We start from the raw sequence: 71,596 nt of genomic DNA, 5'->3' as shown, positions 1-71,596 counted from the left end.
TGTTCAGTGAGGAAAAAACATTCAGACAAATGTTCAGTGAGGAAAAAAAGGGGAAGTTGGGGGTAGGCAGATGTTGACTTGAGGAGTTAATGTGATCTTTGGGGAGATACATCTTATAGAGTTAGAAATAGAATCTGAATTTCTAAAGGGAGATTCTGGCTTGGGAAGTACATGTAGGAGTTAATCCCTGTGTAGACTGTTGTAAAGAAACTGTTGAAAATAAAGAGAAGCAATGTGAAGCACCTGGTGTCTTGTAGTATATGAACCTGCTTTCCCAGTTAAACCTCAGGAAATCTCTAGTTGCTGATTAAATAAAACACTGCTCATCCATGGTACTTATACCTTTAGGCTGGACAAGGTCCCAGCCCCCAGATCTCATGACACCATTCATCTCTTTGGGGCATCTGTTATCTCCTTGCTTATTTCTTTGGTGTTCAAAGGGTCAGAGCATGCAAGGTACATCCTCAGGGCCTGGAACATACTAAGGAAGGGGCCGGTAATGAACACCACTGAGTGAAGGGTTCTTCACAGGAGCCCTCACTACTAAACCCTTGAGACCCTGGACTCAGTCCTCCCTGTTTTCCAGTGGACTCATAAGCCTCCATCCCTGGCCTGTGGCTGTGCCAGTATTGGGCTTGACTGTGCACAAGTCAGACCTCCCGTACTGGAAGGGGATGTCCAGTACTGCACTTGAAGTGGAGCCTCTGGGCCTCACCAACCCATCCCACCAGGTCCAACCCCTTTCTGAATTTGTGACCCATTAAAAACATGTTAATTCCTTTTGGCAAAACACTAAGATCATATTTATTTAGTATTTGTACCCGCATTAAAAATAGGACGACATCTTGGGTCCTATCAGTGAGAAAATTACTTCTGCGACATAAGAGTCCCCCCATCAATGAGGTGGTAAACTGAATCTAAGCCAGTGAGATGCCTTGGATTTGGGGTCCCAAGAGTGAACAAACTCATGGCAAGTGCTAGGGAGCACTTCAGGGGAAGTAGATGAATGAATGTCAGATTTGGGAGTTGGGGGTAGGTGGAGGCCACCTTATAGAACAATCTATCCAAAAGGATGAGAGATGTCATACTGTGCAGGTGAACTCTGCAATCCCTGGGCAGTCAGCCTACTTAGCTGCCACCGCTCCTATGCTAGTGTGTCCTGCCGTTAGGCTGCCTCATCTCCCTCACTGTACAGCTTCCCAAAGAAGCACTTGGGAAGAAGGTCACACACCAAGGCCCAGGGGCGGGCTCTATCTGCACGTAGCTGTGAGTGCCAGCACACCCAGTCCTGCCTGTTCTGAGGCCTCTGTCCTGGTGATAACCACCCATGAGGCTGCTGGCATTGCAGACTGTCAGCAATTTCCTGTCTTGCAACACACAGCAGCTGGGCCCTTCAACCTTTTTTCTTCTGTTACCATCTTCAAGCCTCCTACCGTAAGCTCTTTAAGAAATAGAAATTGGCTGGGTGCAGTGGCTCACGCCTGTAATCCCAGCACTTTGGGACGCCAAGGCAGGCGGATCACCTGAGGTCAGGAGTTCGAGACTAGCCTGGCCAACGTGGTGAAACCCTGTCTCTACTAAAAATACAAAAATTAGCCAGGCATGGTGGCGGGTGCCTGTATTTCCAGCTACTCAGGAGACTGAGGCAGGGGAATCGCTTAAGCCCGGGAAGCAGAGGTTGCAGTGAGCCGAGATCACGCCACTGTACTCCAGCCTGGGTGACAGAGCAAGACTCCGTCTCAATAAAAAAAAAAAAGAAAAAGAAATAGGCCCATCAGCTTGTGGGCACATTTTGCCATTTTTTAAAAGCTCTCCCTCTTTCTCTCTCTCTCTCTTTTTAGAGATAGGGTCCCACTCTGTCACCCAGGCTGGAGTGTAGTGGCATGATCATGGCTCACTGCAGCCTCAACCTCCCAGGCTCAAGTGATCCTCCTTTCTCAGCCTCCCAAGTAGCTGGGACCACAGGCACATGCCACCATGCATGGCTATGTTTTTATTTTTTCTAGAGATGGGGGTCTTCCTATGTTGCCCAGGCTAGTCTCGAAGTCCTGGGTTCAAGGGATCTTCCCAACTCAACCTCCCAAAGTGCTGGGATTACAGGCATGAGCCATTGTACTCCAGCCTTGGCGACAAAGTGAGACCCCACCTCAAAAAAAAAAAGATTAATAATACGTACCGTGTAATGTCACAGTGAGGGTCACTTGGGCTAATTTTTTATGTAAAGCACATGTTAGAATGCGTAGAACATGGATGGTCCAGCACAGGATAACAGTTATTAGCTGCCTGCTGCAAGTAAAGGAAGAAAAATGCTACATCTTGCTTCTAAAGCAGGATGCCTGACAGCAGGGACATTATTTGACCTGGAGATGAATCTGGAAAACTTTTTTCTGACTTTGGAATCAAAACGTTCATAAAGTAGCTGGGCGTGGTGGCACACACCTGTAGTCCTAGCAACTTGGGAGACTGAAGCAGGAGGATCACTTAAACTCAGGAATTCAAGGCTGCAGTGAGCTATGATCACACCAATGCACTCCAGCCTCGGCGACAGAGCAAGACCCTGTCTAAAAATCAAAAGCCAGGCACAGTAGCTCACACCTGTAATCCTAGCATTCTGGGAAGCCAAGGCAAGAGGATCGCTTGAGTCCAGGAGTTCAAGACCAGGCTGGGCAGCATAGCAAGACCCCCCCCTATCTCTTATGAAAAAATTTTTGAATGAGCTGAGCATGTCAGTGTGCACCTATAGTCCCAGCTACTCAGGAGGCTGAGGCATGAGGATCACCTGAATCCAAGAGTTCAAGGTTGCAGTGAGTTGTGATCATGCTACTACACTCCAGCCTGGGTAACAGAGTGAGCTCCCGTCTCAAAAAAAGAAAAATAAATGGCTCATGCTTGTAATCCCAGCATTTTGGGAGGCTGAGGCAGCCGGAACACTTGAGGCCAGGAGTAAAAGGTTTATTAACTTTTTTTTTTTTTTTTTGAGACGGAGTCTCACTCTGTCACCCAGGCTGGAGTGCAGTGCTGTGATCTCGGCTCACTGCAACCTCCGCCTCCCAGGTTCAAGCGATTCTCCTGCCTCAGCCTCCCAAGTAGCTTGGATTACATGCATGGGCCACCACGCCTGGCTAATTTTTGTATTTTCTGTAGAGATGGGGGTTTCACCACATTGGCCAGGCTGGTCTCAAACTCCTGACCTCAGGTGATCTCCCTGCCTCAGCCTCCCAAAGTACTGGGATTACAGGCATGAGCCACCACACCTGGCCAGTTTATTAACATTTTGTACAGTCAGATGCAGTCGCTCATACCTGAAATTCCCAAATTTTGGGAGGCTGAGGCTGGAGGACCACTTGAGGCTAGGAGTTTGAGACCAGCCTATACTATATAGCAAGACTGTGTCTCTACAAAAAAAAATTAAAAATTTAACCAGTACTCACCTATAGTCCTGGCTACTCAGAAGGCTGTGGTGGGAGGATTTCTTGGGCCCAGGAGTTCAAGGCTGCAGTGAGCTGATTGTGCCACTGCACTCCAGCCTAGCTGACAGAGCAAGACCCTATCTCTTAAAAAACAAACAAACAAAACAGAAAACAAGGCCGGGCGCAGTGGCTCGTGCCTGTAATCCCAGCACTTTGGTAGGCTAAGGTGGGCGGATCACCTGAAGTCAAGAGTTTGAGACCAGCTTGGCCAACATGGCAAAACCACGTCTTCACTAAAAATACAAAAATTAGCTGGGTGTGGCGGCGGGCGCCTGTAATCCTAGCTACTGTGGAGGCTGAGACAGGAGAATCACTTGAACCCGGGAGGCAGATGTTGCAGTGAGCCGAGACTGTACCATTGCACTCCAGCCTGGGCAACAGAGCGAGACCCTGTCTCAAAAAAAAAAGTCAGAAAACAGAAAACAGCTGGGTGCAGTGGCTCACGACTGTAATCCCAACACTTTGGGAGGCCAAGGTAGGTAAATTGCCTGAGCTCAGGAGTTCAAGACCAGCCTGGGCAACATGGCGAAACCCGGTCTCTACCAAAAATCCAAAAAACTAGCCAGGTGTGGTGGTGTATGCCTGTGGTCCCAGCTACTCAGGAGGCTGAGACAGGAGAATCTCTTGAACCTCGGAGGCAGAGGTTGCAGTGGGCATAGGTCACGCCATTGAATTCCAGCGTGGGTGACAGAGCAACTCTGTCCAAAAAAAAAAAAAAAAAGAATAGATTATAGCAAGGGTGGCCCATGTTGTTGTATGATTGTATGATTATGATCCTCCATAGACTGACTCCCCGACATGAGGTTACCTCATATCCATTTCATTTCCTGAGAACTTCCTATGGGAACTTCCGGAAATACAATTCGTGCAGCAGAGCCTAGGGAATCAGAAGAGAGCCTGATATTATACCTTCTTTAATTTGCTTTTGCTGCTATAACAAAATACTTGAGACTGGGTAATTTACAAAGAACAGAAACATCTCAGTTGGGAGCTGTGGCTCGTGCCTGCAATTCCAGCGCTTTGGGAGGCCGAGGTGGGCAGATCGCCTGAGGTCAGGAGTTTGAGACCAGCCTGGCCAACATGGTGAGGCCCCATCTCTGCTAAAAGTACAAAAATTGGCCAGGCGTGGTGGCACGTGCCTGTAATCCCAGCTACTCAGGAGGCTGAGGCAGGAGAGTCCCTTGAACCTGGGAGGCGGAGGTTGCAGTGAGCCAAGATCACACCATTGCACTCCAGCCTGGGCAACAAGAGCGAGACTTCGTCTCGGAAAAAACAACAACAAAACAGAAACATTTCTCACAGTTCTAGAGGCTAGGAAGTTCAATATCAAGGCACCAACAGATTCAGATTTGGTGAGGGCTGCTCTCTGCTTCCAAAATGGAGACTTGCTGCTTTGTCCTCACATGGCAGAAGGGTGGAAGGGCAAAAAGGATGAGTGCTGTGTGGAACCTCATTTGTGTTTGTTTGTTTGTTTGTTTGTTTGTTTTCCGCTCTCAGCATAGTGGAAATGGAATCTTTTTGATAAGGACATTAATTCATTCATCATAAGGGTGGGCCTCTAATAGCCTAGTCATCTCGTAAAAGCCCCACCTCTTAATACTATCACATTGGGTCATAAGTTCCAACATGAACTTTGGAGGGATACATTCAGACCATAGCACTCCCCTATTCCAGAACTTTTAATGTAAAATAACAGATACCATTTCTACTCTCTCTCTCTCCCTCTCTCTCTTTGCAGTGGGGTCTTGCCCAGTCACCCAGGCTGGAGTGCAGTGGCACCATCGCAGCTCACCGCAGCCTCAAGCTCCCAGTCTCAAGCAATGCTCCTCCTGCCCTAGCCTCCAGGGTAGCTAGGACAACGGCATGCACCCCTATGCCTGGCTAATATCATTTCTTGAGCATAAACTCATTTAATCCCAAGAGTACATCTGTTAAGTACAAATATATGAAGGCTCTATCAGATAATTTTGGCCATTCAGATTGAATATACCCTTGTGATGGTTAATTTTAGGTGTCATCTTGACTGGATTAAAGAATACCTAAAAACCTGGTAAAGTACTATCTTTGGGTGTGTCTGTGTTTCCAGAAGAGATTAACGCATGAGTGTGAGTGGACTAGGTGGGGAAGATCTGCCCTCCATGCAGGTGGGTGCCATCCAAAGGCCAGGACTGAAAATAACAAAAACAGAGGAAAGGTGAATGTGTTGATCTACCTTTTGGAGCTGAGATACACTCTTCCTCTCCTGTACTTAGATGTCACAACTCAAGGCTCTCTGGTCTTTGGACTCCACAACTTGCACTAGCAGTGCACCCTCACTCCCTAGCTTCTCAGGCCTTCAGCACTGGACTGAGAATTACACCACTAGTTCTGAGGCTTTTGGACTCAGAGTGAGCCATGCTGTCAGCATCCCAGGATCTCCAGCTTGCAGATGGCCTGCTGTGGAACTTCTTAGCCTTCATAATTGCATGAGACAGTTCCCCTAACAAATCCCCTTGCATACTCACATATCTATCTATCAATCTATCTTTCTTTTTTTTTTTTTTTTTTTTTTTTTGAGACAGAGTCTCGCTCTGTCGCCCAGGCTGGAGTGCAGTGGCGCGATCTCGGCTCACTGCAAGCTCTGCCTCCCGGGTTCACGCCATTCTCCTGCCTCAGCCTCCCGAGTAGCTGGGACTACAGGTGCCTGCCACCACGTCTGGTTAGTTTTTTGTATTTTTAGTAGAGACGGGGTTTCACCACATTAGCCAGGATGGTCTGGATCTCCTAACCTCGTGAGCTGCCTGCCTTGGCCTCCCAAAGTGGTGGGATTACACGTGTGAGCCACCGCGCCCGGCCCTATCAATCTATCTTTCTATCTATCCATCTATCTATTCATCCATTCTATTGGTTCTGTCTTTCTGGAGAACCCTAATATACTCCTCCAGAAAATTATTATACTTAGACTAAGTGCTCACTCAGATACCAAGGCAACAAGTATTATAGCACCACCCAGAATCTCAAATATTGAGTGTCCCACTTGGATGACAGTGATCCTGACTGGACAATAATGGTTTACCATCCATTCTTTAGCTGTATTCAGTATTAGAAAATATTTTCTTGACTGGGTGCAGTGGCTGGTGCCTATAATCCCAACACTTTGGGAGGCTGAGGCAGGAGGATTGCTTAAGCCCAGGAGTTTGATTCCAGCCTGGGCAACATAGCAAGACCCCATCTCTACTAAAAATACAATAAAATAATTAGCCTGGAGTGGCTGGATGCGGTGGCTCACGCCTGTAATCCCAGCACTTTGGGAGGCCGAGGCGGGTGGATCACGAGGTCAGGAGACTGAGACCATCCTGGCTAACATGGTGAAACCCCGTCTCTATTAAAAAAATACAAAAAAAAACTAAAAAAATACGAAAAATTAGCCAAGTGTGGTGGTGGGCGCCTATAGTCCCAGCTACTTGGGAGGCTGAGGCAGGAGAATGGCGTGAACGTGGGAGACGGAGCTTGCAGTGAGCAGAGATGGCACCACTGCACTCCAGCCTGGGCAACAGAGCGAGACTCCGTCTCAAAAATAATAATAATAATAATTAACCTGGAGTGGTAGCACATGCCTATAGTCCCAGCTACTCAGGAGGCTGAGGTGGGAGGATTACTTGAACCCAAGAAATGGAAGCTACAGTGAGTTATGTCATGCCAGTGCACTCCAAAAACTGCAGCCTGAGCTACAGAGCAAGACCCTGTCTCAAAAAAAACTACTTTTCTTATTCATTGTGACATGAAGATTTTGTATAGAATATACTCAATATTTCAACATTGATTTCATTCTCTGAGAATGAAAAAAATCAAGCATTTGAAGCAGCCAGACGCCTGTTGATCGAGCCAGATGCACATTCAGCCTTCTTAATAGAACCTGGCTTATTTTGATAAAAGAGATGTTTAGACCTTCAAATGAGAAATTAGGGCAGTTTCTCCAGTTGAATGCTCCACGTGTGATGCTGGCAATGATGTGTTATGGGCTGATTTGTGTCCTCCCAAAATTCATTTGTTGTAACCTCAGAATGTGACTTTATTTCCAGATAGGGCTTTTAAAGAAGCAGTTAAGATTAAAATGAAGTCATATGAAAGAGCCCTAATCCAAAATGACTGGTGTCCTTATAAGAAGAAAAAATTAGGACACGAACACGCACAGAGGAATGATCATGTAAAGATATAGCAAGAAGGTGGCCATCTTGCAAGCCAAGGCCTCAGAAGAAACCAACCCTGCCAACACCTTGATCTTGGACTTCCAGCCTCCAGAATTGTGGGAAAATAAATTTCTGTTGGTTAAGCCACCCAATCTACGGTATTTTATTATGGTAGCTGGCAAACAAATACATGATGTTTACTGCAATCATTCAGATAATTTTGTGTATGTTCATTGCAGCACTAGTCACAGTAGCAAAGACATGGAATCAACCCAAATTTCCATCAATGATAGGCTGGTTAAAGAAAATGTGGTACTGACCAGGCGCAGTGGCTCACGCCTGTAATCCCAACACTTTGGGAGGCCGAGGCAGGCAGATCACCTGAGGTAAGGAGATTGAGACCATCCTGGCTAATACGGTGAAACCCCGTCTCTACTAAAAATACAAAAAACTAGCCAGGCGTGGTGGTATGCGCCTGTAATCCCAGCTACTCGGGAGGCTGAGGCAGGAGAATCGCTTGAACCCGGGAGGAGGAGGTTGCAGTGAGCAGAGATCATGCCACTGTACTCCAGCTGGGCGACAGAGTGAGACTCCGTCTCAAAAAAAAAAAAGAAAGAAAAAAGAAAATCTAGTACATACACACCATGGAATACTATACATCCATAAGCTGGAAGCCATTATCCTCAGCAAACTAATGCAGGAACAGAAAACCAGACACCAGATGTTCTCACTTATAAGTGGAGAGCTTAACAATGAGAACACATGGATACAGGGAGGGGAACAACACACACTGGGGCCTTTTGGGGGAGGGTAGGAGGGAGGTAGAGCGTTAGGAAAAAGAGCTAATGCATATTGGGCTTAATACTTAGGTGATGAGTTGATAGTTGCAGCAAACCATCATGGCACATGTTTACTTACATAACAAACCTGCACATCCTGAACATGTACCCTGGAACTTAAAAAAATAAAGTAGAATAGAATAAAATTTTAAAAACCTGATTACATAAAAAAGAAAAAAACTCTGGTGGGCACCTTTCCCCTTGTGAGCCCAGCTTAATCCAGAGGGGAAACAAAACAGTTTAATACATAGAATTTGTTTTCTACAATGCACTGATGTGGTGGTGATAGTAATGAGTACCAAACGTAATAAGCACAACTGTATTAGCTATCTATTACTACATAACAAATTATCCCAAAACTTAGTGGCTTAACAACAATAAATCATTATTACTTCAAAGTTACTGCAGCTTAGCTGTGTGGTTCTGGCTCAGAGACTCTCATGAGGTTATACTCAAAATGTTGGCTTGGCCAACTTGGGAGGCGGATCCTCTTCCAAGATGGCTCTTTCACTTGGCTGTTGGCAGGAAGCCTCAGTTCCTTACCACATGGACCTCTCCATAGGGCCGCTTGAATGCTATGACATAACAGTTGTCTGGTTTCCACCAGAGCAGGTGATTCAAGAGGGCAAGGCAAAATGTTTTGTGTGACCTAGTCTTGGAAATCACACGTCATTATTTCCCAGTATCCTGGTGGTGCCCTGCTCATTGTGACAGCACAAAATAAAAGTGTGGGGACACCATGAGGAAGGGATCATTGGGGGCACAAAATGTTTTGCATGCTTTATTTTTACAGCAATCCAGGGAGGTAGTTACCATTTGCCTTTGTGCCCTAAAAATTGGCATTATATCTGGCAAATACTAAGTGCATGAGAATTTTTGTTGTTGTTGTTGTACAGATGGGGTCTCGTTATGTTGCACAGGCTGGTCTTGAACTCCTGGCCTCAAGGGATCCTCCTGCCTTGCCCTCCCAAAGTGCTGGGATTACTGGGACACAGTCACTGCACTGCTGCAGCTTTGGCCCCCGGGCTCAAGCAATCCTCCCATCTCAGCCTATCAAGTAGCTGAGTCCACAGGTGTGCACCGCTATTCCCCCCTCATTTTTTATGTATTTTTTGTACAGATGGGGTCTCACTATGTTGCCCAGGCTGGCCTCAAACTCCTGGCACTGTTCTAGGAATTCTATATATTTTATTCCATTTAATCAAATCCTGAGAGGGTGTGCATTTATTATTATATTCCTAGTACAGATTTTTTAAAAATGGAGGTGTTAATAAACTTGCCCAAAGTCATACAGTTAATAACATCCAGGATTTGGACCCAGGCAGAGTGAATATAGATCCTAAACTCTTTTTTTCTTTTTTTTTTTGAGACAGAGTTTTACTCTTGTTGCCTGTTGCCCAGGCTGGAGTGCAATGGCATGATCTCGGCTCACCGCAACCTCTCCCTTGCGGGTTCAAGCGATTCTCCTGCCTCAGACTTCCCAAGTAGCTGGGATTACAGGCATGTGCCACCACACCTGGCAAATTTTGTATTTTTAGTAGAGATGGGGTTTCTCCATGTTGTTCAGGCTGGTCTTGAACTCCTGACCTCAGGATCTGCCTGCCTTGGCCTCCCAAACTGCTGGGATTATAGGCGTGAGCCACCGTGCCCAGCCAATCCTAAACTCTTAATCACTCAGGTACATGTCTGAAAAAACTTTTGGTGGGCTGGGTGTGGTGGCTCACACCTACAATGCCAGCACTTTGGGAGGCTGAGGCAAGAGGATCTTTTGAGGCCAGGAGTTTGAGACCAGCCTGGGCAACATTAAAAAAAAAAAGTAGTAGCCAGTCATGGTGGCGCACACCTGTAGTAGTCCCAGCTACTTGAAAAACTAAGGTGGGAGGATCGTTTGAGCCAGGGAGTTCGAGGCAGCAGTGAGCCATGAGAGCCGCACTGCACTCCAGTCTGGGTGACAGAATGAGACTTTATCTCAAAAAAAAAATTTTTCTGACAAGAGGCTAAATAAATAAATAGTAAAACAAGAATCACATAATTAGATAACACAGTGTCTTAGTCCGTTGTCTGTTGCTTACAACAAAATATCCGAAACTGGGTAGTTTATAAAGAAAATGAATTTCTCACAGTTATGGAGGCTGGGAAGCCCAAAGTGGAGGGGGCATGTCTGGTAAAAGCCTTCTTACCTAGTTGGGGGGCTCTGCAGCATCCTGATGCCACAGAGGGCATCTCATGAAGGAGGCTGAGCATGTTGGCTCAGGTCTCTCTTCTCTTCTTATAAAGCCACCAGCTCCCCTTCCATGATAAGCCATTAACCCATCAACCCATTAATCCACAAATGGATTAATTCATTCATGAAGGCAGAGCCCTCATGATTCAATCACCTCTTAAAGGCCCCACCTTTCAATAGTCCCACATTGGAAATTAAGTTTCCCACACATGAGATTTGGAGTCTGCATTCAAACCATAGCACACAGATATGTCAGAATAGCATCCTTTGGCATTTATTGATAAGTTGCTTTGACTTTTGGGTTTGGAGCACTCAAGGCTTTGTGTTAATGAAACATCTCATGCTTGCCTTTGCAGTTTCAACCCACATCCTAGTCAGAAGATAAGATGCATTACTGTTTGCTTCCGAATATTTAAACATAAAATCTTAATCATCAATCCCCTTAATAAATTTATCTCCACTCAAATTAAGTCAGTAAAATTATGTTAATAAATCACAATTTTAATACAGAGTATGTGAATAATAAACACCCATTTACATAAAAAGGTAGGGGAAGGTAAGTGTATGTAGATGCAGAGAATATATATTGAAGGACACATCAGAAATTCTACACAGCCATTTATTTTGGGAATAGAGACAGGTAACCGTGATCTGGGGCAGAAGGGAAATTTACTTTACAATTAATGGATGAATTTTGGCCTGGTGCAGTGTCTCATGCCTGTAATCACAGCACCTCGGGAGGCTGAGGCAGGGGATCACTTGAAGTCAGGAGTTCAAGACCAACCTGGCCAACATTGTGAAACCCTGTCTCTACTAAAAATACAAAAATGAGCTGGGTGTGCTGGCACGTGACTGTAGTCCCAGCTACTTGGGAGGCAGAGGTGAGAGAATTGCCTGAACCCGGGGGGTGAAGGTTGCAGTGAGCCGAGATGGCACCATTGCACTCCAGCCTGGGTGGGCAACAGAGCAAGACTTCATATAAAAAATTTTTTTTAATGGATAATTTTTTTGTGTGTTTGATTTTATTGTTAGCTCTATTTAAGTATTACTTTTAATTAAAAGGTAGTTTTTTGTTTGCTTGTTTATTGCAACCCAGAAAAAACACTTCCAAACTAAGTTTGGGGAGATGCTCCCAAAGGTAGTTTTTAAGAAACAATGGAATAACCCTGAATACATTGTAAAAATATGCTTTTAGACCACTAATCTCTCCTGAGTGTTTTAGTTTGTTTTGTTTTTATTATTATTATTATTATTATTATTATTATTTTGAGGCTGGGTCTCACTCTGTCACCCAGGTTGGAGTGCTATGGTGCGACCTTGGCTCACTGCAACCTCTGCCTCCCAGGCTGAAGCAATCCTCCTACCTCAGCCTCCTGAGTAGTTGGGACCACAGACACATGCCACCACATCTTGCTAGTTTTTCTATTTTTTGTAGACATGGGATTTTTATCATGTCGCCCAGGCTGGTCTGGAACTCCTGAGCTCAGGCAATCCACCCGCCTCAGCCTCCCAAAGTGCCTGGATTGCAGGTGTGAGCCACCATGCCTGGCCTTGTTTATTATTATTATTATTATTATTATTATTATTATTATTATACTTTAGGTTCTGGGATACATGTGCAGAACGTGCAGGTTTGTTACATAGGTATACACGTGCCATGGTGGTTTGCTGCAGCCTTGTTTTTAAATTAATAAAAACTTGTACAAAATAAGGTATTTATTCAATAGCTGATAGTAATGCATTCCTAATCACTGAAGAGACACATGCAATTTCAGGATTTCAGTGTTAGATATAACTTGGAGTTTTTCTCTTCTACTCTGATGATTCATTACTGTTACTTGGAGTTTTTTCCTTAATCCACCTGGTAGTGACTGAGCATTTACCCAAAGCCTCAGTCTCCTCCAGCCTTGCAGTGGTAAAACTCAGCTAAATCACTTGACCCAGCAGAGTACATTTCTGTCACCGGTTCTCCAGTCTTCTTCCTTGCAGTACCCATTAAAGTTGGAGGCTGCCTCTGACCACCCCTTTTTTTTCTTGACAGAAGGAGCTAGGGATAACATGGGTCACCATAATTTGTCATCTAAGAATGTCCTAGGCAGCCACAAAAAAGAATGAAGTCATGTCCTTCGCAGCAACATGGATAGAGCTTGAGGCCGCTATCCTAAGTGAACCAACTCAGCAACAGAAAACCAAATACTGCATGTTCTCACCTACAAGTTGGAGGTAAACAATGGGTACACATGGGACTCCCGGAGGAAGAAGGAAGAGAGCACGTAGTTTCCTGAGCCCAGCCTGCTGCCTGGGAGTATCCCCATATTGACTGGTAAGAGGTGGCTCCAAGACCCCAATCCCAATTTTGGCTTTCCTAAAGTCAGAACTAGACATTCCTCTCCCTGGCTTCAGGGAGCCCACATGTCCAAGGCTCATAGTGTAGACCTTCTAGAAGTGGAGAAAACTGAATAATAATAGACTCCCCTTTTAAAATTCTCCCTCTACTCACATTACTGGCTACAGGCCCAAAGCCTACCTGAAAAGTTTGTCTTCTCTCCACTCAGTCTGCAGAAAGCATCTTGTCCTTCTCCATGGAAACCACCCTGGGTAAGTAGCAATCTCGCCCCAGCAGACCTGCCCAGCATCTGTAGACCATGTTGAACTTACGCCCTCTGCTTCTTCATAACTTCACATTGTACGGTCTTTTTTTATATTAGGCCATTAGCTTTCAGACCATTCTAATATACAGTTATCATTTGTTTTTATTATTTTCTTACCTATACCAGACAGAACACAGATATTTCCCTAGCTTTTGAAACAGTGTGAAAATTGATCTCTCTCCGTCCTCAAGGTTTTGTCCCTCACAGTTTAGGAGAGAAATCAAGGGAGATGGGGCCAGAAAGAAAATTGAGAGGGAGTCTCTACCAGCACTGGTCTCTAGGAAATACCCCAAAGTGGGAGAAGGCTGTTTCTTGGAAAATCAGGGTAGATTGGTACAATAAAAAAAAAAAACAAACCTTGGACAAGTATGGGGGCCTCACACCTATAATCCCAGTACTTTCAGAGGCAGAGACAGGAGAATCAATTGACGCCAGGAGTTTGGGAACAGCCAAGGCAAAAGAGTGAGACTCCCATCTCTGAAAAAAGAAAAAAAAGAAAAAAAAGAAAAAAAATTTTGCCAGGCATAGTGGCACGTTCCTATAGTCCAGCTACTTGGGAGGCTGAGGTGGGAGGATTGTTTGAGCTCGGAGATTGAGGCTGCAGTGAACTATGATCACACCATGGCACTACAGCCTAGGCAACAGAGCAATACCCCAACTCCGAAAAAAAACAAAAGAAAGAAAGAAAAAGAAACCCACACTAAGGGCATTTGTTTGTGTCCCGGAGTCACCTGGGAGCTGAGCTATCCCTGCAGACCCCCTACCTATGCATGAGGTGGCTCTCATTTTGCAGAATGTATTAGTTTGATATTGCTGCCATAACATACAGAATGGGCAGCTTAAACAACAGATGTCTATTTTCTCACCACTCTGGAGGCTGGAAGTCAGAGATCAAGGCGTTGGCAGGTTTGGTTTCTTGCAAGGCCTTCTCTCTGCTGCTTGCAACTGACCTTTCCTTTATGTGTTTGCATCCCTGGTGTCTGCCTGTGTCTCCATGTTTCCTCCTCTTATAAGGGTATTGTCAGATAGAATCAGAGCCAACCATAATGGCCTCATGACCTCTTTAAAGGCCTTATCTCCAAATATGGTTGCATTCTGAGGTACCAGGGGTTAGCATTTCAACATAGGAATTGAGGGGAGCACAATTCAGCCCATCATAGAGATTGATGGTGAGGGCTTCATTCACACCGGGTGCTTTACTTGGTGACAGCTGAGCAGGGGCCAGGGCCATCAAGAGCAGTGGTTTTCCAGCCAGGCTGCTCATTAGACATCTGGGAGCTTTCATAATACATACTCCTGGGTCCCACCTCTGGAAATAGCGATTTAATTTGTCTGGGTTAAGAATCAAATGAATAGCCAGGTGTGGTGGTCCACTTTTGTGGTTCCCACTACTTGGGACCCTGAGGTGGGAGGATCGCTTGAGCCCGGGAGGTTGAGGCTACAGTGAGCTGTCATTGCACCCTAGAGCCTGGCAGTAGAGCAAGAGCCTGTCTTAAAAAAACAAAACACGGCTGGGTGTGGTGGCTCACACCTGTAATCCCAGCACTTTGGGAGGCCGAGGCAGGCTGATCACGAGGTCAGGAGATTGAGACCATCCTGGCTAACACCGTGAAACCCCGTCTCTACTAAAAATACCAAAAAAAAAAAAAAAAAAAAAAATTAGCTGGGCATGGTGGCAGGTGCCTGTAGTCCCAGCTACTAGGGAGGCTGAGGCAGGAGAATACGGTGAACCCGGGAGGCGGAGCTTGCAGTCAGCCGAGATCTTGCCACTGCACTCCAGTCTGGGGGACAGAGCAAGACTCCGTCTCAAAACACACACACACACACACACACACACACACAGACACACACACACACACACACACACACACAGTTTGGGAGGCCAAAGCAGGAAGATTGCTTGAGCCCAGGAGTTGGAGATCAGCCCAGGTAACATAGTGAAATCCCATCTCTACGAAAGATACAAAAATTAGCCGGGCGTGGTGGCATATGCCTGCAGGTCCCAGCTACTGGGGAGCCCTGGAAGATTGAGGCTGCAGTGAGCTGTGATCACACCACTGCATGGTGATAGAGTGAGACCCTGTCTCAAAAAATAAAATATAAATAAATAAAAATAATCTGAAAACAGTGAAAGAAAAGCCTTCTCCTGTGAAGAGGGAGGTGGAAAAAGGTACTTCCCCTCAACCCTCACCACTAGCCTTTTGTCAGGTGGAGGGCACATGGATCCATTCAGGATCTGAAAAGGGACTACTCTAAGTTTTAATCTAACTGACCTGGGGTAGGGTTGGGCAATTTGAATCTGTAGCACGATGAGAACCACAAGCTTAAAAGTCTTAGATTAGTTGACTTGCTAAACAATATACAGCCGGCCCTCCACACCTCATGAGTTCCTCATCTGAGGATTCAACCAACTGTGGATTGAAAATATTTCAAAAAATAATAATAACAATTCAACAATTAAAAATAATACAAATTTAAAAACAATACAATATGACAACTATTTACATAGCATTTACATTGTTGTAGGTATTGCCGGGCTCAGTGGCTAGCACCTGTAATCCCAGCACTTTGGGAGGCTGAGGCCAGAGGATTGCTTGAGCCTAGGAGTTCAAGACCAGCCTGGACAATACAGTGAGAACTCGTCTCTTCCAAAAAAGAGAGAAAAAAAAAAAAAAAATGGCTAGCCGGGCATGGTGGTTTATGCCTGTAGTCCTAGATACTCAGGAGGCTGAGGTGGGAGGATCACTTGAGCTCAAGAGGTCAAGGCTGGAATGAGCCATGATCGTGCCACTGCACTCCTGCCTAGGGGACAGAGTGAGTCTCTGTCTCAAAACAACAACTATAATACATTGTCCTAAGTATTATAAGTAATCTAGGGATGATCTAAAGTATATGGGAGGGTGGCAGGGCATGGTGGCTCATGATTGTAGTCCCAGCTACTTGGGAGGTTGAGGTAGGAGAATTGCTTGAACTCGGGAGGTGGAGGTTGCAATGAGCTGAAATTATGCCATTGCACTCCAGCCTGGGTGACAGAGAGAGACTCCATCTCCAAAAATAAATAAATAAGTAAAAATAAAGTATATGGGAGGATGTGTGTTGGTTATATGCAAATCCTAGGCCAATTTATTTATTTATTTATTTATTTATTTATTTATTTTGAGATGGAGTCTCACTCTGTCGCCCAGGCTGGAGTGCAGTGGCACGATCTCAGCTCACTGCAAGCTCCGCCTCCTGGGTTCACCGTATTCTCCTGCCTTAGCCTCCCGAGTAGCTAGGACTACAGGTGCCCGCCACCACGTCCAGCTAATTTTTTCTATTTTTTAGTAGAGATGGGGTTTCACTGTGTTAGCCGGGATGGTCTCGATCTCCTGACCTCGTGATCTGCCCGCCTCAGCCTCCCAAAGTGCTGGGATTACAGGCGTGAGCCACGGCACCCGGCCATCCTAGGCCATTTTATATAAGAGGTTCGAGTATCCGAGGATGCTGGTATTCAATCCCCTTCAGATAGTGAGGGATGTCTATACTAAAATACTATACTAAAATATTTGGGATGAAGATGACAGTTGGGATAACTCTTAGATTAACCTGCTGCAATCACTAGAGACACTTCCGTGGGCAGTTAGGGACCACATCATTCTGCATGTGCCCCTCGCCTTAAGTTCTGCATGTGCCACTCATCTTAAGTTCAGAAACTAGTGAAGTGTAAAATACACATCTCATTAAGCCAGATTGGGGTACAGGCAATTCACGGTTCAAATCAACACACAGATGTGCTTTATTTGGCTTCATTATGCTTTAAAACTTAAAAAAATATAATTTTTGGCACTTTAAAATTGAGAGACAACATAAAAATTTAAATTTCCAGTGTTGCTTGGAAAATAGATCAGGAACACCAGCATTGCCATCAGGCAGAAATCAGATAAAATTGAGTAGTACCATTAACATCCTTGAAAGACTGTTGCATGCTTCTATTTTCCAAGGGCTCATTTCTCTTTTACCCTATGCTGCAAATGTGTTTGATGCTCGGCCCTTATAAACATTTGACTTTAAGAATTCTGTTCCTAGTTTTTTAAAATCCAGTATAAAAAGAAAAAAAAAAAAAGCTGGGCCTGGTGGCTCACCCCTATAATTGCAGCACTTTGGGGGCCCGAGGCGAGTGGATCACCTGAGGTCAGGAGTTCCAGACCAGCCTGGACAACACGGCAAACCCTGTCTTTACTAAAAATACAAAAATTAGCCAGGCATGGGGGCGGGCGCCTGTAATCCCAGCTACTCGGGAGGCTGAGGCAGGAGAATCACTTGAACCCGGGAGGTGGAGTTTGCAGTGAGCTGAGATCTCACCACTGCACTCTGGCCTGCGCCACAGAGTGAGACTTCATCTCATAAAAAAAAAAAAAAAAAAAAGAAAGAAAGAAAGAAAGAAAAAAGAGAAATTAAAATACATTTTTAGGAAAAAAAAGTAAGAGTATTTTCTTTTCTTTTCTTTTCTTTTTTTTTTTTTTGAGACAGAGTCTCACTCTGTTGCCCAGGCTAGAGTGCAGTGGTGCGATCTCAGCTCACTGCAAGCTCCGCCTCCCGGGTTCACGCCATTCTCCTGCCTCACCCTCCCAAGTAGCTGGGACTGCAGGTGCCCGCCATCATGCCCGGCTAATTTTTTTTTTGTATTTGTAGTAGAGACAGGGTTTCACCATGTTAGCCAGGATGGTCTTGATCTCCTGACCTTGTGATCCGCCCGCCTTGGCCTTTCAAAGTGCTGGGATTACAGGCGTGAGCCACCACGCCCAGCCAGTAACAGAATATTTTCTAAACTCTAACTTAGAAGTGTGAAAGTTGTCAGAATCAAAATGGAGCCACTAATGTTAAAACAACAACAACAACAGCAAAGCAAAACTTGACAAACAGAGCCTGGGAAGGCCATGAAGAGAGGGTTTTCACGCTTGCATACCTGATAACAAAAACAATGACAAAAGACTCTACAGAAACAACCTTGTACAAAGGACATCGCAACCTTAAGCAAAAAATACTTCCATAAGGGCATCTGCCCAGAAACTGCCTATCCAACCTTGGACTAGCGTCACCCTTGCTATTGACCTTTGTAGTCAAGGATAATTATCTCAAAACAATGATGTAATCCTTCTTATCCTTCCTTTAAAAACCTTTGTCTTCCTTTACCTCCCCAAATGCACACATAGGGGCATACATATTTTCATTGCAATGCTCTATTGCCAAACACACATCATTTTCTTTTAAAGAGCTTCTCTCTGTTATTAGGTTGACGTAAGAATGTGCACGCATTTTGGCTGGGCGTAGTGGCTCACGCCTGTAAACCCAGCACTGTGGAAGGTGGGAGTCCAGAAGTTCAAGGCCGCAGTGAGCCATGATTATGCCACTGCACTCCAGGGTGGAAGACAGAGGAAGACCCTCTCTCAAAAAACAAACAAACAAAATGTTAGCCTCACAAAGAACCTCTACTGGGGCAGTGTGGAGGGGAAATGTGGGGTTGGAGCTGCCACACAGAGTCCCCACTGGGGCGCTACCTAGTGGAGCTGTAGTGGATCCACCCATAGCTTGCACCCTGTGCCTGGAAAAGCCTCAGGCACTCAATGCCAGCCCATGAGAGTAGTGGCAGGGGCTGAACCCCGCATAGCCACAGGGGTGGGGCTGAACCCCGCAAAGCCACAGGGGTGGAGCTGCCTAGGGCCTTGGGAGCCCACCCTTTGCATCAGTGTGTCCTGGATGTGGGACATGGAGTCAAAGGAGATTATTATGGAGCTTTAAGATTTAACAACTGCCCTGCTGGGTTTCAGAATTGCATGGGGCCTGTAGCCCCTTTCTTTTAGCTGATTTCTCCCTTGGGAATGGGAATGTTTACCTAATGGTTGTATCCCCGTTGTATCTTGGAAGTAGCTAACTTATTTTTTATTTTATAGGCTCATATGCGGAAGATTCTTGCCTTGTCTCAGATAAGACTTTGAACTTTTGAGTTAATGCTGGAATAAGTTAAGACTTCGGGGGATTATTGGGAAGGCATGATTGTATTTTGAAATATGAGAAGGACATGAGATTTGGGCGGGGCCAGGGGCAGAATAATATAGTTTGGATGTGTTTGCCCACGGATATCTCATATTGAAATGTAATTCCCACTGTTGGAGGTGGGGCCTGGCGAGAGGCCATTGGATCATGGGTGTGATTTCTCATGAATGGTTTAGCACCATCCCCCTGGGTACTATCCTCCCGATAGTGAGTGAGTTCTCAGTGATCTGGTTGTTTAAAAGTGTGTAGCACCTCCCCTCTTGCTCTGTTGTTCCTGTTTTCACCATATGACATGACTGCTCCCCTTCACCCTCTGTCATGATTGTAAGCCGCCTGCGGCCTCCCCACAAGTAGATGCCACTATGCTTCCTGTACAGCCCACAGAACCGTAAGCCAATTAAACATCTTGATAAATTACCCAGTCTCAGGTATTTCTTTATAACAATGCAAGAATGACCTAATACAGTTAGACTTAGGAGAGATTCTTGTACTTGTCTTACAATAAGAATGATGGGATTTAAAAATATAAATAGGCCAGGCACAGTGGCTCACGCCTGTAATCCAAGCACTTGGGAGGTCAAGGCAGGAGGAGCACTTGAATCCAGGAATTGGTGACCAGCTTGGGCAATACAGTGAGACCCCATCTGTACAAAAAATTTAATTTAAAAAAATTAAAATAAGTGAGACACTGTGTATTTGTCTCTCTATGTCTGGCTTATTTCACTTAACATAATGCCAACTGGGTTTACCTACATTGTTGCAAATAACAGCATTTCCTTTGATTCTAAGGCTGAATAGTCACCAGGTATGCTGGCTCTTGCCTGTAAGCCTAGCAGTTTGGGAGGCTGTATTAGTCTATTTTCACACTGCTGATAAAGACATACCTGAGCCTGGGTAATTTATAAAGAAAAATAAATTTGATGGACTTGGAGTTCCATGTAGCTGGGGAGGCCTCACAATCATGGTGGAAGGCAAAAGACACATCTTGTATGGCAGCAGGCAAGAGAGAATGAGAGCCAAGTGAAAGGGGGAAACCCCTTAGAAAACCATCAGATCTCAAGAGACTTACTCACTATCATGAGAACAGTATGGGGGAAACCTCCCTCATGACTCAGCTATCTCCCACTGGGTCCCTCCTACAACACGTGGGAATTATGGGAGCTACAATTCAAAATGAGCTTTGGGTGGGGACACAGCCAAACCATATCAGAGGCCAAGGCAGGAGGATCACTTGAGTATAGTATATATAAAAATATAAAATGAAGGAAGGGGCCGGGCACAAGGGCTCACACCTGTAATCCTAGCACTTTGGGTGGCCGAGATGGGCAGATCACCTGAGGTCAGGAGTTCAAGATCAGCCTGGCCAACATGGTGAAACCCCATCTCTACTAAAAATACAAAAAATTAGCCGAGCGTGGTGGTATGCGCCTATAATTCCAGCTACTGGGGAGGTTGAGGCAGGAGAATCACTTGAACCTGGGAGGCAGAGGTTGCAGTGAGCCGAGATTGTGCCACTGCACTCCAGCCTAGAAGACAGAGTGAGACCCTGTCTCGAAAAATAAAAATAAAAATAAAAATAAATAAAATTAAATGAAAGAAGAATCCCTGGCATGGCACTAAATTTAAATGGAAATATGAGTACACTGTATTTTCTAGGTCTGTCTACTGAAGCAATAACAATTGAGCATACTTAGTGCCCAGATCTTGAATGTTTTTTTAAAATTTTGATTGACAGATGACAATTTGTATATATTTTATGATGTACATGATAAATATATGTGCACACATTGTGTAATGATTAAATCAAGCCAATCGACATATCAATCAAGCCAATTAATATAGCAATCACCTCATATTTATAATTTTGTGATGAGAACATTCAAAATCTACTCACTCAGCAATTTTAAAATATACTATACAATATTAATTATAGTCACCATGCTGTAATACTATACATTAGGTCTCCAAAACTAATAATTCCTCCTGTTTAACCAAAACTTTGTACCTTTTAGCCTATTCTCCCCATCCTCTACCCGTCCTGACCCTAATAACTACCATTTTACTCTCTGCTTCTGTGAGTTTAACTTTTTTAGATTCCACCTATAAGTGAGACACTGTGTATTGGTCTCTCTATGTCTGACTTACTTCACTTAACATGATGTCATCCAGGTTTATCCATGTTGTTGTAAATAACAGAACTTCCTTTGATTTTAAGGCTGAATTTTAAGGCTGAATAGTGGTAAGGCATGGTGGCTTTTGCCTGTCATCCTAGCACTTTGGGAGGCCAAGGCAGGAGGATCACTTGAGTACAGGCATTTGTGACCAGCCTGGGCAACAAAGTGAGACCTTGTTTTTTAATTAGCCAGGTGTTGGTGGCAAGCACTTGTGGTCCCAGTTACTTGGGAGGCTGAGGTGGGAGGATTGCTTGAATTCAGGAGTTCAAGGCGGCAGTGAGTTATGATCATCGTGCCACTGCACTCCAGCCTGGGTGACAGAGGAAGATACTGTTTCAAAAAAAAAAAAAGAAAGAAAGAAAGAAAGAAAGGCTGAATAGCATTTTATTGTGTATACATACCACACTATCTTTATCCATTCATCATGAACACTTAGGTTGATTCCACATCTTGACTGTGGTGAATAGTCCTGCAATGTACATGAGAGTAAAGATACCTCTTTAACATATTGATTTCATTTCCTTCGGATATATACCCAGAAATGGAATTGCTGAATCATACGGTAGCTCTATTTTTAATATTTTGAGGAACCACCATACTGCTTTCCATAATAGCTATATCATGGCCAGAGCAGGAGAGAGGCGGGAGGTGCCACACACTTTAAAACAATTAGGTCTCAGGAGAACCCATTCACTATCATGAGGACAGTACCAAGAGGATGGTACTAAACCAATCATGAGAAATCCACCTCCATGATCCAATCACCTCTCACCAGACTTCATGTCCAACATCAGGGGTTACATTTTGACATGAGATTTGGTTGATTACAACATCCAAACTATATCAGGGGGCATGTCAAAAAAGACATGGAGAGCAAGACTGCCAAAAGCAGAGAGCAGAAACACATATCCACCTTCGGGCACCTTCTGATGCTCTTGGATTCCATTTGGGCAGAGTAAGTACTAGCTCTCTGCAGACCCTGGACTAGGGCCTGTGGCTGCAATGAAAAGAACCTTAGGAGGAAACTCAGGAATAAAAACAGAGAAAGTGAGACTTGAGACTGAAATTATGAAACCAAGGAACTAGAAAACCCTGAGAACAGTTGATTAAAAAACACGGAATGACCGGGAGATCCAGAGTTTCATCAAAGTACGGGAATTACTTTCCTTTTTTTTTTGAGACAGTCTTACTCTGCTGCCAAGGCTGGAGTGCAGTGGTGTGATCTCGGCAAACTGCAACCTCTGCCTCCCAGGTTCCAGGTGATCCTCCTACCTCAGCCTCCCAAGTAGCTGGGACTATAGGCACCCACCACCATGCTCAGCTAATTTTTCTATTTTTTTGTAGAGACAGGGTTTCGCCATGTTGCCCAGGCTGGTCTCCAACTTCTGGCCTCCCAAAGTGCTGGGATTACAGGCATGAGCCACCATACCTGGCTAGGAATTTCTTTAATGTGAAGAGTTGAGGAAGAAGAATCATGAATAGTCTAAAGCAATCGACTAGCATCTCAAGCAGTGGGGCATAAAGAAGAGTTGGAAGCACTGTCTCCAGATGGTGATAAGTTTGCAGGACTCCTACTGGACTACTTATGAGGACAAACAGAGGCCAAGGAACCAACCCTGGCCCTGTCCTCATGGTTCTACATAGGATTCTGGGATACGGATGGAAGGACAGCGGTTTTTCAGTTTCTCCTTGTGCAAATATGGTTGTTTTTCCAGCTCCCAAGTACCAGCCCCAGGTTTGCCATCCCCATTTGCTTTGAGGAACTGCTGTCACACCCCTGTCCATGATCTCCGTGAAAGATCCTCAGGTACCAAGATCGGAGTTCTGGAGCATGAACCCTCCAGGGTCAGCTCCATGCCCGTTTTCTGCTGTTCTCCCAGCAGCCCCCAGTCCCCAGAAGCAGCAGTCAACCTCTTTGGGCTCTGATTCAGATCCCTGAATTTAAAAATAACTAGAACCTAGATCCCAATACTGTCTGAAGGATAATAGAACAGCACAGTTGTACGTGCTGGTGCGTGACTCCTTCCTCTCTCAGACTGATGTAATGAGAATCAGGTGTGAAATAAATGAATGATCATGACTCTCTCTCTCAAAAAAGGAAAAATAAAGATATGGGGAGCATGGTAAAGGGACTCTCCCTTGACATTTGAAGCATAAAAAAATAATGACAGTATCTGCTTATAACATTTTTAAATAACATAAATCTTCCTGGTGCCACACTGAGAGACAAATCAACATTCTTCTTTACAAAAGACTTAATAAATATTGAAGGAATGATAGAATTTGAAAATGGCCATTCATAAAGTAGGAGATTAGACATACTGTCACTCATACGCATCTTTGCATCCTTCACGTCTATTTTTTTTTTTTTTTTGAGACACAGTCTTGCTCTGTCGCCCAGGCTGGAGTGCAGTGGCGTGATCTCGGCTCACTGCAAGCTCCGCCTCCTGGGTTTGCGCCATTCTCCTGCCTCAGCCTCGCAAGTAGCTAGGACTACAGGTGCCCGCCACCACACCTGGCTAATTTTTTTGTATTTTTAGTAGAGACGGAGTTTCACTGTGTTAGCCAGGATGCTCTTGATCTCCTAACCTCGTGATTCACCCGCCTTGGCCTCCCAAGGTGCTGGGATTAACAGGCGTGAGCCACCACACCCAGCCTTGATCAACAATATCTTAACTGCTATGTCCCCTACCCAAATCACTGACCTCATCTTTCATCTCCGCTGGTCCTTTAACTGGAGCCACACTTGTCTCTGTGCTCTTCCTTCTTCAGGCCATGAAATGCCTGTGCCTCTGTGTCTTTCTTCTGGCTGGAAAATTCTCCTGATAGTCACCTTTCTTCTCTCCTTCTTTTCTTCCTTTGATGTAACTGTCTCACAAACAGCAATTCCAACTCTGAGTTCATCTGATTAGGCATCTCTTTGTGCATCCCCCAAATTTAACTTCTAGCACTCTGTTTCATAAACACAGCAAGGTGGCATGAGTGATGGTCTGTCCCTGACCTGCATCCATTCCCGACGCGCCATCCATTTCCTATGCTGTGCCTTAGAGCAATAAAGGATTCAAGATTTCAGCCATTTTTTCTTCTTCTTTTTTAATCTTAAGGTCTGCTTCTACCAGTCATTTGAAAAACATATTGTGACAAGCTTTAATCTCATCACTGGAATTCTGTTTGGAAAGTGGGGCTGGTCCGAAAGAGTCCTGGAGAGTGTTTCCCAGTGGAAACTTCCCAAAGGCAGACTGATAAAGAATCAGCTATGGCTTGGCGTGGTGGCTCACGCCTTTAATCCTAGCACTTTGGGAGGCCCAGGTGGGCAGATTACCTGAGATCAGGAGTTCAAGACCAGCCTGGCCAACATGGTGAAACCCTGACTCTACTAAAAATACAAACATTAGCCGGGCGTGTTGGCTCATGCCTGTAATCCCAGCTACTTAGGAGGCTGAGGCACGAGAATTGCTTGAGCCTGGGAGACGGAGGTTGCAGTGAGCAGAGATCACGCCACTGTACTCCAGCCTGGCCAACAGAGTGAAGTCTGAAAAAAAAGAATCAGTTATGGAGGGCAGGGTGCGGGTAGTTCACACCTGTAATCCCAGAACTTTGGGAGGCCGAGGTGGGAAGATTGCTTGAGCTCAGGAGCTTGAGACCAGTTCAGGCAACATAGTGAGACCTCATCTCTACTCAAAAATAAAAATAAATCAGTTAGACATGGTGGCATCTGCCTATTGTCCTGGCTACTTGGGAGGCTGAGGTGGGAGGATCGCTTGGGTCCAGGACATCAAGACTGCATGATCGTTCCACTGCACTCCAGCCTGGGCAACAGAGTGTAAGACCATGTCTCAAAAAAATAAATAAATAAATAAATAAATAATTTTTAAAAAATCAATGATGAGGATGTTTCACCACATTCTGTGACCTTTGGATGCATTACAGTTAGTTTTCTGCAGAAAAAGAGGATATATTTTATAAGGAAACATAAATGTTTCATAGGAAAGGCGTGTATCCTGATGCAAATTTATATTCAGACCATGTGATTTTATTTTTACTAGATTAGTGGGTTAGAATAGCTTGGTTAGAACAGCTAGATGTGGTCTTATTTGGGACTTTTAAAACTGAGCAAAAGAAAATAAGATGCAACTCCGAGCTATTTCTAGACACTCCTCTCAATTTTCTCACCTCCCACAAGCATTGTTGCCACAACCTTCTGTCTCAGGGGAAGGGCCTGCTTTATACCTGAGCCAGCCCCTGACCACTGCCTAGGCTTCCTGGAATCTTCCTAGCAGGATTCTGCTTCTGGAAAAGAGGAAGGAGTGAATATCAGTTCTGCAGAATACACATTTCCTTTCCTTTCTTTCCTTCCTTTTTTTCTCTTTCTTTCCTTCTTTCTTTCTCTGTCTTCCTTTCTTTTTTCTTTTTTTATTTTTTTGAGACAGGGTTTCACTCTGTCACCCAGGCTAATTTTTTGTATTTTCCTGTGGAGACACGGTTTTGCCAGGTTGCCCAGGCTAGTCTCAAACTCCTGGGCTCAAGCCATCTGCCTGCCTCTGCCTAAGCGCTGGGATTACAGGCGTGAGCCACCATGCCCGGCCCCTGTTAGAACTTTACTGTCTAAGTCTTGCACTTCATTTCACTTTGCTTGCTTATTTATTTATGAATGAATGAATGAGACAAGGTCTCTCTCTTCCATCCAGGCTAAAGTATGTGATGCAATCATAGTTCACTGCAACCTCGATCTCCCTGCTTCAAGCAATCCTCCCACCTCAGCCTCCCGGGTAGCTGGGACTACAGGCACGTGCTACAATGCCTGGCTAATTAAAAAAAATTTTTTTTCTTTTGTAGAAACAGAGGTCTTGATATTTTGCTGAGGTTTGTCTGGATTTCCTGGGCTCAAAGATCTTTCACCTCAGCCTTTGATAGCTGGGACTACAGGTGTACCTCAGCAGCGGGCCTCATTTCACCTTCCTTTCCAGGGGCATGCTCTTGGCTGCTTGCAATGCCCTCAAGCAGCCTTTCCCCAGTCCCTAGACAAGAATAAAGACCATGGGTCACACACTTTTATACCACCTTGGGCTCTGCCTACTGGGTTCAAGTGATTATTCTGCCTCAGCCTCCTGAGTACCTGGGATTACAGGCACGCACGGCCACGCCCAGGAAATTTTTGTATTTTACTTTATAAAGAATAGAGACAGGTTTTCACCATGTTGGCCAGGCTGGTCTCAAACTACTGGGCTCATGTGATCTGCTGCCTCGGCCTTCAAAAGTGCTGGGATTACAGATGTGAGTCACCACACCCGGCCCAGAAAGGTATTTTTAAAGTTTTATCAGGAGATGGTACTTTAGAACATTTTAATTTGCAAATGATTTTCGTTTTAATTTTGAGACTTGATTGCATTGCGTTGGAATGGGGGTGGAAATATAGATATTTCTTACCTGTCAAGGGACTCTCGAGGCTCCCCCTCCCCCGCTTTCTAATCTGTGTTGCAAAGCCTGTAAAGAGAGTGAAAGGGTGGGCCTGAAATTCAGCTGAGAAGGTTCCAGGGAGGGGGTAGTGAAGGAGGAGGGAGGAGGGAGAGACAGAGGGAAGGAAGTGAGAGGGGATGGGAGGGAACCAGGATAGACCTTTGACCCCTGGAAATGGATTAAGAAGGGAGTGGGCTGCTGCTTGGAGAAAGCTGTTGAAGACTCACAGTGAGGACCCTGTTTGGACACCCGGAAACTCGTACGGGAGCTCAGTCTTCAAGGGCCGTCAGAGTGAGACCCACCCTGTCCCCTGGGGCTCCTACTGGAAAGACATCTGCTTTTTAACTCGCTCACCTCTGAGCTCTGTTGGAACAGACATGTGGACTGCCTCCCACTCCGCATCCCTTCTCATCCCCAATAGCTGAGGGCCCAGGCACACTGAAGAGAAAGTGGCAGACTCTGAACAAGAGAGAGAGGAGGGAGGATGCCCATCACCAGCTGAATCAACCTGGAAGGCAGCCCTGAAGCCCCACCCTCATTCTTTCCTTTGAGTAGCAATTGGAGGAAAGCTTTTGGCAATCAAGCTGGACAACGACTGAAAATCCAATCAGGATAAACTGCTTCAGACACGTGACTGGAAAAATGATTGGGCTATATGGGGCTTAAAAGGAGTGGGACCTTCTGATCTGGCCTCAGAAAGGACTTTGAAGAGCAAGCGGCGTTGTTCGCCTGCGGAAGCAGTGCTGCCGGTCTCTGGACAAATTTCTCCGGGAAGTGGAGACAAGGAAGCTCCAGCTTCGCTTTCCCTTGTGGCCCAGAGTGGAACATACTGAGCTGCACTGAATCATCTGGATGCACTCGCAACTTTAGGAACTGGTGAGCTGAGAAATTTGCTATCTTTCATTTTGCTCCTCTAAAACTAGAGCTGGCAAACTTGTTCTGTGAAAGACTAGATGGCAAATATTTTAGGCATTGCGATTCTCTGCTTCAACTACAGTAGTCTTCCCTTATCCAGGGTTTTCCTTTCTGTGCTTTCAGTTACCTGAGGTTCCAAAATATTAATTGGAAAATTCCAGAAATAGGCAATACGTAAATTTTAAGTCGCCAGCCCTTTTGAGTAGTGTGATAAGCTCTTGAGTCAGCCCTGCCCTGGGATGGTAATCCTCCCTTTGTCCTGAGTCCCCATGCTGTTGGCTGGCTGCGCTCTCTGTACCTTAGTCACTTAGGAGCGGTCGCAGTTATCAGAGTGACTGTCCTGGTGGTATCTCAGTGCTTGTGTTCAATTAACCCTTATGGTACTTAATAATGGCCCCAAAGTACAAGGGTAGCAATGCTGGCGATTCAAATATGCCAAACAGAAGCTGTAAAGTGCTTGCTTCCTTTAAGTGAAAATGGGAAAGTTTTTAACATAATAAGGAAAGAAAACAAAATCGTATGCTAAGGTTGCCAAGATCTACAGTACATAAAGATATTTTGTCAGCGAGAGATTGCATTCACATACCTTTAATTTAATTTATTAATTTATTTTTTTGAAACGGAGTTTCACTCTGGCCGCCCAGGCTGGAGTGCCACGGCGCGATCTCGGCTCACTGCAACCCACGCCTCCCGGGTTCAAGTGATTCTCCTGCCTCAGCCTCCCAAGTAGCTGAGATTACAGGTGCTCGCCACTATGCCCAGATAATTTTTGTATTTTTAGTAGAGATGGGTTTCACCATGTTGGCCAGGCTGGTCTCAAACTCCTGACCTCAGGTGATCCACCCACCTCAGCCTCCCAAAGTGCTGAGGTTACAGGCATGAGCCACCACGCCCTATCTCACATATCTTTTATTACAGTATATTGTTATAATTATTTTGTTATGCTTAACCTCTTACTGTGCCTATTTATAAATTAAGCTTGATCATAGATATCTACATATATGAAAAAATATAGTATATATTGAATTTGGTTCCATCTGCAGTTTCAAGCATCCACTTCGGGGGTCTTGGAACATATGCCCCAAAGATAAGGGGGTACTACTATACTCAACTGTGTCATAGAAGTGTGAAAGCAGCCATGGACAACAGCACTAAAAAAATGATTATGGCTGTGTTCCACAACACTTTATGGTGAACACTGACATTTTGAATGTTATATAATTTTCACGTCACAAAATATTCCTTTTTTCTTTTTTTTTGTTTTTGAGACAGTCTCACTCTGTCACCCAGGCTGGAGCACAGTGGTGCGATCTTTGCTCACTGCAACCTCCACCTCCCAGGTTCAAGAGATTCCCCTGCCTCAGCCTCCCGAGTAGCTGGGACTACAGGCATCTGCTACCATGCCTGGCTAATTTTTGTATTTTTAGTAGAGAAGGGGTTTCACCATGTTGGCCAGGCTGGTCTCGAACTCCTGAGCTCAAGTGATCCGCCCACCTCGGCCTCCCAAAAGTGCTGGGATTACAGGCGTGAGCTGCCGCGCCCCGCTTCCTTTTGCGTGTTTATTCCCCCCAATTTAAAAATGTACAAGTTTAAAAAAATCTTAATTAAAAAAAGTAAGAAAACAATACCTTAAAAATGTAAGAAACATTCTTGGCTTCCTGACTGTACAAAAACAGGGGAAGGGCCAATTTTCCAATTTCTGTCTTAAACCATTGTTTGCCAAAATGTAGCTGATATCCATTAAAGAACTACAAAACAAGTTTAGTGGGCTGTCAGCTTACAAAAAGAAATAGGATTTTTCACTGACTATAAGATGCCATCACTTGGCCGGGCACAGTGGCTCATGCCTGTAATCCCAGCACTTTGGGAGGCCGAGGCGGGCGGATCACGAGGTCAGGAGATCGAGACCATCCTGGCTAACACGGTGAAACCCCGTCTCTACTAAAAATACAAAAAATTAGCCGGGCGAGGTGGCGGGCGCCCATAGTCCCAGCTCCGCAGGAGACTGAGGCAGGAGAATGGTGTGAACCCCGCGGGGCGGAGCCTGCAGTGAGCCGAGATCGCGCCACTGCACTCCAGCCTGGGCGACAGAGCGAGACTCCATCTCAAAAAAAAAAAAAAAGATGCCATCAATTATAAAAGATACATTACTCTCCTTTTTTTTTTTTTTTTTTTTTTACATCAGATGTTAAACATGCTGATATAACAAGGTTTGAGGGAGGCACATCTCACATAAGTGAAAACCCAAGCTTATCCTCACAAAAGGATCCGAGATATGTCATTTTTGATTCCACTATGAAATAAAAATATATACTGCAAAAACAAATTATGAAATGTATTTTATATTGATGAGATGCTATGATGAGATGCAATCTGATTTAGAGATGTTAAAATGGAAATCTAAGCCTATACCTTAGAATCAATAAAATATGGCATAGAAGGTATCAGAGCCTATCCCTTGCGGTAAGGTGAAGGTATTAGAGTATTTGACAAAACTTTTGTTTCAATTTACACACACATACACACAGGTTTACCTTCTCCCTTGTACAACAGTTATTAAATCATTTGGATTTGGATTTCATTAAATGCTTAGAGAATCTGGAATAACGAATTAGAGCCTCTGGTACACCTAAATGATCATATTAATAACAGCTACTATTTATTTAACAAAGATTTAGCATGCACAGTATGACAGACATTGCTCTATAAGCTGAGGAGTAAATGAAACACAACTCCCTGCCCTCATGTGGCATACAGTTTCGTGGGTAAACACAGAAAAGAAACAAGTTATATTTTTAAATTTTCTGTAGAGATGGGTCTTGCTATGTTGCCCAGGCTGGTCTCGAGCTCCTGACCTCAAGCAATCCTCCCGCCTTGGCCTTACAAAGTGTTGGGATTACAGGTACGAGCCACTGCACCTGTCCCATTTTTTGTTGTTGTTTTAAGACACAGAGTCTTCCTTTCCTCTGTCACCCAGGCTGGATGCAGTGACATGATATAGCTCACTGTAATCTCAAACTCCTGGGCTTGCAAGATATATTTTACATATTGTGTGGTAGGCAGTGATAAATGCTAAGTTGAAAAATAACATTGAGGGTTTGAACATATGAGTTAAGGAGGTTGTGATTTTTGATATTGTGGTCAGGTAAGCCTTGCTGAAGAGGAACCATGGGACTGAGGCAGACCAGGAGCCCAGATGGGGTTAATCTGGGGAAAGAGGCACGCAACGTCCGGGAACAACAAAAGTTCTGAAAAAGAAAAAGGCCTGGTGTGTTCCAGATTCACGGAGCTCAGGATGGCTGCATCAGAGCAACAGAGGAGTTAGCAAGGGCGATGATGACCTAAGGTTCTATGGGGGAAATTTAAAGTTTGCTGGTGTTTCCTATGAATGAAATGGAAAGTCATTGAAGACTTAAGAGCAAAATATACTTGCTCCCCTGTATATTTTAACAGGGGCATTGGGGCCACCATGGGGAGATCTGACAAAACTTTTAAGACTGGCAACTTCTGCAGTGATCCAGGGAGAGAACATGGTACCTTCCATCAGGGAGGTGGCAGTAGATGTGGAAGAGAGTAGTCAGATTCTGGACATCTTTAAAAAATAGAGCAGACTAGCTTTGCTAATTGATTGGCTGTAGTGTATGAGAGAAAGTCTGGCAAAGGATGACTCTGAAGTTTGTAGACTGAGCAACTGAGTTTACTGAGAAAAGGAACATTACAGGAACAGCAAAGGGTGTGTGTGTGTGTTGTGATTTGTGTGTGTGTGTTGTGATTTGTGTGTGTGTGTGATGGGGTCTCATTTGGTTGCCCAGGCTGGAGTGCAGTGGCATGAACGTAGCTTTGAAGTCCTGGGCTCAAGTGTTCCTCTTGGCTCAGCCTCCCAAGTAGCTGGGACCACAGGTGTGTACCACCATGCCAAGCTAATTTTTTTTAATTGTTAAATTTTTTTGTAGAGATGGGGTCTTGCTATGTTGCCCAGGCTAGGAGCAGAATGTTTTTGAGAGAAGTTTTGTTCAAGTTGGTTAGAAACCTTAGACATCTGAGAGAGTACCTGTGGGATGAGGAGGAGGTGAGTGAGGCATCTAGAGTGCAAAATTTAGAGGCAAGCACTCTGAGATGTTCCATCTGCACCTCCTGAAATCTTGCTTCCTTTGCCTCACAACTGCAGAAGACCAGGGGAGGAGAGACAGGTAAATTTGAAATTATTATGCCATTTAAAATGTTTCAAGCCTTATTTCTGACGTGTAAAATAGAGATGTGGATGGTTATCTCAGTGTTTTAAGGGAGGATACAATAAAGTAATGATTTTGTCTTTCGAAATAAATATTGACTATTGTCACATGGTTGCACTTAGGTGGCAATTTGTAAAAAGACAGCTCTGGAAGTTGAAGAGACCAGTGGCTTCAAGCAAAAAGTAAATTGAAAATGGGAGATATCTTTTTGTGTAAGAAAGTGGAATCACCAAAGAAGAATTTGAGAGAATCCAAACAAAGGGAGGAGGATGATGAAGATCCAGATCTGATCTATGTTGGGGTGGAGCATGTACATAGAGATGCTGAAATTCTCTTTGTCGGGATGATTTCAAATTCAAAACCAGTCGTTTCAAACATTTTGAACAGAGTCACCCCAGGCTCAAATTCAAGAAGAAAGAAAGGCCACTTCCGTCAATATCCTGCTCACGTGTCGCAGCCTGCAAATCATGTGACCTCTATGGCAAAAGCCATCATGCCAGTTTCTCTGTCTGAGGGGCGATCAACAGATAGTCCTGTCACTATGAAGTCTTCATCTGAACCTGGTTATAAAATGAGCTCGCCACAAGTTGTTTCTCCCGATTCCTCAGATTCGCTCCCCGCAGGGACTCAGCGTCTAGTTGGAGCTATGGTCTCTGGAGGAGGCAGAAATGAGAGTTCTCCTGATTCAAAGCGACTTTCCACTTCAGATGTAAACAGCAGAGATTCCAAAAGGGTTAAACTCAGGGATGGAATCCCAGGGGTACCTTCTTTAGCTGTGGTCCCTTCAGATATCTCTTCTACAATAAGCACAAATACACCCTCACAGGGGGTCTGCAACTCATCAAACCATGTTCAGAATGGAGTAACATTTCCTTGGGCTGATGCTAATGGAAAGGCACATTTCAATCTTACAAATCCAGAGAGAGCAAATGAGTCTGGCCTGGCAATGACAGACATTTCAAGTCTAGCAAGTCAAAACAAGACCTTTGATCCCAAGAAAGAAAATCCCGTCGTGTTACTTAGCAACTTTTACTATGGACAGCATAAAGGAGATGGGCAGCCGGAACAGAAGACTCACACCACCTTTAAATGCCTCAGCTGCGTGAAAGTTCTAAAAAATATTAAGTTTATGAATCACATGAAGCATCATTTGGAATTTGAGAAGCAGAGGAACGACAGCTGGGAAGACCACACCACCTGCCAGCACTGCCACCGGCAGTTTCCCACTCCCTTCCAGCTACAGTGTCACATTGATAGTGTACACATCGCCATGGAGCCCTCTGCTGTCTGTAAAATCTGTGAATTGTCATTTGAAACAGATCAGGTCCTCTTACAACACATGAAGGACCATCATAAGCCTGGCGAAATGCCCTATGTGTGCCAGGTTTGCCATTACAGATCGTCGGTCTTTGCTGATGTGGAAACACATTTTAGAACGTGCCATGAAAACACAAAGAATTTGCTTTGTCTGTTTTGTCTCAAACTTTTCAAAACCGCAATACCATACATGAATCATTGTTGGAGGCACAGCAGAAGGAGGGTCCTTCAGTGTTCCAAGTGCCGGCTACAGTTTTTGACGTTGAAGGAGGAAATAGAGCACAAAACCAAGGACCATCAAACATTTAAAAAGCCGGAGCAACTGCAAGGGTTGCCTCGTGAAACAAAAGTTATTATTCAAACTTCAGTTCAGCCAGGATCAAGTGGTATGGCTTCCGTTATTGTTAGCAACACTGACCCTCAGTCTTCTTCTGTAAAAACTAAGAAGACGGCTATGAACACTAGAGATTCCAGACTCCCTTGCAGCAAGGATTCTAGCTGAAAATATGTTCGACTGACTTCCAGGAGTTCCGAAAGGCAGAAGTGAGGCTAGGCCATATGTGCATTGTGGCTGTAGATGCTAGCAAGCAATGTCATCAACTGTCAGGTTGTTTTTTACAGTGACATCTCATCAGCTCCCTATTGTCAAGAAGTAGCTCCAAAGTCTTTGAGCCCTTTCCCAGTCAAATGCTCCCAACAGGGCATCCCTTATTCTGACCTCAGAGGTTTTTCTTGTTTATGAACTTTAAATAAATGGAATCACACAAAGATTCTTGTCTTTGGCTTTTTAAAATAAGTGAGATGGCTGGGCGTGATGGCTCATGCCTGTAATCCCAGCACTTTGGGAGACTGAGGTGGGTGGATCACTTGGGGTCAGAAGTTTGAGACAAGGCTGGCCAACATAGTGAAACCCCTTCTCTGCATAAAATAGAAAAATTAGCCAAGCGTGGTGGTGGGCGCCTGTAGTCCCAGCTACTCGGGAGGCTGAGGCAGGAGAATAGCTTGAACCTGGGAGGGGGAGTTTGCACTGAGCTGAGATCGCGCCACTGCCCTCCAGCCTGGGTGACAGAGCATGACTGTCTCAAAATAAAGTAAAATGAAATAAAATAAGTGAGATGCATTTTTGCTGTGTGTAGCAGTAGCACATTCTTTTTCATTGCTGGGTAGAATTTTGTTGAGTGACTGTGGCAGTTTTGTATAAATTTATTTCACTGTTGATGGACTTTGAGGCTGATTCTTTGGCAATTTTGAATAAAGCTGCTATGAGCTCGTGCGTGTCTTTTGGTAAGCATGTAATCATTTCTCGTGGGTATATATATCTATGAGAAGTGCTGGAACTGCATATATTTAGCTGTCTAGTGTAGATACTGCCAAATACATTTCCAGAGTGATTGAAACGATTTACATTCCCACCACCGATACTGCGAATTCCATTGCTACTGATCCAGCACTTGGTACTGTCAGTCCTTTTAGTAAGTGCCCTTCTCTTGAAATTGTAGTGGTACCTTATTGTGGCTTTAATTTGCATTTCCCTGATGATTAATGGACCTTGAGATTATATAGTTATCGGCCACGTGAGTATTTCTTTTTATTAAATGTCTATTCAAGTTTTGCCCCCTCCTACCTTTTTAAAAACTGGGCTGTCGACTGGGAAGGGTGCTGGGGCACTGGAAATGTCCCATATTTGGATCTAAATCATGGTTTTATGGTTTATCTTTCATGAGTCTTATTTAAGAAATTGTCTACAAACGACATAAAGATATTCCTTCTATGTTCTAGAAGCTTTACTGTTTTGATGAGACATCTCAAACTGATTTTTTGTTAATGGTGTGATAAGGCACGAAGACTAATTTTTTCATATACATACCCAAAATCAATCAGCACCACTTACTAAAAAGACCACTCCTTCCCTACTGTATTGCCGTGGAAACTGTGTGAATCAGGTATGATTGTATATATGTGTTTCTGGAATCTATTTCATTTCATTTGTCCTGTTCTCTATCCTTGTGCTAATGCTGCAGTATCTTAATTATTGTAGCTTTGCATAATCCTCCATGTGGTAGTTTCATTTCTCCAACTTTGGTGTTCAAAATTGCCTTGGCTGTTCCAAATGCTTTGCGAATTGAAGTGGCTTTCATGGGTGTGCTTTTCTTGGTCTCAAACTCAGGTAGAACAGTTTACTTTAATTGTGATGTTAGCTGTGGGGCTCTTTGTAGTTACCCACTGAGTACAGGGGAATTGACTTACAAATCAGTAACAGAAAGATCACTGAAAAAAACCCCAAAGTTCCTAAATTAGGCAATACATTTCTAAACAGGGCTGGGACTAGGGTGAGGCAAGCAGGGAACCTAAGGTGATAATATGCCATACCTGAAGCTGGGCGTGGGTCTCTCCTTAATGTGCCTCAGCCTCCTTGCTTATCTCACCCCAGTCCTGGTCCTCATTCTGAATAACCCATAGCTCCTCTAAGAAATTGCAGTGAAAAAAGGAAAATGTTGAACTGAAAGATATTGAAAACAACCACAAAATTTATGGGATGGAACTAAAGCAGTTCATGGGAATTTATATTTCTAAATGCATATATTTGGGAAGAAGAAAGGTTGACTAATGATCTAAGTCAGTGCTGTCCGTAGATCTTTTTGCAATGATGAAAATGCTCTACTTCTGCTCTGTCCAATATGCTACAGGTGACTATTGATCTGTTGAAATATGGCAAGTGTGACTGAGGTACTAAATTTTTTATTTTATTTTTGATTAATTTAAAACTAAAAAAGCTATTTTTGATTAATTTAAAACTAAAGGAAGAAGAGACAAATCTTCCTTAAAGAAGAATTGCAAAGTAATTTGTGTAGATAATTTTCCTTCAATGAGACCTCACGGCCTTCCTGCATGTAGGCAAGATTTAGAATAAGGTATGAAAGCGGGGGGAAAGTAATTTACAGTGGAGAAGCCAGTAGGAAATCTTATTGATAGCATGGATCGCTGATGAGAAATTATGAGAAAGACACATCATGTCTGCGATAGTCTTCTAAAAACCATAACCCCAGTGTAACCATGAGAAAAACATCAAACCCAAATTGAGAGACACTCTGAAAAATACCTGACCTTCTTAAAATTGTCAAGGTCGTGAAAAGCAAGAAAAGTTTAAGAAACTGTCACAGACCACAGAAGGCTAAGCACACAAAATGACTAAGTACAATTCAGTATCCTGGGTGGGAATCTGGAACAAAAAGGATGATGGGAAAAACTAGTGACATTTGAATAAAGCCTGGAGCTTAGTTGATACTAATTTACTGATGGACATTGGAATTATTATGAAGCCAAAAGAAGATCATTTCTCATAGATTTATTTTTCATTTTATTATTTTTTGAGACGGAGTCTCGCTCTGTTGCCCAGGCTGGAGTACAGTGGTGCAATCTCAGCTCACTGCAACCTCTGCCTCCCAGGTTCAAACAGTTCTCATGCCTCAGCCTCCCAAGTAGCTAGGACTACAGGCGCGTGCCACCACACCCAGCTAATTTTTGTATTTTTGGTACAAAAATGGGGTTTCACCATGTTGGCCAGGCTGGTCTTGAACTCCGGACCTCAAGTGATCTGCCTGCCTTGGTCTCCGAAAATGCTGGGATTACAGGTGTGAGCCACCGTGCCAGGCCTCTTACAAACATTTTAGATATTGCAAATATCTTCTTTACATATCAGCCTCATATATACATTTTAGATACTGCAAATATCTTCTTTACATATCAGCCTCATATATACATTTTAGATACTGCAAATATCTTCTTTACATCTATGATCTCTTCATTTTGACTATGGTACACTTCACTGAACAGAAATCTTCAAATGCAAGGGTGAGTAATATTTAGGCCATGTGATTTGATTATAACACAATTAAAAAATCTTTTAAAAATCTCATAGATTTCAAAAATAAATAACATATACTATATAACCCTTGTGTTAGAAAGAATCACTATGTAAAAAATAGAGGTTCCTCTTCAAAGACTTTCCTCCCTGTCTAATTACGAATAAATAGTAACTTCTCTTAGAAGTAAAATTTATTCAAAGACCTGTGCTAACATTCTTAGATATCTGCTAGCCGTAATAAAGAAATTAATGTACTTTGTGTTCTTAGCTCCCACAATTTAGCCTAAATATTTGCCCTCGCATGCTTATACTGGTCCAAGCAAGCATTAGGTCATAGCCTGTTCCTCTTCCTATTTGGAGGTGTTTTTACCTTTCTCAGCATTCCACAAGTTACATCCTCCTTCCTTTCTTCTCCTCTGCCTTTGCCTCTTTTAGAAAGTTCTAAGTTGTTAGCCAATCGGGACAAACACAGAATGTGAGGTCCTGTTCCAGCCAATGGAAACCGGACACAGCAGCAGGGTGGATGCGTCAGGTTATAAATAACCCTGTATCCTTTGTTTGGGGTACTCTCGTGGCAAAACTGCTGGCGAGTGTACCCTTTCTGCAGAAAGTAAAAATGGCCTTGCTGAGAAAATTAAATTTATGTTCAAGTGCTATTTCTTTGCGGCACCAGGGAACAAGCATTTCTAACAACTAGGAAAATTAGGACATATCTAATTGAAGGATAATGAACATATTACCAAGCGGACTGGTGGGACACAGTTAAACTGGTACTTAAAGGTAAATTTATAGCATTAAATACAAAAGAAACAAAAAAGTTTACAAGCAAACGAGGTAGGCATTTTTCTCCAAAAGTTGTAATGAGAAGTAACAGAGCAAGCCTATGAAGTCACGAAGGAAGAAAATAACAGAATGGAAGAAATAGATAAAATAGATAAGAAAATAACATTATAGATTAATTAAACCAAAAGCGATTTACCCGCCCCCCAAAAAGATTGCTAAAATAGACTTTTGGCAAAATTGGTCAATTAAAAAAAAAAATCAAAGCTGCAAGTAAACTGAGTGGGCAAACTTTCTGTAAAGGGCCAGACAGTAAATATTTTAAGCTTTTCATACATGGTCTCTGGCAATTAATCAACGTTGCTGTTGAAGCAGGAAAACAGGCATAAATAATACCTAAAGGAATGGGCATGTTTGTTGTTCCAATAAAACTTTATTTATGGACACTGAATTTTGAATTTCATATAATTTTCACATGCCACAAAATATTCTCTTTTTAGCCATTAAAAAAACGTGAAATCGGTTCTTAGCTTGCTGCCAGCTGTACAAAAACAGGTGGCAGGCTGGATTCAACTGGCCCCAGATGTAACTAGAAGAGGACAGATGTTAGGTTCAGTTGTTTCCTCACAATCCCTTCAGTATGGATAGTCAACAAAGGGACCACACCTGAGAATTATAACAGCTGGCCTTCTGGTGGGCAAACCATCCCCTGATGGACTGGAAGCCTGCCCCCCACCCCAAGCCCTGGCTGCGACAGCTCTGGAACCCTGACTGCCTGGGTGCCCCTCAGCTCTGGAACCCTGACTGCCTGGATGCTCCTCAGCTCTGGAACCCTGACTGCTTGGATACCCCCTCAGCTCTGGAACCCTGACTGCCTGGAACCGTGATCCGGAACCCAAGATCCTTTCAAGGCCTCAGGGGCATTGCTGCTGCCCTCCTCCTTCTCAATCTAACCCCGCGTCCAGCCGTAGCCACCAGGGGCGTCAGAGCGCGCGCATGCTCCGAGCTCGGAGCCGCGCCGATCTCGCGCCGGCACCTGGCAGCCAATCGCAGGTCTCCACTGGACGCGCGCGTGTGGAGGCGTGCGCGTCGGCGGCGCCGGGGGCCTGAGGAGGCGTAGTCGCCGCCGGCTTTGCCCCGGGAGCGCCTCCGGCGCTGGTGCGTGGCCGGCAGCTCGCGAACAGCAGCTGATCCGGACTGGTAAGGACGGGGGCGTGGCGCGGCTTCAGCGTTCCCTGAGGGGAGACTTGAGGGATTTCATGGCGAGCCGCAGCCCTGCGGGTCGCGACACCGCGCTTGGCTGTGCGCTGCCGGAGCGGCCTTTGCAATACAGCCGCTTTCTGTGGGGGAGTGCAGGGCAGAAGCAGGTCCCACGATCCCCTCACGCACACCCCCTTCCCTCATCTCAGCGGGCGCCACTTTTACATCAGCCTCCGCTCCCTCACGCAGACGCCCCCACCCCCGGGCTGGGCCCGGGCCTCCTGGAGAAGGGGCCTTTCCTGGCTCCCAGTGCGCTCCCCTCCCCCATCGCCCCCGCGGGGTCTCTTTTGGCGCTCAATGTATTTAAAAATCTGAAAACTGCTTTGTAACCCCAGGCCCTCCCCAGTTCTGGAGACCTGTAGGCCCAGACCCCTTAAGGCATTTGAATGTATCGGTCTCTCTCCCCTACCGCAGCGTCTTGTCTCATTTACTGCGTCGCTGTCGGGACTCTTAATGCAGCCCCTGGGACCCTAATGGAGTCCCTCCCGTGAGAGCCAGGACCTCGGGTGATTTGGAGGCTTCTGATTTGGGCAGTTGGCGCTAAGGTAGGGTAGATTGGAGGAACTGATCTGGGGGAAAGGAGTTCAGTTCACTTATCTGGTTAAGTGTGAGGTGACTGATAAACACCTAAGTGGCAATGTCAGGCAGTGGGATCGAAAATATTCTTGTGACATGTAAGTAACTAACGCTTCTCTCTGGTTACCTCAAGGATGTGACCTTCTGCCTGGAACAGCTCAAGTTCTTAAAAGTTGCGTTGTAATAAACCTGAGGTAAGAAAAGAGAAGTCTCCCTGATAAGGACCAAAGTTGTATTTTCGTCCTTCAGTTTCGCTCCCTTGCCCTTTCCTTTGCTGAAACATAGCTGTTTGGTATTTAATATTTTACTGAGGGAATCTGAATGATGCGTTTGATTAGTTCAGGCCAATTGTTGATGTAGGTCATTCGGGAACCCTCTAAATTGCTTTCTTGAGAAAGGAGAGGGTGGTAGTGGCATTCTTTTACCACCTCTCTTGAAAAAAAAAAAAAGAGCATCAGGGATGTTAAGTTATATAAAGCTGACTCCTTTTATCCTACCCTCTTTCTCAGCGACTGTATTTCATGAGGTAATTGCATGCAGCAGGACAGGGGAGGTCATCTGAAGTCATTGCATGCCAGTAGGTGAGATTATAGTGAATTGTGTGCCCAGCAATTTGTGATTACAGCTCAGTGAGACCCATTGTATTAGTTATCTATTGCCGTGTAACAAATTGTCTCAAAACTTAGTAGTTAAATAAAAAAAAAATTTATTACCTCATAGTTTTTGAAGGTCTGGAATCCAAGAGTGGCTTAGCTGGCTGTTTCTGGCTCAAGGTCACTCATGAGGTTTCAGTGAAACCTTTGGCTGGATTGTCAGTCTCTGCGGAATTGACTTGGTTTGGATCATCTGCCTCTAAGCTCACTCACTGGGCTGTTGGCAAGAGGCCTCAGTTCCTTGCTCTGTGGGCCTCTCCATGGGGCTGTTCATGTCACAGCAGCTGGCTTACTTCAGAGCGAATGATTCAAGAGACCTTGTACCCAAGATGAAGGGCAGAGTCTTTATGACCTAATTTCTGAAGTGGCATACCATCACTTCCTGCTGTATGTGCTTGATCCCACAGGCCAACCCTGTTAGTGGGAGAGGGCTACAACTATGTGAATTCCAGGAAGTGGGATTCATTTAGGGCCATCTTGGAGGATGGCCCCCGCAGCCATTTATCCACCATTTAACCCTTTTCCATAGGATCTCAAAGCATTGTCCTGTTACTCTGGGTGAATAATTTGACTTCTTGCTAAGGCCAGAACCTCTACATGTGCACTTGTTTATTTAAGGATATTATTCTAGCAAGACTTCTCTTTGTCTAGGGATACGTTTTCTATCTCTCCAGATCATTAATATAGCAAACATACTGATTGTACCATCACCTCACCTTAAAGATCTCGTTTTTGATGCCACATCTCCCATCTGCTTGTTTTAATTTGTATTTGCTTGTCCTTACATGAAAATTTCTCCAGAGTTGTCCATATTTGCTATCTCCTGTTCTCGTTCTTCCTTAAACCCACTGCTCTCAAGGTCACCAATGAATTCCACTTTGCTTAATCCATTGGTCAGTTTTAGTTGATTTTCGTGATTTTATTTGATCTATTGGCAGCATATATTACAGTTCCTTTTCTCCTCCCCATTGGATTCTGGGATGCTTCTCTTTCTCGATTCTCCTCCCACCTGAATGGCTGTGAATAATTGTTTTTTTTTTTAATTTCCTTTACCAGCTCCTTCTCACCTCCATGACCTCTAATCAATGGAATGCCCCAGAGCTTAGATCTCAGACCTCTTTTCCCTGAGTGATCTCATCCAGTCTTGTGTTTTAAATAATGCTACATACTGAAGACTTCAAAATTTAAGTACCTACCTCAGAACTTTCCTTGGGCTCTGATCTCATAGATTTACCTGCTCAGCATTACCTCTTGTGTGTCCTCCTCCTCTCCTTCACATCCCAAACCCAATCCATCAATGAACCTTGTGGGCCTTCTAGATTTTTATCTAGAGTCCGACTTCTTAGTATCTCTATTTCTCCATCCTGTCTGATACTACCATCATCTTTTGTTTATAATATTTCAGTAGCTTCTTGTCTTCTGCTTCCACTATTACTCTCTAAAGTCTATTCTCCACACAGTAGCCACAGCAATCCTAATGAAATGAGTGAGATCATATTACTTCTCACTCAGAGCCTTCCAGTAATCTCTCATCACACTCAGGGTAAAAGCTGAAGAATTTGTTTTTATTTTTTGTCTATTTATGTACTTATTTTTTGAGATGGAGTTTCGCTCTGTCACCCAGGCTGGAGTGCAATGGCGCAGTCTTGGCTCACTGCAACCTCTGCTTCCTGGGTTCAAGTGATTCTCCTCCTCAGCCTCCCAAGTAGCTGGGATTACAGGTGCCCGCCACCACACCCAGCTAATTTTTGTATTATTATTATTATTTTATTTTTATTTATTTTTTTGAGATGGAGTCTTGCTCTGCCACCCAGGCTGGAGTGCAGTGGCACGATCTCAGCACACTGCAGCCTCTGTCTTTTGGGTTCAAGCAATTCTCCTGCCTCAGCCTCCTGAGTAGCTGGGACTACAGGCACGCGCCAGCACACCTGGCTACGTTTTGTATTTTTAGTAGAGACGGGGTTTCACCATGTTGGCCAGGCTGGTCTCGAACTTCTGACCTCAGGTGATCCACCCGCCTCGGCCTCCCAAACTGTTGGGATTACAGATGTGAGCCACCACACCCGGCCAAAGCTGAAGAATTTAGAATGGCCTACATGATCTTGGCTTTCCTTTGCCACAAACAGCTCATTTTTTATCTCATTTCTAACTTGTCACTCTTTTCATTGGTCCACCTGTGTTAGCCTATTGATCAGTCCTTGCATGTGTTAAGTGCTCCAGTCTCAGAGGCTTTGTGTTTGCTGTTCCCTTTGTTGGAGTATTCTTCCCCAGATAGCCATATTCATGTTATGTGAGTATCAACCTGCCTCCATTTCCTACTTTATTTTTCTCCCTAGTGTTTATATAACCATGTTACTTTTGTTTAAAAAATTATTTTCGGACTACCCCTTCTGGAATGTCAGCTCCCTGAAGTGAAAGACTTTGGATCACTGATATATCACCAGACCAATACATGGCACCTTGTTGGCCCACCAAACTTTTATTGAATGAGTGGTCTTCTTAAATTCGTCTCAAATACTACCTTGATGCTTCCCTTTCTCCTTTTCTCTGTAGTAATGAGATTATGAGAACTGTGCAGATTCTTGATCATTCCTGTATAATTTCTCTCTTAGTTTTTTGTGGACTGGGATATGTTTTAATTCTACTGATTGAATACATTTTATAGCTATAGTTCCACTAAAGTAGCAAACATCAGAACATCAAATGTGTATGTTTGGCTACACACAGAACCTTATATGATGGTCTTTCTGTAGATTAACAATTTCTCCCTAATTTCTTAACATCCCTCCCACCAGCTCAGTTCTAATGCAGCAATATTACCTTAGGGTCAATTTGATATGTGAAAAGAGAATAGTGACTTTCACCTTTTGGCTTTTAACACTTAGTTAATGTGGGCACAAGTTGTTTTTTTTTTTTTTTTTTTTCAGACGGAGTCTTGCTGTGTTGTCCAGGCTGGAGTGCAGTGGCACAATCTCAGCTCACTGCAACCTCCGCCTCCTGGGTTCAAGCAATTCTCCTGCCTCCTGAGTAGCTGGGATTACAGGCGTGTGCCACCACGCTCAGCTAAGTTTTTGTATTTTTAGTAGAGATGGGGTTTCACCATGTTGTTCAGGCTGGTCTGAAACTCCTGGCCTCGTGAGCCACCTGCCTCGGCCTCCCAAAGTGCTGGGATTACAGGCGTGAGCCACCACGCCCGGCCTGGCACAAGTTATTTTAATCTTATTCTTTGTTAGCTTCTTATACTTGTTAACTACAAGTGTGTATAGGTCCATTCCTTGTTCTTTCCCTTCAGTGTGTAAATTAATCAGTTATTTGGATAATACTGAATAATACAATTCTGAGAGTTGAGCTTAAGCATTAGTGTTGTATAAGTTTGAAACAAAATGTGAATGCTCTGCAGAAGTCTTAACTGGGTTTTTTTCCCTGGGAGCTTCCCAGTCGCAGAGACCCAAGTTACATAGGGAGTCATGATAGGACCTATGTGGTCTGCATAGAATATGCTCTCACAGCTTTTCACAACCTCTAGATTCCTTATAACTAGGTTGACTATGTAATTTATCATCTAAACTGAAGGACTTATTAAAGATTGAAGAGTGGCACTATCCATAATTCCACAGAGATAGAAGTTTAAACTACAACTGTCTTGGTCATACCAGCATATTTGGTAATCCTACGTATAATTTATTTGGTCTTCCAAGTCCTTGGTATCGGAGAAGAGTTCACTCTGCAAGGAGATATAACTGTTCCATCCTTGGGAATGTATGACTCCCACTACAGTTTGTAAATTGACCACCTGATACTAGCTTAATTCTTTTTGTTGGCTAGATGAGCTTGCATTGTTCCATTATCCTTGCTACGAATTGAGTCTGCTTAATGGTGCTTTGAAAATTTAGCAGCAGTTGTTGGGAGATGGGGGGTTATACCAGCCTGTTACTAGGCATTTGTTTTTCTTTGAAATATAGTTCATATGCCATAAAATTCACCCTTTGCAGTGTGAAATTGAATGGTTTTTAGTATTATATACTTACAAAATTGTACAACCATCAGCAATATCTAATTCCAAGACATTTCATCAACTCTAAAGAAACCTTGTATCCATTAGCAGTCACTCCCTATATTACTTTTCCATAGCTGCTATAACAAATTGTCACAAACTTGGTGGCATAAAACAACAAAAATTTATTCTCCCTTAGTTCGGGAGGTCAGAAGTCTAAAATAAGTTTCACAAGACCTAAATCAAGATGTTGGCAGGGCTGTCCTCCCCTGGGAAACTCTAGCGGAGAATCCATTCTTTGCATCTTCTAGTTTGTGGATGTGACGTTCTTTGGCTTGTGACCATGTCACTCTAATCTTTGCTTCTGTCTTCACATCACCTTTTCCTAGAGTATGTGTGAAATCTCCCTCTGCTTCTCTTACAAGGACATTTGTGGTGGCATTTAGGGCCCACCTGTATAGTCCAGGATAATTTTCCCATCTGCAAAGATCCTTTTTCCAAATAAGGTATCATTTACAGGCTTAAGGGATTAGGACCTGATATTTTGGGGGCCGTTTTTCAAACCTGCTATATTCCTTTCATTCCTCTTCATCGAGCCCATGGCAGCTGCTACTTTATTTCTGTCTGTATGAATTTGCCTTATTCTGGACATTTTGTATAAGTAAAATAATAAAATATGCGGCCTTTTGTGTCTGGTGTTATTCACTTAGTGTATTTTCAAGGTACACCGTATTGTATGCTTGTTTGTACTTCAGTTTTTTTATGGCTGAATAGTATTTCATTGTACGGATATACCACAGTTCGTTTATTCATTTATCAATTAATTTACATTTGGTTGTTTGCACTTTGTAGCAGCATTATGGCTATATTCCAGCTAGCTTATATATGTGTTATATTTTCAATTCTCTTGGGTATATACCTAGGAGTGATATTGTTGGGTCATATGGTAACTCCATATTTAAATTTTGAGCAATTGCCAAACTTTTCCAAAGTACAAGTTTATATTATCACCAGCAGTATTTGAGGGTTCAGACAGCTGCACATCCTCTGCAACGCTTGAGATTGTTTTTGCTTATAACTAACCTAATGGATGTGAAGTAATAGCTCATTGTGATTTTGATTTGCATTTCCTTAATGACTAATTATATTGAGCAGCATTTCATGTGCTGCTTGGCCATTTGTGTATCTTTGGAGAAGTGTTCAAATCCTTCGCCCATTTTTTATTGTTTGTTTTTGAGACAGGGTCTCGCTCTGTTGCCCAGGCTGCAGTACAGTGACACAATTATGGCCCACTGCAACATCGACCTCCCAGGCTCCAGTGATCCTCCCATCTCAGCTGCCACCCTGCCTCATTCCACCCCTGAGTAGCTGGGACTACAGGCGTGTGCCACGATGCCCAGCTAAATTTAAATTTTTTTTTTTTCTTGAAACAGTCTTGCTCTGGCACCAAGGTTGTAGTGCAGTGATGTGATCACGGGCACACTCTACCACGCCCGGTTAATTTTTTAATTTTTTGTAGAGGTAGGGTCTCACTATGTTGTACAAGCTGGTCTGGAATTCCTGAGCTGACTAAGTCCTCCTGCCTCAGCCTCCCAAAATACTGGGATTACAGGTATGAGCCACTGTGCCTGTGTTTTTAAATTTTTTGTAGAGAAGGGGTCTCACTACATTGCTTGGACTGATCTTCAACTCTTGGGCTCAAGCGATCCTCCCATCTCAGCCTTCCAAAGTGTTGGGATTACAGGCGTGAGCCACTGTGTCTGGCTTATTTTTTATTTTTTATTTTTTATATTATTTTATTTTTTTAACAGAGTCTCACTCTGTCGCCCAGGCTGGAGTGTGGTGGCATGATCTCGGCTCACTGTAACCTCTGCCTCCTGGATTCAAGTGATTCTTCCTGCCTCAGCCTCTCGAGTAGCTGCGATTACAGGCGCGTGCCACCATGCCGGCTAATTTTTGTATTTTTAGTAGAGACAGGGTTTTGCTACGTTGGCCAGGCTGGTCTCAAACTCCTGACTGTAAGTGATTCTCCCACCTTGGCCTCCCAGAGTGCTGGGATTATAGACGTGAGCCGCCATGCCGATTGGGGCCTGTTTTTAAAATGAATTGTTTTATTGTGGTAAAAACGCATATAATTTACCACCTTAACCATTTTTAAATTAATAGTTCAGTAGTTTCAAGCATTGATGTGAAACAGATCTCTAGAACTTTTTCATCTTGCAGAGCTGAAACAATGCCCATTAAACAACAGACTCACCCTTTTCCTCTGCCACTAGCCCTTGGTAACCATTACTCTACCTTCTGTTTTTTGTTTTTTTGGGTTTTTTTTTTTGTTGTTGTTGTTGTTGTTTTTTTGAGACGGAGTCTTGGTGTGTTGCCCAGGCTGGAGTGCAGTGGTGCGATCTCCACTCACTGCAACTTCTGCCTCCCAGATTCAGGGGATTCTTCTGCCTCAGCTTCCCGAGTAGCTGGGACTACAGGTGTGTGCCACCACCACGCCCAGCTAATTTTTTTTGAAACAGAGTTTCTCTCTTGTCGCCTAGGCTGGAGTGCAGTGGCGTGATCTTAGCTCACTGCAACCTCCGCCTCCTGGGTTCAAGCAATTCTCCTGCCTCAGCCTCCCAAGTAGCTGGGTTTACAGGTGCCTGCCACCACATCCGGCTAATTTTTGTATTTTTTTTTAGTAGAGACAGGGTTTTGCCATGTTGGCCAAGCTGATCTCGAACTCCTGACCTCAGGTGATCTGCCCACCTCAGCCTCCCAAAGTCCTGGGATTACAGGTGTGAGCCACTGCTTCCGGCCTCTACTTTCTGTTTCTATGAATTTGACTATTTTAGTTACCTCATATAGGTGGAATTATACAAATACAAAAGTATTTGTCTTTTTGTGACTGCTTTATTTTATTTGGCATAATATCCTCAAGGTTCAAACATGTAGCATGTGACAGATTTTCTTCCTTTTTGAGGTTGAATAATATTCTATTGTGTGTGTGTGTATATATATATATATATATATATAATCTTTTGTTTATTCATTTTTGGGTAGACATTTGGGTTGCTTCTACCCCTTGGCTATTTTAATAGTCCTTCTGTGAACATGGGTGTGCCAGTATCTCTTCGAGACCCTGCTTTCAATTATTTTAGATATATACCCAGAAGTAAGATTGCTAGAACATATAGTAGTTCTGTTTTTAATTTTATGAGGCATTTCTGTACTGTTTTCCATAGTAGTTATACCATTTTACACTCCAGTGACTGTGCATGAGGATTCTAATTTCTTTCCAACATTGTTTGTTTTTTAATAGTAGTCATCCTACTAGGTGTGAGGTGGTATCTCAAGGTGGTTTTAATGTGCATTGCTTTTATGATTAATGACACTGAATATATTTACTTGGTCTTTTGTGTATCATCTTTGGAGAAATGTCTATTCAAGTTCTTTGGCCTTTTAAAAAATTGAGTTATTTGTATTTGTCATCTCCATTATGGTTTTACTTCTTGCTTTCCAATCTGAATGCTTTTTGCTTCCTTTTCTTGCCTAATTACCTTGGCTGTAGAACCTCTAGTACGGTGTTGAGTTGAAGTGGTTAAAGTGGACATCTGTCTTGTTCCTGATCTTAGGGGCAGGGGTACTTTCAGTGTCACCATTAAGTATGATACTATAATAGCTGTGAGTCTCATACAGATGCCATTGTCTGGTGGAGAAAGTTTCCTTCTATTCCTAATCGTTTTGTTGTTTCAAATCATAAAAGGATGTTAGCTTTTGTCAAGTGTTTTTTCTGCAGGCAGGTGTAGTTTTTGTCCTTTATTAAAATGGTATAGGCTGGGCACGGTGGCTCACGCCTGTAATCCCAGCACTTTGGGAGGCCAAGGCAGGCGGATCACCTGAGGTTGGGAGTTCGAGACCAGCCTGACCAACGTGGAGAAACCATGTCTCTACTAAAAATACAAACGAATTAGCTGGGCGTGGTGACGCATGCCTGTAATCCCAGCTACTCGGGAGGCAGAGGCAGGAGAATTGCTTGAACCCGGGAGGCGGAGGTTGTGGTCAGCCAAGATCGTGCCATTTCACTCCAGCCTGGGCAACAAGAATGAAACTCCGACTCAAAAAAAAAAAATTAAAATTAAAAATAATAAAAATAAAATTATTGTTGGTTGATTTTCATAGAATGAACCATCCTTGTATTTTTTAAATAAATCCCACTTGGTCATGGTATGTAATCGTTATATATGTTGTTAGATTTTGTTTGCTAACATTTTGTTGAGGATTTTTGCCTCTGTAAGGGATATTGGCTGGGCACAGTGGCTCACGCCTGTAATCCCAGCACTTTGGGAGGCCAAGGCGAGCGGATCACGAGGTCAGGAGATTGAGACCATCCTGGCTAAAACAGTGAAACCCCGTCTCCACTAAAAAATACAAAAAAATTAGCTGGGCGTGATGGCGGGCTCCTGTAGTCCCAGCTACTCGGGAGGCTGAGGCAGGAGAATGGCCTGAACCTGGGAAGCGGAGCTTGTAGTGAGCCGAGATCACGCCACTGCACTCCAGCCTGGGCGACAGAGCGAGACCCCGTCTCCAAAAAAAAAAAAAAAAAAAAAGGATATTGGCCTGTAGTTTTCTTTTTTTATATGATTTCTTGGTTTGATTTTGGTGTAAGAGTAATAACTAGCCTCATAGAAAGATGTGCAAAGTTTTCTCTCCTCTTCTAATTTTTGGAAGAGTTAATGAAGGATTGGTGTTAATTCTTTTAAAAACGTTCAGAATTTACTAGCATAGCTATCTGATTTTGGGCTTTTATTTGGGGAAGTTTTTTGATTACTAATTCTATTGCTTGTTTTGGATCCATTCATATTTTCTGTTTGTTCTTGAGTCAGTTCATTAGTTCCTGTCTTTCTAGGAATTTGTTTCATCTAGGTTATCTAATTTGTTGACAGATAATTTTTCATAGTATTCCTTTATAATTCTCTTTATTTCTGTGTGGTTGGTAGTAATATACCCTCTTTATTTTTAAAAAATAATTCATTGAGGTGAAAGTCACATAACATCAGTCATTTTAAAATAAACAGTTTAGTGATATTTAGTGCATTTGTAATATTGTACGTGTGCTGCCTCTATCTAGTTCTGATACATTTCCATCATTCCAAAGTAAAACCCCTTTACCCATTAAGCAGTTTCTCACCTTTTCCCTTTCCTATCTTCTGGCAACCACAAATCTTTGTTTAATATCTATGGATTTATCTATTTCTGATATTTCCTGTAAATGAAATCATACAATATATGAGCTTTTGTCCCTGACTTCTTTTACATGGTATATTTTCAGGGTTTACCCTGTTGTAGCATGTATCAGTATGTCGTTTCTTTTATGGCTGAATAAACATTCTGTTGTATGTATATACCATGATTTGTTTATCCATTCATCCATTGATGGACATTTAGGTTGTTTCCACCTTTTGATTATCACGAGTTGTTGCTATAAACATGTATACATGTACTTGAGTACCTTTATTTCTTTGAGTGTATACTTAGATTTGTGGGATCATAAGTCTATGTTTAACATTTTGAGGAACTGCCAAGCCATTTTGTAATAAAATCTTTTGAGTTTTACAAGCTTTCGTTAATTTCCAGGATCTGAAAAACGTGATTTTTGTAGTTTTTGCTAGTGTTCTCTTTGCTTTTATGAAGCAGCAGCTATTTGTAGGTCTTTATTCCACCATTCCCCTTAACTTCACCCTGTTGCTGGGCATTTAATAAGTTGACTTTGTTATGCCTTTTTTTAGTTGTCTTTTTTTGTGGTCCTCCACAACCCCTCTGTACATCATTCTTCAAGCCCTTTAAAAACTCAGCTTTAGTGAAGAAACTTGACTCTGAACTATCAGACCACTTTTAGTTTGAACTGCCACCCTGTCAAATCTCCTTTGTAACCTCCGCCTCCTGGGTTCAATTGATTCTCTTGCCTCAGCCTACCAAGTAGCTGGGATTACAGGCGCCCACCACCACTCCCGGCGAATTTTTGTGGTTTTAGTAGAGATGGAGTTTCACCATGTTGGTCAGGCTGGTCTCGAACTCCTGACCTCAGGTTCTCTGCCTACCTCGGCCTCCCAAAGTGCTGGGATTACAGGTGTGAGCCACTGCACCTGGCCTTTTTTGTTTTGTTTTGTTTTGTTTTGTTTTTTTAAAGATGGAGACTAAGATTCTGCTCATAGGAGGAAGGGAAGGAAAAGGGGAAAAATGACCGATTTTCTCTGTTGCTTAAGAGTAGATCCCAGGCTGGGCACGGTGCCTCACGCCTGTAATTCCAGTACTTTGGGAGCCTAAGGCGGGTCTATCACCTGAGGTTAGGAGTTTGAGAGCAGCCTGACCAATATGATCAAACCCCGTCGCTACTAAAAATACAAAAATTAGATGGGCGTGGTAGCATGTGCCTGTAGTCCCAGCTACTTGGGAGGCCAAGACAGGAGAATTGCTTGAACCCAGGAGGTGGAGGTTGCAGTGAGCCGAGATCACGGCACTGCACTCCAGCCTGGGTGACAGAGCGAGACTCCCATCTCAAAAAAAAAAAAAAAAAAGAGTAGATCCCACTCACTGTTATAGCCACACACAAATTTTTTTCAGGCATCAGTCCCACTTGAGTAACTTCTGTGATTAGATTTTAGGCCACCAGGACTCCTATGGTACCTATCCCCACCATCTTCCCTTGCCTATCACTTTCTTCACCCCACTGCTTCTTTCTCAAACTTGTCCCCCACCCCCACAAATAACTCTACACGTTTGCTATCTTAGAATTGAATGCCCATTAAACAGAGATCCTTGCAGTAAATGGGAGTTTTATAGGATCCTTAAAACTACAGCAAACATTTGTATTCCATCCCAGGGCAACTAAATAAAACAAAAATAACTCTTTCATAAATATTTTTTAATAAATACTTTTTCAAAAGTAAGCTGAGGATGGTAGAGGAGTGTAAAATAGGGTTGAAACTAGCCTGAGAGGCCAGGTGCAGTGGCTCACGCCTGTAATCCCGGCACTTTTGGAGGCCAAGGTGGGTGGATCACTTGAGGTCAGGAGTTCGAGACCAGTGTGGACAACACGGGGAAACCCCATCTCTAATAAAAATACAAAAAATTAACCAGGCATGGTGGCGCACACCTATAGTCCCAGCTGCTCAGGAGGCTGAGGCACAAGCATCTCAGGAGAAGTTGCAGTGAGTTGAGATTGTGCCACTGCACTCCATCCTGGGTGACACAGCGAGACTCCATCTTAAAAAAAAAAAAAAAAAGGCCAGGCACAGTGGCTCACGCCTGTAATCTCAGCATTTTGGGAGGCCGAGGTGGGTGGATAACCTGAGGTCAGGGGTTCGAGACCAGCCTGGCCAACATGGTGAAACTCCATCTCTACTAAAAATACAAAAATTAGCCAGGCGTGGTGGCACACACCTGTAATCCCAGCTCCTCAGGCAGGAAAACTGCTTGAACCCGGGAGGCAGAGATTGCAGTGGGCCGAGATTGCGCCACTGCATTCCAGCCTGGGTGACAGAGCAAGACTCCATCTCAAAAAAAAACAAAGAAAAAACAATGATCTAGTAGAAGGGCCATTGTTTGAATGCATAGAAATAATCTGGAAGGTGGGTTATCATCCACTGATCTCTCAGCTTTCTTTGGAATTGAAGCCCTCCTATTGGCTTCTCCCATCATAGGAGGTGAGAATTGATTTTTGAGGACAAACCTGTTAGATCTGATATATCTTTGCATGTCTAACCTCCCTACCCCAGTATCTCAAGATTCTGGCAAATTGGAAAATAAGCATTCATTCATCCATTGGTGGACATTTGTAGAGAAGGGTCTCTGGACATCTAGAGGAGAAGAAAACTCTCATGGTCTAATGCTACTCTTGTTCTTAATGAACTTGTTCATTAACTTATTAGCTTCGTTCCTGATCCTTGCTCTATTCCTCTTTTTCACCTTGATTGATGGTTGGATGGAGGGTTAATCAGTATGGACAACAGCCAAAAATCTAACCAAGAGCAACTGGTTAGGAAGTCCAGCAGTGTCATTAGAACCCAGTTTAAGTTTTTCTTCTTTACTTGTTTGATGGTTTATTAACAACAGGAATTCATTTCTCACATTTTTAGGCTGGGAAGTTCAAGATCAAGATGCTGGACGCTTTGGTTCCTTAGTGAAGGCTCTCTTCCTGGCTGGTGGATGACAGCCTTCTTGCTGTGTTCTCACATGACAGAAAGAGGAAACAAGGTCTGTGGTATCTCCTCTTATAAGGGCGCCAATCACATCATGAGGGCCCTATCCTCATGAATACATCTTAACCTGATTATTACCCAAAGCCACCATCTCTATATACCATCACATTGGGGGTTATAGCTTCAGTATACAAATTTGGGGGTGGGGGGAACACAGTTCAGCCCATAGCATAACACAAATTATGTATACCTAAAATATTCTCTAGAATTGGAGGAATCATTTAATGCTTAGGGATAGAAGAGTGACATAATTACAGTTGTGTTTTAAGATCCATCTTGTGGTGTTGTGTTATATAATTTGAAGGACAGAGAAAAGAGACAGAACAATTTAGGGTCTAGTACAAGTGTACAAAAATGAAGTAACCAGTGGACCTAAACCTAGAAGTTGCGGCCTGGGCTGGGGGCCATTAATAGGAATGGACATGAAAGGTAGAATGAGCGATGCTCTAAAAGTTATTTAAAATGGCTTATAAGGTACTTTGACATTTTCTGGGAGGTAGAGGAGGTTTGAACAGGTTTACAAAATAGAGAGTGAAAAAATGAATCCAATGAGACACTTTAATTCTTAAAGACTAAGCAGTTAACAGCAATATCATCAGAAATAAGTGTGCACTAAGTCAGTTTTAGCAGAAAGAGCACAAAACCAGAATTCAGGAATTAGGCATCTTAGTGCTAACTCTGTCTACAAACCCTCCATGTAACTTTAGTAAATCATAAACTTCTGGGGGCTTTAAAAATTAATCTTCAGATTGGCCGGGCATGGTGGCTTACGCCTGTAATCCCAGCACTTTGGGAGGCCAAGGCAGGCAGATCATGAGGTCAGGAGATGAAGACCATCCTGGCCATCATGGTGAAACCCCGTCTCTACTAAAAATACAAAAATTAGCTGGGCGTGGTGGTGCACCTGTAATCCCAGCTACACGGGAGGCTGAGGCAGGAGAATAACTTGAACCTGGGAAGCAGAGGTTGCAGTGAGCCGAGATCGTGCCACTGCACTTCAGCCTGGGTGACAGAGCAAGACTCCGTCTTGAAAAAGAAAAAATAATAACAATAATAAACTAATTAATCTTCAGATAAATCTAATGGCCATGTTGTCAGATTATAGTCTGATTTTTTAGGATATTGGAGAATATTAATGATTGTGAATTAGAATATTTTCTTTTTTTTTTTGAGATGCAGTCTCGCACTGTCACCCGGGCTGGAGTGCAGTGACGTGGTCTCGGCTTACTGCAACCTCCGCCTCCTGGGTTCAAGCGATTCTCCTGCCTCAGACTCCCAAGTAGCTGGGATTACAGGTGTCCACCACCAGGCCCAGCTAATTTTTTGTATTTTTAGTAGAGACAGGGTTTCACTATGTTGGCCAGGCTGGTCTCCAACTCCTAACCTTGTGATCCACCTGCCTTGGCCTCCCAAAGTGCTGGGATTACAGGCATGAGCCACCGTGCCCGGCCAGATATTTTCTTTAGAGAGGATGTTAGAAAATACATTTAGAATTACGTAGAAGGTAGTTATTGGAAATGTGGAAGTGATCCTGAGAAGATTGGATTTGGGCAGGAGTTTTCCCACAGGACATTTGGTAATTCCTGGAGCCATTTTTAGTTGCCACCCTGGGGGACTACTGCTGGTTTCTAGTGGGTAGAGATCACAGATGCTGCTAAACATCCTACAGTACTCTCGACAGCCCCCAGCAAAGAATTATCTAGTCCCAAATGTCAGTAATGCTTAGGAAACACTGGGCTAGGTGACATCATCCTGGAGTTAGGCGATTGAAGTTGTATATAGACAGACTAAACCAATTTTAGTTGACTCCAGAGAGCAGTGTATTCATATCTGCCTTATATTTTTTCTGGCATTATATATCTACTAATTAAGTTGTAAATCACTATTCATGATACACCAGTTTGTATATAGTTGACAATGCTTAATATTGTATTCCTTTTTAAATTCACTTCCAAGGTGATACACATATTTGTAGGAATAACTATTGTCTATATGTTCCAAAATTAGATACTGATATCCTAATTAAAATTAAAACAAATGTGCATGGCATTTATTAGATGTCAATTTAATTTTTATGCTTTGGATTATGCTGATTTGAAGGGTCCACATGGGGATACAGTGAATCTTGATATGTTTTTAGAAATTGGTGAGTTATGAACCTTGGTTTCTAGTGCCTGCATTTTGCTAGCATTAGACCAGTTTTTGAAACAACTAGTAGTGACCTAGTGATGAGGCTTAACTGATTTTGTGGGTCTGTGGTTAGTTTAAGAAAAATGAGGCTGGGCGCAGCTCAGGCTTGTAATCCATGGCTCATGCTTGTAATCCCAGCACTTTGGGAGGCCGAGGCTGGTGAATCACAAGGTCAGGAGTTCAAGACCAGCCTGGCCAACACAGTGAGACCCCGTCTCTACTAAAAAATACAAAAATTAGCTGGGTGTGGTGGCATGTGCCTGTAATCCCAGCTACCCTGGAGGCTGAGTCAGGAGACTTGCTTGAACCCGGGAGGCAGAGGTTGCCGTGAGCTGAGATTGCGCCACTGTACTCCAGCCTGGGCGACAGAGCTAGACTCCGTCTCAAAAAAAAAAAAAAAGAAAGAAAAAGACAAGAAAAATGAAATAGAAAATTTTAGAATGCAGCCTGTGTAGTAAAGGTAGTTATTATTTATGTGTATGTGCTTGTGTAATTGGACTCCATATAACTTTTTTTTTTTTAAACTATTGGTTGTGGTCAAATATTTGTAAAAAGCTAGCTTTAAGTCCTTTATTGGCCTACGGAATTTCCAATGGATAAAGTTCTCAGAGTAAATTCATAGAAAATGTGGAATTAATGGAGCATAATCTTCTTTAAAAATAAAGGATCTTATGAAGGAGAGTCGATATTTATTGATTCATTTAACAAATTCTGTATTTGTTGAGCACCTGTCCTGTGCCAGACACTGTTCTTTGTGCTGGGCATACAACAGGCAACAAAAGATAGAATACCTGCCCTTTTGAGTTTTATGTTCCACTGGATGGACAATAGAAAATAATCAAGATAAATAGGATCGTAATATGTTAAATGGTGATAGGGCTTTGGGGATGAAAGAAAAGGGAAAAGAGATTAGGAATGTGGGTTAGAGGTTGGTTGGAATATTTGAGAACCTCACCGAGAGGGATACTTGGAATAGAGCCCTAAGGGCAGTGAGGAGCTAGCCATGCAGATACCCAAATGATCATTCATATTGGAAGGAACAAGGGCTTTGAGCAAGGAAAAGAGCTTAGTATGTTCAAGAAATAGCAGGGAGGGCCAGGTGCAGTTCCTCACGCCTGTAATCCTAGCACTTTGGGAGGCCAAGGCATGTGGATCACCTGAGATAAGGAATTCAAGACCAGCCTGGTCAACATGGTGAAACCCGATCTCTACTGAAAATACAAAAATTAGCTGGGTGTGGTGGTGCATGCCTGTAGTCCCAGCTACTCAGGAGGCTGAGGCACAAGAATCACTTGAACCTGGAAGGTGGAGGTTGCAGTGAGCTGAAATATATACCTGGGTGATAGAGCGGGACTCCATCTCAAAAAAATAAAATTTAATTTAAAAAATTAAAATAAATAGCAAGGAGGTTAGTGTGGCTACAGTGAAGTGGATAGTGGAGAGTAGTATGAGATAACTGCAGGAGCAGTATGTGGGGTTGGTAGTGTAGTCTTCTAGGCATTGGTAATACTTGGTCTTTTACTCTCAGTTAATCAGAAAGCCATTGGAGGGTTTTGAGCTGAACAATGATACAGTCTGACTTTGTTTAACACAATCAATCTGCTTGCTATGTGGAGAAGAGATTGAGGAGGAAGCACTGTTGTGTTTAAGTTCAGTGGGTAAGTCAGAACTGGAGGGGAAAATTTAGGAGGCATTACTGAATGGATTATAATTAAGGCCATGAGTTGGGATGAGATTATCTGCCTGGCAATTGACATTGTGCTATGCTGTTTGTTGGTTATGTGTAGGTACTCTAACTCTATAAATTTAATACCTCTTTTCTATATTAATGTTTATGAGATTACTATATATGAATCAATTGAGATATTTTCATTTATTGTAATTTTCTTCCAATTCCACTACAAATCAAGCTGCCATTGAATAGGTGGTGCTTTTAAAAAACCAGCTATTACTGTAAGTCTAAGAAATAAGAATTTTTGCCTTTAAGATAGCAAAATACATTTAAAAGTAAAAAACTTGCTAAAGAGGAAGCATCTGGTGTGTGGCAGACTAAGGATTCCAGCTTACTCTTCAACTCCAAAGCCCATGTTTCTAAACACTGCACAATGATGCCCTCATAAAAATGTGTGTCTTTTCCATATAATTTTGCCTAGTGATTAGCTGCTGGTAGGTTTTTTTTTTTTTTTAAATGGAATAGAGCACAATCAGTACAGCCAAATTATGATTCTAGATTCTTAGGAACCTGATCTTTTATCACAGGTTTTAAGCTGTTATTTATCCTCTTTCAGTCTCAGTGTCCTTGTGGGTAAAATAGTGGTTTATAAAAACAATGTTTTGGAGGAAAATTAAATAAGGTAATGCATTTTCCTGTACTTACTGATGTATGTTTGTACTTAGGTGGCAGTTTATATAAAGGAAGCATTGGGACTTGTGGCCCCACCATTCAGGAATAAAAAAATTAGAAAATGGAACAATCATGTGAGGAAGAGAAAGAGCCTGAACCACAGAAGAACATACAAGAAACCAAACAAGTAGATGACGAAGATGCTGAGCTCATCTTTGTTGGTGTGGAACATGTAAATGAAGATGCTGAGCTAATCTTTGTTGGGGTGACTTCAAATTCAAAACCAGTCGTTTCAAACATTTTGAACAGAGTCACCCCGGGTTCATGGTCAAGGAGAAAAAAGTATGATCACCTTAGAAAAGATACTGCTCGCAAATTGCAGCCTAAAAGTCATGAGACCGTTACATCAGAAGCAGTGACCGTCCTGCCAGCTTCCCAACTTGAATCGAGATCAACAGATAGTCCTATTATTATTGAGCCTTTGTCTAAACCTGATTATAGAAATAGTTCACCACAAGTTGTGCCTAATAACTCTTCAGAATTACCTTCTCCTTTGATTACATTCACAGGTTCATTGCATCATCCAGTAAGTACAGCACTTTCAGTAGGAGGTATAAATGAAAGTCCTCGTGTATCAAAGCAACTTTCCACTTTCGAAGTAAACAGCATAAATCCCAAAAGGGCTAAACTCAGGGATGGAATTATAGAAGGAAATTCTTCAGCTTCGTTCCCTTCAGATACCTTTCATACAATGAATACTCAGCAAAGTACACCCTCAAATAATGTTCATACCTCATTAAGCCATGTTCAGAATGGAGCACCTTTTCCAGCAGCTTTTCCAAAGGACAATATCCATTTCAAGCCTATAAATACAAATCTTGATAGGGAAAATGAATTGGCAAAAACAGACATTTTGAGTCTAACAAGTCAAAACAAGACCTTTGATCCCAAGAAAGAAAATCCCATTGTGTTACTTAGTGACTTTTACTATGGACAGCATAAAGGAGATGGGCAGCCGGAACAGAAGACTCACACCACCTTTAAATGCCTCAGCTGCGTGAAAGTTCTAAAAAATGTTAAGTTTATGAATCACGTGAAGCATCATTTGGAATTTGAGAAGCAGAGGAACGACAGCTGGGAAAACCACACCACCTGCCAGCACTGCCACCGGCAGTTTCCCACTCCCTTCCAGCTACAGTGTCACATCGAAAATGTCCACACTGCCCAGGAGCCCTCTGCTGTCTGTAAAATCTGTGAATTGTCATTTGAAACAGATCAGGTCCTCTTACAACACATGAAGGACCATCATAAGCCTGGCGAAATGCCCTATGTGTGCCAGGTTTGCCATTATAGATCGTCGGTCTTTGCTGATGTAGAAACACATTTTAGAACGTGCCATGAAAACACAAAGAATTTGCTTTGTCCCTTTTGTCTCAAAATTTTCAAAACAGCAACACCATACATGTGTCATTATAGGGGCCACTGGGGAAAGAGTGCACACCAGTGTTCCAAGTGCCGGCTACAGTTTTTAACTTTCAAGGAGAAAATGGAGCACAAGACCCAGTATCATCAAATGTTTAAGAAGCCTAAGCAACTAGAAGGATTACCTCCTGAAACAAAAGTTACTATTCAAGTGTCGCTGGAACCTCTTCAGCCAGGATCAGTGGATGTAGCATCCATAACTGTGAGCACATCTGACTCTGAACCATCACTCCCCAGGTCTAAAAGCAAAATTTCAAAAAAGTCCCATTAATTCTAGTTTCAGTAAATCTAAAGCAAGTATTTCAAACCAAATTAAAAAACCTCATAAAACAAAAAATACAAACCATACATTATTCAGTAGCACCAAAAATAGTGAAACTAGTGGATTATATATGACTTTTTAAACAAGATTCAGGATATATATTATTTGATCTGAATTTTGAGGTATTATTTTAAAACATCTGGTTTTCATGTTAACTGTATCTGGCTTAACACATAAAAGGTGTTTGTGTGTGTATGTGTGAGAGAGAAAAAGGTATTAATTTATTTTTTTAATTTTAATTTTTTTTCTTTTTCTTTTCTTTTTTTTTTTTTTTACTTTAGAGACAGGGTCTCACTGTTACCCAGGCTGGAGTGCAGTGGCGTGATCCTAGCTCACTGCAACCTTGAACTTCCAGGCTCAAGCATTCCTCCGCCTCAGCCTTTGGAGAGTAGCTAGGACTACAGGCGCAGCCACCACACCCAGCTAATTTTTTATTTCAATTTTTTGTAGCGATGGAATGTTGTTATGTCGCCCAGGGTGGTCTCGAACTCCTGACCTTAGGGGAGCCTCCTGCCTCAGCCTCCCCAAGTGCTGGGTTGTGTGAGCCACTGCCCCTGGCACCTATTTATTGTTTTGGTATTTCATGTTACTCCTAAGCTTGAAAGCTCTTTTTTCTATATACAGAATTCATAGAATTTTTGAAATACTTAGTTTTCTTTACAGCTTTTTCCATGCATTCAGCATTTCATGATTAACTCTAGTCAGACTGGAATGGCTTTGTTATGCCCTGGCCCACTTGCTGCCGAATTCCCAGAAGTGCCTCTGCTGTGCTGGCATAAAATAACCTGAAAAGATTCTGAAAAGCCAGGATGTGGAATTGAAAGAGAAGCTGCTGCGTGAGCAGAGACCAAGAAGGCGGAGGTTAGTTGAGGGAGAGCAGTGGTTCTTTGTTCTAGTTGAAGGATAGGCACACATTCATTCTAGTCTTGGGGCCAGGTCAAAAGGAACACTGCTTCAGAGTGTCTTTACCTACCTGAAAACATCCAAGGAAGCCAAACCATTCAAAGTAAAATGCTTTTGTTTGGTGAAGGGCCCCTGCAGACATCAAACAGCCGTCATGTATCATTGGTTTGAGGTGAAATAGCAATAAAATTAATAGAATGGTGCCTGGTACTAGCTGACTTCCTGTTCTGTGATCTAAAGGTGAATTTGATTCATTCCCTCTCCTCTCCCTTCTGGCTAGCTGTTAGTGGAGAATGAACTGGCCATATTCTCAGCCACAGCTGTAAAGCAAGTTTCCCAAGGGGAAGAAGCCCTAGTATCTATAATTTGAACTGTACTGGACCCATAGTTTTAACTGAAAAGGGCCAAACAAGTGGTGTCTGTCCAGTTCCTGGACTGGGCTAAATTTAGTTTTCCCATTGTTAAGCTGGAATGAGGACTGTCCCAAGAACAGTAGGTACAGTGGACAAAAATAGCCCAGGGTGACTGACTGAATTTAAACCCATAATGGCTTTATATTTTTCTGTGCATATATATCTTACCCTAATTGAACATGTGAAGCTTGCAACTTTATGTCTTGCTTTGGACATGAATGTATTACAGCTTGCAGCTATTCTGTTAAATGTATAGTTTCCCAGTTTTTTGACACTAATGCTGTTTGGGTCTTACCTGACACACACCAGTGTGCAAGAAATGTCTCTCTAATTCAGTAAGTTTTAAGACTTAGAGTTAATGTCCTTCATCTGATCTATCCTATCTAATCTGTACTATGGGTGAATCTTTTTCCCTTGCTCTCCCCAGGGGCTGTTTCACAGTATTCTGGAGTACCTTTTGAGTATTGGTTCCTGAACATCAGCAGCCTTGGCTGCCTCTGTGGACTCCCGGAGTTGTCTCCCTGCTTGTGTTCTGGTGCCATCCTTTGTTCCTCCACCCCTGACCAAGGTGCCCAGCAGCCTGTCTTCACCAGTCAAGGAATCCGCCATCTTGGTTGTAGACATAGGTCTGGAGAAATCTCTCCCTTTTTCCTTGATTTCTTTTTAAAGGTACCTTATCTCTCCCCACTCCTTTCTTCCCTCCTCAATCTAGTTAAATTTCCTAAGCTTTCACAAAAATCCGGGAAGAGATAATTAAGAGCTTAGCATCCCTCTTAGAGTAGAAGGCAGTACAGATAACAAAGAAGTTGTGAGTATATTATCTACATTTTAGAAAATTTTCTGACTCTAGATCCGTAGATTCTGTTGTATTTATTTGCCGGACACTCATTTGATTGATTTGCACCTTGAACACTATACTAGGTCTTTTCAGTTACGTTGCTTGGGTTAAGACACTTTGCTAAAATTACAGACTGAATCCTTTCTTTAGTTGAAGAAAGGGTATGTGTGTGCAAGTGGGTGTGTGTGTGCCAGTTTTTCTTGTCTCAGGTAGATACTCCCACTGTGTATAAATAGATCTACAGACTTTTCATACTTACCTCCCGTATTCTGTTTCTGTGGTAAAAATATGAAGTGTTTTAGTTGTATGTTGAGTGATTGGTTGGTATTATCAACACTGTTGTTTGCAGTTTCATTAAAGCATGCTCTTAAGGAGTACATATGGTCATTAATTGCCAACTGTAGATTCCAGTGATCTGGCCCCTGCCTACCTCCTTCCTCTCTTTTTCATTCTCTGTCATGCTTCTCCACTGTTTTCCCCAATGATGCACTATTTTGACACACTGGCCTTGCTATTCTTTAAGCAAATCACATTCTTCCCAATCCAAAGACTTTGCACATGCTGTTGTCTTTCTTAGAATGCCCTTCCCCTAGGCCTGCATGGCTTGCTACCTCACTTAATTGTTTGACACTTCCTTTGGTTCATTGAGCTTCAAGGCTCTTAAAATGCCACTGACAATGAGATCTCCCTTTAAAAAAAAAAAAAAAAAACTTTTACTTTTCCTCTTAAAGGCACTTTACTCTCTCCCCACTCTTTTCTTCCTCTTCAGAGTATTTAAATTTCCTAGGTTTTCATGAAAAAGCTGGAAAGCGATCATCATCAAGGGCTTTGCTTCTGTCTTAGAATTGAGCTAGCTTCAGTCAATTTCTGTGCCTGCAACCAAATGAAAATTAATATAGTGAGTTCTTTCAGGAGCTTTCTCTGTTTTTCTATTGATACCTCTATATATTTTTAAGGCAATGTCACTTTGTTTTGTTTACAAATATATTGAATATGTCAAGATTACTATTTTGTTATTGCCCTTTGTGAATTTCCTTGTCTATTTTGCTCGCTTGTTCTTTCAGGTGAAATTTATTATTTTATTAATGTTGCCAAAAATTATAAGTAAAATATCAATTATAGTAATAAAATGTTTTGTGAAAAAAATGCTGTTGCTGTATTGTTGCTGTATTGTCTTTCCACCATAAGTAAAATGGGACGTTTGTTTTGTTTTTTGAGACAGAGTCTCGCTCTGTGACCCAGGCTGGAGTATAGTGGCGCGATCCCAGGTCACTGCAATGTCCACCCCCCTGAGTTCAAGTGATTCTTCCTAGCAGCTGGTACTATGGGCGTGTGCCACCATGCCCAGCTAATTTTTGTACTTTTCGTAGAGACGAGGTTTCATCGTGTTGGCCAGGCTGGTCTTGAACTCCTAGCCTCAAGTGATCCGCCCACGTTGGTCTCCCAAAGTGCCAGGATTACAGGAGTGAGCCACCATGCCTGGCCTATTTTTAGTTTGTAATTTTTATTTAGTACCACTGTATAATCTTTGCCTTTTTGCCACTTGTGTTCATTTTTAGCCTTATTGCTACCACCAGAACTTCTTTTTTTTTTTTTGAGACAGAGTCTCGCTCTGTCGGCTAGGCTGGAGTGCAGTGGCCCCTGATCTCGGCTCACTGCAAACTCTGCCTCCCGGGTTCACGCCATTCTCCTGCCTCAGCCTCCCAAGTAGTCGGGACTACAGGCGCCTGCCACCACGCCCGGCTAATTTTTTGTATTTTTTTAGAAGAGACGGGGTTTCACCATGTTAGCCAGGATGGTCTCGATCTCCTGACCTCATGATTCACCCGCCTCGGCCTCCCAAAGTGCTGGGATTACAGGCGTGAGCCACCGTGCCCGGCACTACAGCCAGAACTTCTAAACAATATTTAAGATGGAGTTAATGGGCTTCTTTGTTCTTGGCTTTAATAAGAAATGATTTGCCCTTAAAGGTAATAAGTATATTGCTTAAATAATTTCTATTTCCATTTTTGGGGCCAGGTGTGGTGTTGCATGCTTGTAATCTCAGCACTTTGGGAGGCCAAAGCGGGTGGATCACCTGAGGTCAGGAGTTTGCAACCAGCCTAACACGGTGAAACCCCCTCTCTACTAAATACAAAAAAATTAGCCAGGCGTGGTGGCGCATGCCTGTTATCCGAGCTACTTGGGAGGCTGAGACAGAAGAATCGCTTGTACCTGGGAGGCGGAGGTTGCATCCAGCCTGGGAAACAAGCAAAGCTCTATCTCAAAAAAAAAAAGTTTCTATTTCTATTTTTTAGAATCTTTAAAGAGAATTATTTAGTTTTATAATTTACAACATCTATTAAGACAATCATTTTCTTTACTAACCCAAGTTTTTACTTGGTTGCACTTACAGCTTTCTTGTTAGAAACCTTCCTTTCCTGAAGCAAAAGTAGTTCTATTTGGGATAGGATATGGTTTTAACTACTCGGAATCCCACTTCCTTTCTCATTGCTAATATTAAAGTGTATTTCCTCTTCCTGTCATTAATTCGTCCTGGTTTTTCAATGTTTCTGATTTACTTTTTCCAAGAAGCAACCCCCCATTTGCTTTAGTTTTGTTTTCTCTATTTTTGTTTTTATTCATTATATCTCGTTCGCTTTCTTTAGCATTTTTTTTGTGAGGTTTTTTTTTTTTTTTTTTTTTTGGTAGAGACAGGGTTCTGCTATGTTGCCCGGGCTGGTCTCGAACTCCTGGGCTTAAACAGTCCTCCTGCCCTGGCCTCCCAAAGTGTTGGGATTGCAAGTGTGTGCCACTATGCCTAACCTATTTTTTAATTTTCTTTAACAAAGGATTCAAACCAGCTGGGCGTGGTGGCTCATGTCTGTAATCCCAGCACTTTGGGAGGCAGAGGTGGGTGGATCATATGTGGTCAAGAGTTCGAGCCTGGCCAAGATGGTGAAAACCCGTCTTTACTAAAAATACAAAAATTAGCTGGGCGTAGTGGCGGGCGCCTGTAATCCCAGCTACTGGGGAGGCTGAGGCAGGAGAATCACTTGAACCTGGGAGGTGGAGGTTGCAGTGAGCTGAGATTGCACCATTGCACTCCATCCAGTCTGGGAAACGAGTGAAACTGCTTCTCAAAAAAAAAAAAAAAAAAAATTAAGACGTGGTGGTGCACACCTGTAGTCTGACCAGCTACTTGAGAGGATGGGGCAGGAGGGCTTGAGTCCAGGAGGTCTGCAGTGAGTTATGATTGTACCAGTAGGTGACAAGAGATGCTGCCTCAAAAACAAACAAAAAAACCAAAACTTGGAAACCAAACTGAAAGTCAAATTATTAAATATATACCTACTACAAACAGTATTCAGTTATCAAAAGTAGTGATTATAGGAGCTATTGCAGTACACAATTTTATTTGGCTATAATGCAAAATAAGAAAGGAACATATACAAAGTTATATGTACTTTGCAATTGTAATTATTCATGATAACATCTATGGAAAAGAATGATAAATTCTAAATACAATTGAGTTTACTTAATCCCATAGTGATTTTTATTCTTTCAAATGCTGGCCAGGTATGGTGGCTCACAACTGTAATCTCAACACTTTGGGAGGCCAAAGCAGGCGGATCACTTGAGGCCAGGAGTTCCAGACCAGCCTGGCCAACATGGTGAAACCCCGTCTCTACTAAAAATAGAAAAACTGGCTGGGCATGGTGGTGTGTGCCTGTAATCCCAGCTACTCGGGAGGCTGAGGCAGGAGAATCGCTTGAACCCAGGAGGCGGAAGGTGGAGGCTTAGCCGAGATCACCCTGCTGCGCTCCAACCTGGGCAATGGAGTGAGACTCTGTCAAAAAAACAGACAAATGTTATATAAGTGAGTTATTTTGTCTTTTAAAAGCATTCATCATATAAATAAAGTAAATTCCATTTCAGTGGTTAGCCCTTTTAGACTCTTTCCTTCCTGGTTATGAGATTGAAATTAGAACAATTATCAATGTGTGGCAAGACTGCCACTAAGACACAAGTCTTTCTTAGCTTTAGGGCAAGCATTGGCAAACTGTGGCTTTTAGGCTAAGTTTAAATTTTCAAAACATTGTTAGAGCCAGAGACCCATATACACCCAGCAAAGCCTAAAATATTTGCTACCTGACACTTTATAGAAAAAAGTTTGCTGACCCCTGCTCTAGTTATAACTTAGACTCATTTGTATCTTCCCCTGTATTCATGTATGTGGGCTAATGGCTTAGAACTTTGGATGTGAATGGGATGGGGTTATTCCTTGATCCTATCCAGGGATTGATAGAATCCAAAACAGTAGAAAGAGGCACAATGTCAGAAATGACAGAACAGCTGTCTGAGGGATGTGTGCATGGGTGTCTATAAACACACACATCGAAACCTTAGTACCATTTTTCCATGTTTTTTGATGGGTGGGATTGTGTGCTTTGCAAACAGGGAAGGGAATGTGTTATCTGTTGCTGCATAACAGGTTACCACAAAACTAACAGCTTAAACATTAACTCACATAGTCTCTGAGTGTCAGGAATCCTGGAACAGTTTAGTGTCAGATCCTACAGGTTAGGGTCTCGGTCCTCCAGACTTTCCCCCATACCCCCAGACACCACTCCCAAGTCTGGGTATCCTGAACTTCTGACTGACTGACTTCAAGTTGGGGTTCTCACAACCCCCTCTTTGGGTTTCATTAATTTGCCACAATAGCTCACAGAACTTGAGGAAACACGTTTACAGGTTTATTATAAAGGATATTACAAAAGATACAGATGAAGAGACACACAGGGCAAGGTGTGTGGAAAGAGGTATGGAGCTTCCATGGCTTCCCTGAGTGCGCCAACCTCCAAGAACCTCCAAGTGTTGTTCAGCTAACTGGAAGCTCCCTGAACCCAGTCTTCTTGGGTTTTTATGGAAGCTTCATGACTTAAGCATTCTCTCCCGCTAGAGTATAGGGCAGGATTCTCTCTTGGGAGGGTCTTAGAACCCACAATCAGAAAGATTAGAGTCCTGCCTTGGGGCAGGTAAAAGGATGGCAGAAGGTCAGAAGCCTACCTCTGAGGCCTAACACCGAACATTATAACAAAAGACTGTAACAAGGGCTGTGGGAGTTATGAACTGTGGACAAAACCAATGTATATTATAACACCACAAGAGCATAGCATACACAGCATAGAGATGCTGGTCAATGGGATGATTTATGTCCTGAATGGAACTCAGAGCCACTGCACTAGATTTCATCACACTAACCAGAATGGTATGCAATTTAAAACCTAAGAATTGTTGGCTGAGTGTGGTGGCTCACGCCTCTAATCCCAGCACTTTGGGAGGCTGAGGCAGATAGATCATTTGAGGTCAGGAGTTTGAGAACAGCCTGGCCAACATGGTGAAACCCCATCTCTACTTAAATACAAAAGTTAGTTGGGTGTGGTGGTGGGCACTTGTAATCCCAGCTACTCAATACACTGAGGTAGGAGGATTGCTTGAGGCCGAGGAGCAGAGGTTGCAGTGAACCGAGATCATGCCACTGCACTCTAGCCTGAAGGACAGAGCAAGACCCTGTCATTAAATAAATAAATAAATAAATAAATAAATAAATAAACTAAAACCTATGAATTGTTTATTTCTGGAATTTTCCGTTTAATATTTTTGGACCACAATTGACTGTGGGTAACTGAAACCATGGAAAGTAAAACCACAGATAAAGGGGACTACTGTACTCTGAAGCATCATTTTTGATCTTTCAGAGCCTTAAAGGATTTTACCCTCTGACTGGGTGCAGTGGCTCACACTTGTAATCCAAGGCTGGTGGATCACCTGAGGTCAGGAGTTCAAGACCAGCCTGGCCAACATGGTGAAACCCCGTCTCTACTAAAAAAAAAAAAAAAAAAAAAAAAAAAAAAAAATTTGCTGGGCGTGGTGGCCTGCACCTGTAACTCCAGCTACTCGGGTGGCCGAGGCAGGAGAATCACTTGAACCTGGGAGGCAGAGGTTGCCATGAGCTGAGATCAAGCCGTTACACTCCAGCCTGGGTGAAACTCTGTCTCAAAGAAAAAGTAAAAAGGATTTTTACCCTCATCTTTCATATTTCTGCACCTTTCTTTAGTGCCCTGGATATAACCTTTGCTTGGGAGCAGTTAATTTTAGCATCTTTTGCCATCTGGAAAGACTGGGAATTTTCAAAACCAGCAGGTAGTGGCTCTTGGCTCTTTTTTGTTTAACACTTCTTCCCTTAGCTTGTTTCTGTCCCCTCAGATTTTACTATAAGCAGCAAGAAGAAACCAATCAGCACTTTCAGCATTCTGGCTGGAAATCTCAATTAGATGACTCAGGTACATTTTCTACTTTCACCTGACTTAGGTGATAGTCACTAAACTTTCTGCCACTACGTAACTACGTAACCCCTTGCTCAATTTTCTGATAACATGTTCCTCACTTCATTTTAAGCTACACCAGAGCCTTCTCAGAGTCCAGTTTTCTACTAAGGCTTGCACTGACAATCTCCTTGAAGATTTTTTAGCTTCTGCCCACTGCCCAGTTTCAAAGCCACTCCTACATTTTAGGTATTACACCAGCACCTCCCTTCCAGGTACTAAAATCTGTATTAGTTACCTATTGCTGTATAATATATTACTGCAAACTTATCAACTAAAACCACCACTATTTGTTATCTCATGGTTTCCGAGGGTCAGGAATTTGGGGTCACTTAACTGAGTGGTGCTGTCTCAGCTTCTTTCATGAGGTTGCAGTTAAGATGTTGACTGGGGCTATATCATGTGAAAGGCTTGACTAGGGCTTTCAAACTCACTTGGGTATTGGCAGGAGGCCTCCCTCTGTTCCTTGTCATATGGTCCTCATGACATGTCAGCTGGCTTCCTACAGAATGAGTGATCCAAAAGAGAACAAGGAAGGCATTGCAATGTTTTATATAATAGCCTTGGAGGTAAAATAACTTCACTCTGTTGTATACTCTTGGTCACCCAGAGCAACCCTGATGCTATGTGGGAATGGACCATATACAGATAGGAATACCAGAGGGTGGGGAATCACTGGAGGCCATCTTGGAAGTTACCACAGGGAAAATGGAACATTAGAAGTTTTTATGATACAAGGAAGGCAGCTAAAACTGAGTTAATGGTCATTGTGTTGCCTTCCCACTCTCTGGTGTGCCATTGTGGCTGACACCATTTTGAGAGGATTCTTTTTAAAGTTCATTTATTTTAAAATGTTGAGTATATAATATATTCACATTCTTCAAACATCGAAAAAGTAACAACTCAGATTCTTTTTTTAGCCTTTCAGATAGTTTCTTATTTTTTCTTTTCTTTTTTTTAAATAATTGATTTATATTATGCAGTCTTCTGCACCTTGCTTTTTTTATTTGACGGTGTAACATGTTCACATTTTATGGCATATAAACAGGAAAATTATAGCCTGAGATTATGAAAGGGCTAATTAAAAATATTTCTGAAGTGTTTCCAAAGATTACTAAGAAAAATCGGGGGCCGGGTGTGTTGGCTCACGCCTGTAATTCCAACACTTTGGGAGGCCAAGGTGGGCAGATCACAAGGTCAGGAGTTCGAGACCAGCCTGGCCAACGTGGTGAAACCCCATCTCTACTAAAAATACAAAAATTAGCTGGGCATGATGGTGGTGGGCGCCTGTAATCCCAGCTACTTGGGAGGCTGAGGCAGGAGAATTATTTGAACCCAGCAGGTGGAGGTTGCAGTGAGCTGAGATCGCGCCATTGCACTCCAGCCTGGGTGACAGGGCCAGACTCCATCTCAAAAAAAAAAAAGATTACTAAGAAAAATCTCTAATGCACTATTATAAAATTGTTGTAAAGAAAAAAATCCCTGTCCATTTCACAAAGAATAAATATAGCTGATTAGTAAATAAATGCAAAATATTTAGTCTCCATAGCAAAAACAAAAATGGGAATTAAAGCAGTGGTAGCGTACTGATGAATATTATATGAATTGTAATGTTTACTGTCAGTGAGGATGTATTAAAAGGAGTTTCAATTGGCATAAGCCTTTTTGGAAGTTATTTCAATATATGAATAAAAAGGTAATAATTTCATTTTTTTCATAGGATGCTTTTTTTTTTTTTTTTTTTTTTGAGACAAAGTCTCACTCTGCTGCCCAGGCTGGAGTTCAATGGCGCAATCTCGGCTCACTGCAAGCTCTGCCTCCAGGGGTCAAGCAGTTCTCCTGCCTCAGCCTCCCAAGTAGCTGGGACTACAGGCACCTGCCACCATGCCCGGCTAATTTTTTGTATTTTTAGTAGAGACAGGGTTTCACCATGTGGGCCGGGCTGGTCTCAAACTCCTGACTTCAGGTGATCCACCTGCCTTGGCCTCCCAAAGTGCTGGGATTACAGGCGTGAGCCACTGCTGGCCTCATGGGATGCTTTTAACATATCCGATAAAAATTTACAGAATGAATGTTTATGTATATATCCAAAATTGAGTATGTAAGATAATTCATCAATACTTTGGTTGTACTAATGTAAATGTAAAGTAGAAATAATTTTTTTTTTTTTTAAATTAGAGACAGGGTATCTCCATGTTGGTCAGGCTAGTCTGAAACTCCTGATCTCAGGTGATGTGCCCACCTCGGCCTCCCAAAGTTCTGGGATTACAGGCGTGAGCCACCAGGCCCGGCCAGAAATAATTTTAAATGCCTGGAAACTGAACAGTTTTGTACTTTTCATTTAATAGCTGCACAATCTACTTTTTTTGTTGTTTTTCGTTATTGTTGTTTTGGTTTGGTTTTTTTTGAGGCGGAGCCTCACTCACTCTGTCGCCCAGGCTGGAGTGCAGTGGCACTATCTCGGCTCACGGCAACCTCCGCCTCCTGCGGTCAAGAGATTCTCCTGCCTCAGCCTCCTGAGGAGCTGGGATTACAGCCGCGGGCCCCCACGCCCGGCTAATTATTTTTTTGTAATTTTAGTAGAGATGGGGTTTCACCACATTGCCCAGGCTGGTCTCAAACTCATTGGCCCCAAGTGGTCAGCCGCCTCTGCCTCCCAAAGTGCTGGGATTACAGGCATGAACCACCGTGTCTGGCTGAAATAGCTGCACAATATACTTTTTTAAAAAGAGATAGATTGCAGTAATGTGAAAGAAAACTAGCAGGAAAAAAATTTGTATACATTGTGATCTGAACTATGGAGAAAATATGTGAAAGAACAGCCAGGTGCGGCGGTTCACACCTGTAATCCCCGCACTTTGGGAGGCCGAGGCGGGGCAAATCACTTGAGCTCAGGAGTTCCAGACCAGCCTGGCCAACGTGGAGAAACACCGTCTCTACTAAAAATACAAAAATTAGCAGGCGTGGTGGCAGATGCCCGTACTCCCAGCTGCTCGGGAGGCTGAGGCAGGAGAATTGCTTGACCCCGCCCAGGAGGCAGAGATTGCAGTGAGCCAAGATTGCACCACTGCACTCCAGCCTGGGTGACAGAGTGAGGCTCTGTCTCAAAAAAAAAAAAAAAAAAAAAAAAAAAGAAGAAGAAGAAGAAGAAGGAAAAGAGACTAAAATTGTAACATCTAACTTCTGAACTATTTGGTCTTTACGGCGTAGTTAAATATGCTCCTTGAAACAAATACTTCTAGGTCAGGCATGGTGGCTCACGCCTGTAATTCCGGAATTTTGGGATGCTGAGGAGGAAGGATAGCTTGAGCCCAGAAGTTCAAGACCAGCCTGGGCAACACAGGGGGATCCAGGCTGTACAGAAAATAAATAAATTAGCCAAGTGTGGTGGTACACACCTATGTTCCCAGCCACTTGGGAGATTGAGGTAGAGATAGCTTGAACCTGGGAGGTCAAGCCTGCAATGAGCAGTGATTGTGCCACTGCACTCCAGCCTGAATGACAGAGCAGGACCACATCATAAAAATAAATAAATAAATAAATAAATGAAATGCCAGATTTTATGTAGTAAACTTGCATTGTTTTGAAAAATTTTTTAGGCCAGGCGCGGTGGCTCATGCCTGTAATCCCAGCACTTTGGGAGGCCGAGGCGGGCGGATCACGAGGTCAGGAGTTTGAGACCAGCCTGACCAACATGGTGAAACCCTGTCTCTACTAAAAATACAAAAATTAGCCGGGCGTTGTGGCGGCCGCCTGTAATCCCAGCTACTAGGAGGTTGTAATCCCTAGGAGGTTGAGGCAGGAGAATCACTTGAACCCAGGAGGTGGAGGTTGCAGTGAGCCAAGATCGTGCCATTGCACTCCAGCCTAGGTGACAGAGCGAG

At 43.1% G+C, this 71,596-nt stretch overlaps 3 protein-coding genes, 1 long non-coding RNA gene and 1 pseudogene across 11 annotated transcripts in view; 3 read left to right on the top strand and 2 right to left on the bottom strand.

Annotated features, from left to right (window-relative positions):
* The window catches only part of PRAME (preferentially expressed antigen in melanoma), a 10,211-nt gene extending 9,972 nt beyond the window's left edge, over positions 1 to 239 (top strand). For all 7 annotated transcript variants that reach the window (XM_054675396.1, XM_054675395.1, XM_054675399.2 and 4 more), the window contains 1 exon segment: positions 1 to 239. This exon segment is cut by the window's left edge and continues 701 nt beyond it. The gene's annotated coding sequence lies outside the window, so the exon portion shown is untranslated.
* A 26,747-nt stretch (positions 240 to 26,986) lies between these two features.
* On the bottom strand, positions 26,987 to 40,926 carry LOC104004564 (uncharacterized). Its single transcript, XR_001712858.3, has 3 exons — positions 40,676 to 40,926; positions 27,372 to 27,476; positions 26,987 to 27,044 (listed from the first exon to the last, which is right to left on the bottom strand). It is a non-coding gene; the product is annotated as an uncharacterized LOC104004564 (long non-coding RNA).
* On the top strand, positions 27,664 to 59,470 carry ZNF280A (zinc finger protein 280A). Of its 2 annotated transcripts, XM_054676077.2 has the most exons (5): positions 27,664 to 27,893; positions 32,287 to 39,326; positions 40,096 to 40,156; positions 52,730 to 52,847; positions 57,440 to 59,470. In XM_054676077.2, the coding sequence occupies exon 2, from the start codon at positions 32,358 to 32,360 to the stop codon at positions 33,981 to 33,983; it is 1,626 nt and encodes a 541-aa protein (XP_054532052.1). In that variant the 5' UTR covers positions 27,664 to 27,893; positions 32,287 to 32,357; the 3' UTR covers positions 33,984 to 39,326; positions 40,096 to 40,156; positions 52,730 to 52,847; positions 57,440 to 59,470. The 2 variants fall into 2 exon arrangements, with proteins under 2 accessions (XP_054532052.1, XP_063664380.1); XM_063808310.1 differs by lacking the exon at positions 52,730 to 52,847.
* On the bottom strand, positions 30,112 to 30,200 carry LOC112206826 (small nucleolar RNA U13; annotated as a pseudogene).
* On the top strand, positions 57,508 to 59,470 carry ZNF280B (zinc finger protein 280B). Its single transcript, XM_054676076.1, has one exon. The coding sequence runs from the start codon at positions 57,508 to 57,510 to the stop codon at positions 59,137 to 59,139; it is 1,632 nt and encodes a 543-aa protein (XP_054532051.1). The 3' UTR covers positions 59,140 to 59,470.
* Positions 59,471 to 71,596: the final 12,126 nt, after the last annotated feature.

Source organism: Pan troglodytes, chromosome 23 (genome assembly GCF_028858775.2).
Source record: "Pan troglodytes isolate AG18354 chromosome 23, NHGRI_mPanTro3-v2.0_pri, whole genome shotgun sequence".
Lineage (NCBI taxonomy): Eukaryota > Metazoa > Chordata > Mammalia > Primates > Hominidae > Pan > Pan troglodytes.
Note: the sequence above shows the minus strand (reverse complement) of the source record. Positions and strands in the feature narration are given on the sequence as shown.

Coding starts and splice junctions, on each gene's coding strand:
- ZNF280A (XM_063808310.1), top strand. CDS start 32,358: ATGGGAGATATCTTTTTGTGTAAGAAAGTGGAATCACCAAAGAAGAAT.
- ZNF280B (XM_054676076.1), top strand. CDS start 57,508: ATGGAACAATCATGTGAGGAAGAGAAAGAGCCTGAACCACAGAAGAAC.